The sequence below is a fragment of the Hyaena hyaena genome, unplaced genomic scaffold (genome assembly GCF_003009895.1).
Source record: "Hyaena hyaena isolate Hyena2069 unplaced genomic scaffold, ASM300989v1 scaffold_842, whole genome shotgun sequence".
Classification (NCBI taxonomy): Eukaryota; Metazoa; Chordata; class Mammalia; order Carnivora; family Hyaenidae; genus Hyaena; species Hyaena hyaena.
In genome coordinates this window covers 704,386-776,474 of record NW_024081473.1, presented here as the reverse complement: position 1 = coordinate 776,474, position 72,089 = coordinate 704,386, and positions in this window count along the sequence as shown.

The following is a 72,089-nucleotide window of genomic DNA, read 5'->3' as shown; positions in this document are numbered from 1 at the left end:
ATGGATATCTCATTCCTCAGTTTTTCTCCTTAAGCTTTGTTATTAACCTGTTCCTTTCCTCGACTTTTATCTATTATCCTGGGCAGCTGGAAATTAAACAGTTGCATCTAATTGTTTTTGACAAAAATCCCTAGAGAAATGGCTTTTGTACTGGGTGAGCTCTGAGTCAGCTGAAGCATTCTTTCAAGTGGAGTCTTCAGGGAACCTCCAGACAGGTTAAATAATAACACTTTCCTTGAAGTACTGAAAGAGTTCCATATTTATTCTGCTCCCACTTCTGGATGATATGCAACTAACTTTGGCCATGACTGTATTTGGTGGTTTTGAAGGCTACTGCACAGCTGCAAAGGGGAATATGGACATAGCATAAGTAAGAATGCCACAAGGTTCACTATTCTTACTAAAATTCAATCATTTTACTTGAATGTATATTCCTCAGATTGCTGCAAGCATTTTGTTACCATCTTGAGTTCTAAAATGTTGATTCTGGCCATTTTTGCCAGTCTCCTTATGGCTGTTGTATTGGAGAGAATTTTTGGAGGTCCTTACTCCATCGCTTTGTTTTGTTCTTTTAATTTAAAAAAAAATTTTTTTAATTTATTTATGAGAGAGAGAGACATACAACGTGAGCAGGGGAGGGTCAGAAAGAGAGAGAGATACAGAATCTGAAGCAGGCTCCAGTCTCTGAGCTAGCTCTCAGCACAGAGCCAGATGTGGGGCTCAAACCCACAAACCGTGAGATCATGACCTGAGCTGAAGTTGGACTCTTAACCAACTGAGCCACCCAGCCACCCCTCCCTCGCTTTCAATGATATCACTAGCTCTTTTTAGTTTAAACTATATTTAGTTGACCCATGCAAAAATCTAATTTTTTGAAGTTAAAGACATGACTGTCATTCTGATATAAACATATACTAAGCTTTTCCTAGCCCATTAGTTAGGTCATAAATAGGATGGTAATTCTGGTTCAAAGATACCTTAAGAGACTGAGTATCAATATTCAAACAGTCAAAGAAATACAAAAACAAACTTGCTAATATATCAAAAACTGGTTAATGCCTTATAGGGCAACAAGACTGTGACTTTTGTTGTCATTGTCCTTACAGGACAGAAATCAATTGCATCTCTGTTGGAGAAAATATACACAAGCTGATGGATAACTGTACAATGCCTGTGTCTTAATCAAGTGTTCATAGTAAGCCAAACTGAAATTCATCAGCTAGAATATTAAATAATCCTCTTGAAGACCCATTATCTAATGCTTCAACATAGCAGTTAAAGAATATGCAATCCTCAATTTGCCTTATTTATCAATTTTGGAAACTTAAATTATTTTACCACTTGATATATTCATTAGTTTTCACTTCAAAGTAAATCACCCTAAAGCTTAGGGTCTTAAAAACAACTGCCAGTCATTATACCTCTCAGTTTGTAATTTGAGCATGGTTAGGTGGTACTTCATAGAACATCAGCTGAGAAACTCCCCTAAAGGGTGAAGGTATCTGTTTCCAAGATGGTCCATTTCTCACATGTCTGTCAGTTTTGGCCCAGCCGTTAACCAGGAGATCAGCTAAAGATGAGGTCTAAGATGTAGGTTATTCTCTCAGGGGACTTTCTTGTTAATCCTGAACTTTACAATGGATAAGAGAAATCCCTTTTTTGGGGTCTAATTTTATTATTTGTTTCTTATTCCACCGGTTGTAGTGATCCCTAAGATGCACCCAATTCCAGGGGATGAGGCAGAGATTCTACCACTCGATGGAGAAGTAGCAAGATTCTGGAGGTGAAAGTGTGATGACAAATGATAAAGAGGACATTTTTGAAAACTATACTCACCCACTTCGATTTGGGGAGTTTTGTTTTTTGTTTTTTATATATATGTATCACTAGGTGGTGAGTATTTCATTTCCTAACAGGTGACAAAGGCTAAGTCAGCCTTATGAATAGAAAGGTGTAAAATATGTTGGTCCAATTATTTCAAGAAAGTTAGAATTATAAGTAACCTACAAATGTCCCTTAAATAATTAGTGATTTTCATATTTGTGGCTTTACTATGATACAAGTGAAATAGGGTGCAAAGACTAGATCCGAACATTTTCAGTTATAAATACAGCATTAGGGCCATCTCTTTATAAGTCCATAAAAAAGAAAAACTTCATGATGTGGGCACTTAAAAAGTACATGGGGTGATTGCTCCAATGGCCATACATTTTTAAATAATGACTACACCTAACACAAGTCAAATTACTTCAAATGTGAAAATCGCAGTGAATTAACTAACTGGTTTTTATTTTGGTTCATCATTAACATACTAAAATGTTTCTCTTTGTTCCTTATTTAGTCTTGGGTGTAATGATGTAGTCTGGTGTCACAGTGACCCAAACCAAGGTCTTGAGAATGTGTTCGTGTATGTTGGGGGCCAGTGCTTACATAAGCATTGATGTCCTAATTCCCAGGACTTTGGATCCCACCTTTTATAACTGTAAGAACTCCGTAGTAGTGATCCTTGTTTGTTTCACATGATCTTCTCTGGAGTTCCTGGGAATATTTCTATGTATTTCCAAAGATTTTCACACAGTATCATTTGCTCCAGTGGCTGCATTGAGGCACCTTACTCGGTCTCTGTTAGGAATTTATTATGAGCCCTCAGATTATCCAAATTCATGGAACACGATAGCAATGTATCTGACGTGGAGGGAGGAAACATATCTCAACTCATATTTGCATTTCACTAGTTCCTATAGTCTCAACTGTAGTAGATTCTGAAAAGTTTTTATGATTAAAGTTACTATTAAAACAATTACTTAGCTTCTGATTCTAACACCACTGTGGTTAATTTTATGTGTCACCTTGACTCACCATGAAATGCCCAGGGTAAACATTATTTCTAGTTGTGCTCATGAAGGCACTTGGATTGGCAGACCCAGCAAAGTGCCCTCCCCACTATAGGTGAGCATCATCTAATTCTTTCAGGGCCTGACTAGAACTAAAGGCAGAGCAAGGAGGATTTTATTCTTTTTGGCTTCCTACCTCCTTGCTTGAATTGTGACTTCTCATCTCATGATTAGACTCCCCTGGTTCTCATGCCTTTGGACTTGAACAGAATTACACCAGTGGTTTCCCTGGGTCTCTTCCTTGCAGACAGCAGTTCACAAAACTTCTCAGTCTCCAAAAATCCGTGTGCCGATTCTCTGGCAAGCCCTAACACAGCACTCTCGCTATAGAGCTGTCTCAAAAGTAGTCTACCATAGTGGACAGTCAGAAACCATTCTATCATTTCCTTGTTTTCTCTCTGTCTCTGCTTCTCTCTCTTTGTCTGCCCTCCCCCACCCTGTGTATCTCCACTCTTGTGCATGTCTCCCTCTGTTTCCTCCCTTAAATCCTAAGAACACCCCCAAAAACTTGGAGCAACTCATGAAAATATGTGTCAGAGAGAGGAACAACCTACCAATTTCACAAACATTCAAACAGAATATCGGTATGAAATCAGCTGGGACACTGCTACATCCACAGCATGGAGAGGGGAGCCTGAAATTAAAGAATCACTTTTTTAAATCAAAGATGCTTGTTTAGAGCTGTTTGAATCTATCAAATGACAAATTAGGAAAATGTAATGACAAGTGATCTTTAAAGTATCAGGAGAACATGAATCATTTTAAAAGCCAGAATGAAATTCAAAGATGCTGAACGAATTATCCCTGTGTCTACTGTAGAAATAATCCTCCAGAGGCTCTTTGCTGATCAAAGGAAGACACATTGCATTTATCTTTCACATAGTGAAAATGTGTATGTTCTTCCAAATGTGCAGTTTCCTTTTGATTTGTTTCTGAAAATTTATAGAACTTTTTTCTAATAATGGGACTCAGTAAAGGAAGGTTTATCTATAGACTAGAGTATAGATCAGAAGAAACAACAGATTCTAGAATTTTCAATTGTGCCCCCACATGCAGATTCTTCTCTTCGAAAAATAAAATGAAGGACATGGAAGAATTTTGAACAAAAATAAAGGCATTTTGTATTGTTGTATGTGTCCTAAGATGGAACACTTCAAGGACCTCGCATACAACAGGATGTGGTTACTTACCTGACACTTTCTCAGAGAGGCCTTTACTCACTCTAGAAACTAAATTAGATGCTCTCCATATTTCCTGTTTCAAGCTGTCATCTTTAAAAAATGTATAGTTCTTATGAAAACCAGAAATTCTATATTTATCTAAGCCCCGATTTCCTTATTGTTGTCCCCTTCACTGAGCTGTAACAGGAGTCATACTTATTTTGTGCGTTCATCGTGGTGCTTGATACAGAGTAAGTACTTCATAATATATGGAAATTGAGCAAACGATACCATCGGCACATACCGCAGTATTATTAATGATTCAGTGTTACACTTTAGAAACCTTACTTGCTAAGAGACACTCCTCTATGAGCTCTCTCGCTCTTATCCATCTTTCTGCCTATCCCAGAAGTGCAAGGCCCTGACCGCCCTTTGCCCTAGCTGTATCTCAGGATTGGGTTCATGGCAAAGCCAGCTTAAACCAAACCACATCGTCACAGTGGCACACACATGCAATGATCTGTATTAGGTAAAAACACATCCTTTGGCCAATTAGGACATGGTCACTAATGGAGCAAAGCAGACGATCAGAGCTCAGGCTAAATTCCAGCAATGCATGACAATTACTCTAAGTCTGGAAAAACGAGTCAGCTATGGGGCATATGGGTTGGTTGAGTGTGGAACACTTGATTTTGGCTCAGGTCAATATTCCAAGGTTGTGAGATTGAGCCTTGCACCAGGCTCTGTGGAGCCTGCCTGTGATTCTTTCTCTGTTTCTCTATGCATCTTTCCTCTTCTCATGCTCTCTCTCTCTAAAATAACAATAAAAAATAAATTAATTAATTAACAAAACAGTCACCTATTGCTAGGAAGAGATAGAAGTAATATCTGCCTTCTGTTGAGTATTTATGATGGGCTGGTACTGTGATTTGTTATTATAACTCTACTAAATATATAGCTATATTCAATATATCTAATACAGATATATAGATATATTTCTATTGATTTAAAAAATTAAGTTATCAGCACATTTCATTATCCCACCTCCTAAATATTCAATCTTTCCATTTTTACATTACAGATGACTTTGTCATCTCTCCCATGAAGTACTCCCATGAAGTACTCCTTGACTACTACCTCACATCTCCCTAAGCAGGGTTAGTTTCAACAACCTTTGAGGGTGGCATTCACCCCAGAGCATTATCATCTATCACTATATACCTCCTGGACACCAGATTCGTTTAGGATAAAGATGAGAACTAAGGTCACAATCTGTGAAAATCTCTAGTGCTTAGTAGATACTTAAATAAATATCCCTTATTAGATAACTTGGCAAAGTTTCTCTGTAGGAAGGAGTTTATTCTTTATTGACAGAAGAGTATTAGACACCTGCTCTGGTGATAGTTAAAAAATAAAGTGAATTCTATTTCATCATGGCCTTCAATTCTTGGATTTTGAGTAATTTCATATTGACAGTCAGTATTATAGTTCTAAGAGAAACTCTAAGTTCATAGTAGATTACTTTTGGGATTTTGTTTTATGAAAAGATAGAATTGTGTATTTTTTATTGTTCCTAGGTTATGAAAACTCTGTAGGTTTTAACTGTATAAGTCACCCTTCTTATCATACCATCAAAGGAGAGCATTTGATTTGATAATTCAAAAGGAAGATTAGAACGGTGAATCATAAAAAGGACATACATATGCATTCAATATTATATTTAACTCAAAACATAGACACACATGAGTTCTCTCATCAGTTGTTGTGTGAGCCAACCTATAATCTGAATCATGAACTCTGGACCCTTGTATTGTGGGTTCTCATCTGGTAATGGACCATGATACTTATCAGGTGTATAAATTAGAGAAATGTATTCATTTCTCTTTTTCTTAATTCTCCTCCTGTAAAGTTGGGAAAAAAGAATATTTAATGAGTTCACTTTTTAAAAACTCCTAGAAACCTGCCTGGCTCCTTTTACATGTACTTGTTAAAATAGAAAGTATAGAATAATGGATTACAGTGATGGAAATGTTCCTACATCTTGACAGTGATGGTGGCCACACAAATCTATACATGTGGCAACATTGCATATAGCTAAGTGCACACACACAAAAGAGTGTCTGTGTAACCAGTGAAGTCTGACTCGGGTGACTGGATTGTGTCAAAATCCTGATTGTCATCCGCTTCCATAATTGTGCAAGATATCACAACATGTAAAGCACATTGGAATCTCTCTGCATTCTGTTATACAGGGCATATAAATCTACTATTATCTCAAAACAACAGTTTGACAAAAAAATAATGTGGAATGTTGATCATGTGGGAGGCAATGTGTGTACAAGGACAGGCTATACAGGAAATTTGTACTTTCTGCTTAATTTTGCAAACTCTAAAACTACTCTGAAAATACAGTCACAGACAAATTAGCAAATAAATAACCAGTGCAATTTTTTTGGAAGGGGTGCAACTAATTCACAGATTTTGCATACATTTTTTTTCCTGATTATCTTCCTGATGGCTTTTTAGTTGGATCCGCTCTATCATGCATGCTCTGTAATTCAGTGTTTCTATTCTTTAGAGTAAGAAGAATTTGATGACATTTGAAGATCTGTGAGGGTATAAAAGCTTACTGGATTTTGTGATTTTCCCACATCTTTTATAATTGCCTCTTAAATACCTAATTCAGTGGAAGCTTTTGGTTGCCACTTTTTAGAGATGCAACTTCTTCAAATCTCACCGAATATGTCAGCTTATTTTTGGAAACATCAATTTCCTTTCTTTTCACATGTACGTTTTATCAGATTATTACATTTTATTAAATTACACAAGTACAATGACAACCGGCTTAGCCTTAGACATTTGGAAAACATGGGTGAAAAATTCAAGTAGTGTGAAAAGGCATACAAAAGGGGGTCACCCCCCAGTAAAGACTGGAGTGCCAGGGTTTCCCAAGGCTCAGCATGGAGGGGACGTGGGAAGGGCAGTGAATTCAGCCAGGACCCTATGGGGGCACCAAACCACTTGGGCTTGCCAGCTGCAATCCGCTGAACTCAGTGCCTCATAGCTACCACTCTGCCTGGTCAGATTATTTTCTGATTTCTCCTGGTCTCTGCCATGTTTCTCTGGTTCTGTTTTAGTAGAAATTGTGTAAGCCTGAAAGATGTAAAGCCATAAGGGAAGCAGAAATGTGTACATGGGAGGAAAAAGGAAGACTTCGAAGGATTAGAAAAGCTTTGGTAACCTCATCTGCTTTTTCCAATCGTAACGTTAACATCATTGTGATTAGCCATGTGTTAGATAATGTTCTAATAACTTATAGATTTTAACTCACTAATCTTCGCAGCTACCTTGTGAAATTGGTATACTATTACCATCACCCCATTTTATAAAGGAGGAAAGAAATAGAAAGATGAAGTAACTTGCTTGAGGTTATACATCTAACACATAACATGACAAAGTTTTGAGCACCAGTAAATTGGTTAGAGGGTCAGTGTAGATAATCTCACTATGGTAGTGCCTTTTGCCACATTATAGTCTCTAAATACAAATACAGATGGGTATCTGGGTCATTGTTAACTGAGGACATATTAAACCAATGTCTGTTCAATATCATTCAGTGTTTCCATTTTGTTAGAATTTCGGTGGGAGAGGCAAAGAATCAGGGAAGAGAGAGCGAGACAAGAAGATGTTAAGCACGCTCCACATTCCGCCCAGGGCCTGACGTGAGGCTCGATCTCACAACTGTGAGATTGTGACCTGAGTCAAAATAGAGTCATATCCTCAACCGACTGAGCCACCCAGGAGCCCCATAGAATTGTAACGTGCTCAATATCTAATTTCAAAATCAAAAGTAGTATCTCTTTGTAGCTTTTAACATTTCTATTAAAATGCTAAGCTATATATTAAATAAATAGGCACAGATTTATGAACATGTGTGTTCATTAGTTGTAATTTACCAAAAGTTGGATATAAGGTGAGCATGAAATAAGAAATTTTATGAATCATGAAGCGTGTACATGAACGTTGTCACCATTATGAATAAAATTGAAGAACAGAGTCTGAAAGCCTGAGAAAGTGGAAAATGTTAGTAATTTTCTTTTATCATTTCAAATGTATTTGCCAGTAGTGAGATAATATTAACTAATTAAAATGTTAACACCGCAGAACATTTATAAGCATCTGACATTTACAAAAGAAAACTGGGCTATTATAATTTTAACAATAGACATTACCTGTGTCTGGGGGAGGGGAGGAAGCCCTGTGACTTTTGCTGTAGAGCCAAGTGTTTAGAACTTCCAATTCATGTGCCCTCTTTTCTGATTAGAATTCTACAGAGGGGTGCTTACAAGGTGATATTCTATTTCCAGGAAAGACTTAAAGGAAACTTCCTAATTTGGGCATATCCTGAATTCCTCTACTCCATATCAGAAAGTTAGAGCTCCCATTTCATTTTCACCTGAAAATTACAAGTGTGGAAACACTAATAATTACAAAGCATTGTGTCAGTTTCCTTCTTATTTCATTTAAGAATTGGTGTTTTGGGCTTTTGATATTATTTTATCTCTAGCTGGATAACTGGCTCAAAATAATTTTAAGAGACTGGTGAGGTTTCATGTTCCTACAAAATAAATACATATGGTTTATTGTTTTTGGTGCCTTGACACATCTCCGTGTTTCATTTTCTCTCCTGTTTTTCAAAAGAACTGAAGGCCTTGTTAGTAACCCATTGTGCAAATATTTGTGCTTTGTGAGAGCATATCATAGGGCTTCTCCAAAACTTGGAGTTACAATTCATATGGCCTTTCCCCTCACTGGAGAAACAGTTTGGATGTTTAATAAATCCTGTGACATTTGAGTGTCTCCATTGTAGGCACCTTATGTAAACTCAAGGCTTCGGGGGGTACTTGTGTGGTTCAATTGATTAAGCATCCGATGCTTGATTAGGCTTAGGTCATGATATCATGGTGGGGGAGATCAAGCCCCCAGTTTGGCTCCTCACTGGACATGTAGCCTGCTTGAGACTCTTTCTGTCCCTCTACCCCACCCCCACTTGTGTGTGTACTTTTTCTCCCTAAAAAACAAACTGATAAACAAACAAAAAATAAACAAACAAATAAAAACACATTCAAGGGTTTTTAATGCACACACACACAAATGTTTTTCCCATAATTATAAAGGTTAATGCCACTTTCTAAACTGGCCCTTAATCCAAATTGGACTTACGAACTGCATTTTCTTCACTTTGGAGTCTACTCTGGTCATGCCAATGGGAACAAAATCTTTATGTATTTTAAGAAAAAAATAAAGCACAACACTGTGTGTTTTTCTATCTTCATTTTTTGTCCTTGGCTTTTTTCAAAACAATCGAGTCTAACGACTTTAACTTTATATCAGTGCTTTTTCTTTAATACCACTAATTCTAAGCAGACCACTACATTTAAAAAAAATAATTCTTGCATAGAGCAGATAGCACTATGACATATAGACATAATTTGATAAGCTATTTTTGATGACAAAAAATAACTGACTTTAATTTCAATATGAGTATTTTGCTTCCTTTATGCTGAAACAGCGCTATTTAAGGGAGTTATGAGAAAGGTGATTCATCGATTAATTGATAGATCTTTGTAACTGTTTCAAAGACATCATCCCTAAGATGAAATATCATAATGTAGAATTGTGAAAAATAATTAATGAGGAATCAGATATTTTGCCTACTATGTGAACTCTTCATTTGTCTGTGAATATTGTTCCTTAAATGCAAAGTAGATGAGAAATGTTCTTATGTTCCTTCTTTATCGTATTGTACATTCTCTTCCAAAATATTTACTAAAAACATACTGTGTGCATTGCTCTGCATTATATGCTACAATTAAGGAAATAAACTTAATATATTATGAGTTATTATGACCTGCTATCTATAGTAGTTGTGTTTGAGTCTAAGCCAGAGTGGAAAAGATGCTATTTTGACCATTGTTCTTCACATCTCTATTGTTTTAATGTATATTTCTAAGTTAATACCATTATTAAAATAATGAAAATCTAGTTTCTGCAGAAGGATTTTATTTTAATCAAATATACATAGCACACATGAGCCTAAAGAAGGGGTAGGTGGTAATGAGGTGTAATCTGTGCCTACCCAGACTACTTATTTCTATATTAATTGATAGGAATTTTTAGTACTTTGAGCCTTTGGAAGGAAATGATTTAATTTCAAATCAAGGGAAGTTCTCACAACCCCGAAATACAGTCTTATGAAGAAGTTTGTCAGTAGCGATTGTTCAAATTATGCACTGTCACTAATTAGCACTTTCTTCATGTAGTGAAGATCTGAGAAAAATCTTACATTTGCTCCTGCACTTTTTCTGGAGTGGTATAATACATGCTCTTTAAACAAGGGCATGTTTAATAAATAATGCTTTGTTTCCTTGAAAAATGGACTATCTGCTCTTTGAGAGGATTCAGAGACCCTTTGGGTATATCAAGGAAAATCCGACAACCATTCATTCCTCAAGGTAGAAACAAGTATTAGATGGAACCAGATGACTGCCATTTTTGATATTTATTTTGTTTTTGAGACAGAGAGAGACAGAACATGAGTGGGGGAGGGGCAGACAGAGAGGGAGACACAAAATCTGAAGCAGGCTCCAGGCTCTGAGTTATCAGCACAGAGTCTGACACAGGGCTTGAACTCATCAACCATGAGATTATGACCTGAGCCAAAGTTGGACGCTTAACCAACTGAGCTAGCCAGGCACCCTGATGACTGCCATTTTTGAAAGTCAAAAGGTTAAACATGGGCAGTTTCTTACAGTTCAAGTTATTATGTTTTGATGTTTTTCTAATTTGACAAAATTACTATTCTGCCAGCCTTGAGCTTCAACATACAACTTTTTTATTTTTTTTTATTATTATTTTTTTTTATGTTTTATTTATTTCTAGGAAAGAGAGAGACAGCGTGAACAGGGGAGGGTCAAAGAGAGAGAGGGAGTCACAGACTGAAACAGGCTCCAGGCTCCGAGCTGGCAGTCAGCACAGAGCCCGACGCGGGGCTCGGACCCACGAACCGCGAGATCATGACCTAAGCGAAAGTCGGACGCTTAACCGACTAAGCCACCCAGGCGTCCCAACATACAACTTTTTTAATATAAAAGAGTTCTTTGAGAAAGTATAAATAATTTCAAAACAATAGGCTATACAAAGTCATAAAAATGTGTGTTGACTAATGATACAAAATAAAAAGGTTAGAGATTTGAGATTCATTAATAATTCTTTTTTAAGTTTAAATAAAGGTAATTTCCTTGGTAGTTTAGATTTTCCTACTGTAACAATAAACACATTAACTGACAATAAATGCACCTAACAGAATTTTTACTAAGAAAAAGCCTTTTTTAAGATAATTGTTTAATTCATTAAATCTTTAATGACGTTTAGAATGATATGACATAGAACTTTTGGAGATAATATTTATAACATAGACTACAGTGATGATTTTATGAATGAATACTTATTTCCAAACCCATCAAGTTGTGTATAATAAATATATATAACATTTTGCCAATCATACCTCTGCAAAAATTTTTATGGCTTAAAAAATAACCCATGAGGGGGCCCCTGGGTGGCTCAGTCAGTTAAGAGTCAGATTTTGACTCAGGTTATATTTCACGATTCATGGGTTCAAGCCCCTCATCAAGCTCCATGCTGACAGCTCAGAGCCTGGAGCCTGCTTCGGATTCTGTGTGTGTGTGTCTCTCTCTCTGCCCCTCTACCATTCTATAAGATTTACAGATCTCAAATCAATGACCTCAAATTCTCCCTTAAGAAATATATTCTTTTTTTTATGTTTATTTATTTAGAGAGAGAGAGACAGAGAGAGTGAGGGAGGAGCAGAGGGAGAGGGAGAGAATTCCAAGCAGGCTTTGCACTATCAGCACTAAAAGTGGGAACAACTGATCCATCCAGGCACCCCTCCCTTAATAAACAAGAAAAAGAGAGGCAAACCAAATCAAAAGTAAATGGGAAAATAATAAGGATTAGACTGGAACTGGAATCACTGAAATAGAAAACAGAAAAAACATAAATTTGGTTCTTTGAGAAGATTAATAATACATTGATCTTTTAGAAATAGTCATAATTCCTACAAAGTAGATAAGTTAATTGGACGACATTCATGAAGGATGCAAACTACCAAATCTTCAGGAGTATATGATCATTTCAGTAACATAGAAGTAATTTCTCAAAATTTAACATCCATTATTGATAAAAACACTACACAAATTAAAAGTGTAGTGAAAATATAGTCAGTTTCCTTGTCTTCTAAATGACATCTGAGAAATAAAATCATACACAAGAATAAAAAACTGTTTTCTTTGTTAGATCAGGAACAAACTGAAAACATCCACTTCTCCATACCGTTCGGCATTGTATTGGAGGTCTAGCTGGTGAAATAAGGCACAAAAATGAAATAAAAGCTACCCAGATAGGAAATGAAGAAGTAATACTCTCTCTATTCACACACTATGATAATCCGTGTAGGAAGTCTTATGAAATCTACAAAAATCCTTGTGGGACCAAAAGGTGAATTCAGCAAGATCAGAAGGTATAAGATCAATATGCAAAAAAACCTAAGTGCATTTCTATATATAAGTAGTAAGCAATCAAATATGTAAATTAAAGGTATAATTTAAAAATATCATCAAATTATATAATATTTAGGGATCAACCTGACAACAGATAGGCAAGTCATCTTTCATGAAATCTAAACAACATTGCTAATAGAAATTAAAGTTGTAAATAAATGTTGAAATATATTGTGGTGATAGCTCAAGAAACAATGTTGCCAATTTTACCCCAAATTATCTATACCTTTGGTGTCATCCCAATCAAAATTCTAGACACATTTTGTGAAAGTTAACAAGCTCATTCCAAAATGCATGTTAAAATGTACCTAATCAAGCATGGTCAAGGCATTTGATTATGAAGAGTAAAGTCTGAGCATTGGCGAGGCCAAACATCAGGACTTTTATAAGCTACAATAATAACTAGCATTAGGTACTAGTGTCAAGAAAGACAAACAGATAATTATAAGATTTTATTTTGGTGAATATGAAAGAGCAATATAGTGGATAATCTTTTTCAAAACACCAAGAAAATAAATTTTCATCCATGTGATGTACCATACACAGGTACACACATTATCTCAATAAAATTCGAAGAGTTAAATAAAAAGTCTAAAACTCTAAAATTTCTATAGGAAGAAAATCTCTAGGACTTTGGGTTAGGCAAACATTTCTTAGATGCTACTAAAAAAAGCATGATCCATGAGAGAACATATTGATAAACTAAACGGCATTACATTTAAGAACTTCTACACGGACGTGTACAAAAAGACAATGTATAGACTGGGAGAACTTTTGCAAATAAAATACCTGGTAAAGGGCTTTCCCCCCAGGAATATACAAGGAATTCTCCAAAATATAATACAAAGAAAGCCAACAATTCAATAAAAATAAGTGGGAAGAGATTCAAAGACTTCCTCAAAATATCTAGATGACATATCAGCAATAGTAAAGAATGTTCTGGAGTGATAGAAATTTTCCATCTTTGTTATACACATTTGTGAAACTATAATAAAAAGTGAAAGCGGAGTGTGGATTATAAGTGACTATATAAGGAAACAGGAATGGCAGAATGTTGACAATTGTCTAAGATTGGTGACAGATCAATGGAGGTCTCGGTATACCTTCATTCTGTTTGTTTCATATATTTCAAAAGTATTCATATTTAAAGAATGAAAACAAACAAACAGAAAAACAGGATCACGGACGCCTTCCCCTGGTCTCCTAGGTCTGGACCGCCTACTTCTTGACCATTTTTGACATGGACGTACACTCTTAGATTGTAAACCACTGCTTTTTTAAAGTGTTACCTTAATTTTGCGCTCTCTCTCCAGCAAGAAATTATAATAATTAAATGTATTTGATGATATTTAGTTAAATTGTACATGCTTTAATCAGTCTCATAATTAAATATATTTTCTGTTATCTTAAACACACATAGATCTCTTCATCAATCTAGATACTTTACTACACTTTCTCTTTGCAAATAAATTTGAGGCATTTTGAAAACCTATTCTTTCTCTCTTTATCCCAATCCAATTCCCAAGAGTAAAGTTTTGCTGACCTGGTTTATTAGTTTTGGACTCTATTGAGGTTTCCCTTGCAGAATTTTTTAAAAGTCTTACTTAACACTTGTGTATCCATTCATTCTATTTATTATTCATTTTATATTAATGTATATTACAGAAATGTCATCTATACAGACATATTATACATAATATAAATACAGTTTTATCTCTCTATGTTTTATTGCAAAAGAACTTAACTAAATACAATCAACAAAACACTCCTTATATTTACTTTATTCGTGTGTGGCTTATAATTTGAAATTCTACCTCTCCAGAAACATTCTCTTTTTATCACCGACCCTTAATATTTATAATCTATTCATTACACCACACATATAAATGTTTCCTTATTTAGTAATTTAATCCTATATTGCTATTTCAAAAATGTTAATTGGATGCTTTTAAAAGACATTCTATATTATAACCCAAAAAGGAAAAGAAAACATTATTTTAGAAATGACACTGGTGAAAAAAATTGTGTGACTTTTGCTATGAAAACTCTATCCATCCTCTAAGTTTCTTCATTGTCTTAGAATTTCACAAGAAAAGTTATTGATTGGCAGCAAAACCAACTAGGCAAATTATCCTGGTTATTATTTAAGGCAATAGACAATACACAGCCCTTCCAACTATCCAATGTGTAAGTTCATCAGATGTCCAATGAGTTATGGAAGAAGCCATTAAGTGAGAAGAAAAGGAAGTATTGAGGATTACAGTACAGAGGATTTGGAGTTAAGAAAACATATAGGTGTGTGTGTGTGTGTGTGTGTGTGTGTGTATGTGTGTGTGTGTACCATGCTTTACTTTCTGAAGCAAATATTCAGTCGCCATTTATCTTTGTTGTATGCTCTTATATGAAGACAAAGTAAAGACTCTACTTGGCACTCTTCTTGCTTTATATAAATCATGTCACAATTAAATATGTTTTGAGATCCTCTATTGGGAAGATTCTATATGAAAATAAATGGGTTTTTATTTGCAACTTCAAAAGCAATTTTCACTAATGAGACTCTTTAAATTCATATCTATGCCTACTTACTGCACTTGGGAACTTTAAAATTGCATTTATAGACAGTGCAAGTATATAAAAATAGAAGTCAATAGAAAATAACATCAATTAAATTTCCCAATAGTGTAGATACATTTTACCCATATTTGTGTACATCGTTTTAGTTTTTTGAAAATGGGATGTTTATCATTTTCTATGGAAAGGGTGAAAGAAAATCTATGTTATAAAATAATGCAGAAAGTACTGTTCCTTTTTACATTATAATAAACCACTTAACTTGAAAAAGTTCTAATGTCTTTATGACAACCAATTTTCCAAAATTGTAACATATATTTATTTCAATGTTTGATTTCATCTTCACAAAGGCAACGTCCTAAATTATTAGGATGATAATTTATTTTTTAATGTATCGCTCCTTTCTCAGTTCATTTCTGGTACCACATGTTCCCCTAGGAAGGAGACAATACTTTGGTATCTGTAACTGACTTTTGTGGGAATTTTTGGAGAACTCTAAATTCTCGACTACAGAACTAACAGCCAGCAGACCAAACCCCTTCTGACTGCCACGACTCAGTTGTACAATCACATAAATCGTTCAACTCTCAGAGGCCTCACATATCCCTCATATAAAATGGTGCATTTGGAAAGAATGATCCTTAAGGTCATTGCCAGATCTAATACACTCTGATTAAATCCCAGTCTAAGGGTAACAAAAACACATGTGGAGGAAATAAGGCTAAAGGGGCTTTGCAAAGTGGTGAGAATGGCTACGCACATCCTCACGAATGTTCCTAGAACAAGAACAAGAATAATAATACTCCTATCTTGTTTCAATGTTGTTCAATCATCGTTTCTCCTTTGGGCAACTCGAAAGGTGCAAAATACCCTTATTAGCAATCTTACTATGTGACATGAGAAAGATTGTTTCCCACTCTCCCAAATATTTCATGGTCTCTTTTCTTCCCAATATCAAAAACAAAACAAAAACAAAAACCAACAACCATTCTCTCTCACAACTGATAACCTTGCTTCTGAATTCACTGGTATGTTGAAAGCAATCTTCTAACAACTCCATAAATATTTCACCCTTAAAACTCCAAACCTTCCTAACTTTTTGACCATATAATATAGGTCATTGTACCCATAAAAGTTCAACAGAAGCTACATCTCCTTTGGTAAAATTCCATCTTCTTGCTTACACTAGAGATCTTTTCCTATCTGGTTTACTTACAGCTCTTTCAGTTTATGCCTTATTCTTCTCGTGGGTGTGATTACAGCTCTTTCAGTTTTTGCCTTATTTTTCTAGTGGGTGTAATTTAAAATACATCCCAAATAATTATGACACAGTCACGGACCATAAGAGTGGACACCAAATGCTGAATATCAGTCCTACTCGTTCATTTAATCAAGCCCCCTCTCTCTCATACCACATTTTCTATTTATAGACTCTACATGAACTCATTCTTTTCTATGGTTTCAAATAGCCTCCCTACATTGATGATTACCAAATACATATCTCTGACATTTATCTTTCCTCTAAACTCCAAATGCATATATCCTTTCTGACATCTCCACTTGAGTGTTTCACATAAATGTCAAGTGTAACATGTCAAAATAGACCTCTTGTTCTTCTGCTCTGGCTTTGCCCTTCTCACATTCTTTCTAATCTCGGTAAATACTATTATTATCTTGTCAATTTCTTAAACCAAAAATATGTAAGTCAAGCTTTTTCTCATTCTCCATATCCAGCCTATCAGCAAATATGGCCAAGTCTCCCCCGCATATATTTTCAGTATTCATCCATCCACCCATCGCGTTCTTCAATGCCATATCCACTATCACTTTTCATTCTCACTGGTATACTGACTACCTTCTTCTTATTCTGCACATCTTATCTCACATTTTATCTGCTTGGAACAGCATCCCATGAGTACTCTGTTTAAAGTCAATCCACCTCATCAAATACCAAGTCTACACAGTTAGTTACTCCTTCTCATATAGCCAGGGGCACACAATTGCACTTTTCACCATCAGGATCTATCAGCTTTATTCACGTGCTTGTCTATTGCTTATATCCACCTTCTAGAATGTCAGCTAAAGGAAAGCGAGTATTTAATCAATAAAAATTACTTCATCAATCAACCCATAATAATGACTAATTTCTAGAGAATTACCTGCAGAGGTAGAGAACAAGCCCTCTACTTTCCGGATAAGTTAATTACTTTAGACACAAAATATGTTTTAACATTTTAAAATCTGTGCATTATTATTATTATTATTATTATTAGAACCTATCAGAAAAAAATCCTTCAGTCAGCAAGACAAGATATTACACTATACAAATAGAGAAAATCAGTACCAGAAAAATTAAGCAGCTTGTCAAAAATCGCACAATAAGCTTTGGTTTGAACAATGCCAGAATTGAGGTCTTTGATCCTTCTTACACAGTCATTGTTTACTCAAAATACTTATATTCCCCCCCCCAAAAAAAACACTGAAGATGACTTATGAATCCTATAGTATATTTGGAAGTAAATCATTTTCCTGCAATAAACATATTAGATATATTTCTAGTAGGTCCATCTGTTGCACAAGATAATGTATGTTTTGAATATGTCTACTATTTTCTTTTTTTACATTTTATTTATTTATTTTGAGAAAGAGAGAGAGAGAGAAACAGAGAGTCAGAAGGGCAGAGAGGCAGAGAGAGAGAGAGAAAAGGAGAGAGAGAGATAATTCCAAGCATATTCCACACTGTCAGTGCAGAGCTCAACGCAGGTCTAGAACTCACCAACCACGAGATCATGACCTGAGCCAAAATCAAGAGTCAAAAGCTCAACCTACCATGCCATGCAGGCATCTCTGTCTACATTTTCTTACTGACATATAATTGATTCTATAAAAGATATACACTAAGCATAATCTATTATTTTAAGTGATATTTATGAAAAAAATCTACAGATTTTTTTAAAGTAATAAAAATTGAAGTTTTTTAATGTTCATTTATTTATTTTGAGAGAGTGAGAGTAAGGGAGGAGCAGGGAGAGAAAGAGATAGAATCCCAAGCAGGCTCTGCACTGTCAGTGCAAATCCCGATGTGGGTCTTGAACCCACAAATCATGAGATCATGACCTGAGCCAAAACCAAGAATTAGATACTTAACCAGCTGAGTCATCCAGTGGTCCCAGAAAAGAAGTTTTAATGCTTTTTTTTTTAATGCTAATCTCCCATGGAAAAGGTCCCCAAGACCAAAATTGGTGGCGTTAGAAGAGTCTCTAAGAGCATAATTGTAATTCACTGTGGTAACGCCTATCCATAGAACATAGCAATTACTGGGGACTTCATTATATTAAGCAGACAAAACTCATGAGCAAAGACAGAAGGACATAACAGATATTTGGGGAAAATATAACAAATCAATGCAACTTCAATGCATGGCCATGCATCAGTCAAAGACAGGCAAATGCCCATGTGTCAAAACCAAAGCTGAATTTATAATGGGAACTGTAAATATGCATTTAAGGCAAGGAGGTCATGGTAAGTATATACAGAATAAGAATAACATAGACGTCTTCAGCTTTTGGAGCTAGAGCTCTAATGCCTGTGGGTAGGGCTTGCCTTGTGTAAAAGTGTGGAGATGAGCGACATGCATCAGACTGGAAGATGTGCATAGAGGTCTGTTATTTGAAACAGGAATTATAAAAAATGGTTCTCATCAGTCCTGAAAAGTTTTCTTTCCTCTTGTATATTACTTCATGCCCAGAACCTAAACATGATGGTTTGGGGCTACTGCAGCCATATTGGGTTATGAGTTCCATATCAATTCCTTGAATATAGAAGAGAGTAGTAAAACGGCAAAATTGACAGAAGGAGTAAGTTTCCCTAATTACCCAATGGAGCACCCATTGTACCCCTGCATTGCCATTTCTGGAACTCTTACTTGTGAGAATAAACACATATGTTTAAGGCAAGGAAGTCAGGTCTCTGCTACTAGAAGCTAGGAGTGATTGCCAACTGATAAACTGACCCCAAACCAAAAATTTAATCTCAACCATAATCAGAAGAAAGGAGTAAATCTTTCCAAGGGGAAGTCCTTAATTATTTACGGGCTGACTGATCCCACATGCTCTCCTTCAAAACTTATACAACCAAGTATTTCAAACAATACCTGATAAACTACATTACCAAATGTTCAGAATAATATTATTTTTTTCCTGACTTGTGAAAAAGTATTTTAGTTACTGATAGAGGCTTTGGAAGTAGACACAGATATTGAGAAAGATGAAACTGTAAAAGGAACTGTAAAAGATTGTCTTTAAATCATGACAGCTGAAAAAGCCATCTCAGTTCCCATTTTAGAAGAAGTATTTTAGGCGTCAAAAGCAGCACACAAAACGGTTTGAAGGAAATAAGTGACATAATAATAGACCCAGCCTAAAAAAGCATTCAGTGATTTTTGTGGAATTTATGTTCATCTTACTGTTAATTATATAATGAAGCGACAAACCCAAATGGCGTGTCTTATGATTTATGTCACAGACTGTAAATTTGCTAAAAAGTTGAGAGTAAAAACTAAAAACAGTTTCTGTTTTTAAGTTTCATTCTCCAGGACTCATCAGATGATGACCTCTATTTCTGTTTGGAAGGTAATTTTGTGTTAGCAAGCCTGATCACCTAAATTGCTGGAGTCTAATGCTTTAGATTTACTGCCATTTAACATTTCCACATTGATTCCCTTTTTTCATTGCCTCAATATTTAGAAAGTACCTACCAAGTGCCGTGTAATCTGTCTGATGCCGGGAACCATGACGGCCTCTGAGTGAAGGTTAAAGTCTTAAGTCAGGAGAGATATGAAGTAGATGTAGCTGTGGACAGCTTGTAATCCAAGGCCAAGAAGTGTGATGATTTGGGGCAAATAGATTTTGAGTAAGTCTCTGATTTGGTACTGAATTAGTTGCTACTTTGGCCAGCTGGTACACCAAACCAGACATGCAGTCGAAGATCCCTGAACAGACATTTTGGTTAATTTCAGATGTGATTACTGATAAATTGAGATTGACTGTTTTTTAAGGTAAGAGGGTGAGGGTGTTTTATAGAAAAGGCCTTGGGGACAACCTTTATTTATTTATTTTTTTAAGAGCTGAAAAACTTAAGTATCAAATAAGTTAAATGACTTCTCACTAGGCCAATCAGTAAAAAAACAAAACAAAACAAAACAAACAAACAAACAAACAAAAAAATGCAAAAAACAAAAAAACAGACAGAACCAGACCCATGGTTCCTGAGGTCACCAGCAGGTGCTTTCCCTGTTAGATGACAGCTGGTCAACCTGGCCCATTCCATGGGCCAGCAAAGCTACCGCTATGCAGTTATTGATGGAACACCTTCCCATTGCCTGCACCCTCCCAATAAAGATCAACATACCAAAAGACTAATGTTAATGGAACATTTCAGAGGGGAATATCAAGTTTCTCATTAAAGAAACGGTACACATGTATATTCTTCCCTAAAACATCTGCTTGTCATTGTGTAGACATGTGCTAGATGCAAAACAGAATTTGGATCACAATTGCAGCTCTGTGCCTGTAAAACTCCTATCGTCTAGAAGACAAAAGCTACACAAATAGTAATTAACAGAACATAGAATGAATGGTTGGCCCCACAAGAATTTCAGAAAATTAACCAATAATTTGGGAACATCATTGAAACATATTCTTATGATTTATAACCTTATATTTAACATAGAAAAATAAAATTTAAATGAATTCCTATAGGCGACATGAGAAGACTCAACTTACAAACAACAAACTTATATTCTTAAGATATATGGACTATACAATATATAACATTAGTTTTAAGGAACTAGAAGTTTAGTGGGATTTTTTCACTACTTATATGAATGAATTATTCCGGGGTTCCTGATGCTGAACTTTTTGCCTTTGGGCTTTTAGGATTCTTATCCTCTGACCAAAATGAACAAAGAGAGTCATTATGCAGAATATATAATAAACAATGGATTTAGGAGGGACCCTGAGCTCATACCACAAACTTCAAGATAGAACATCAGCAGTACTAGTGAATAAAACAAAGATTCCAGAAATCTGCACATGGATCCCCTTTGAGGAGAGCACATTATACAGCACGAAGAATATGGAGGAAATTAACAGAGGCCAAAAAAAAAAAGTATAACTAAAAACTCTTCATTGATAGCCACAAATTTGGGGAGAAAGACCAAGAATGACAGAGGGTTGCAGAAATGTAATATATTCACCTTCCCACACTTAGGCTATTACTTCCATCACAGATAAAAAATCACTGAGAATGGAAGTGAGAAATGGTTCCAGCTGAAATTCCACTCACCATTCAAGGTGGCATTATGGACTTGAGATGGAGGCAGAAAGGAAAACGGTATACTGAGAGTAGTCATTTGTTGTGTGTCTGTGGGTGGAGGATATTTGAGGCTAAAATCAGACAAGTCAAAGTACAAACAAACAGTCAAGGAATCTTCTTATTAAATAAACTCTGAAGTTGAAGAAACACTAGGATTTCAAGTGAACATAATCAGAGGTGCATTCCTTATTAGTCAGGACATTCCTAACCTGATAGTGTGGCCCTGGGACAAGAATTCTAATAACATCCATGACAGAAGACACATTATAGCCTCCCCAGGCTGTAGGTGCCTTTTATCACCTTAGGTATCTAAAGGGCTGAAAAGAAAAATTCACATCTTTGACATTGACTAACCTAGACTAAAATGTTGAGGTGAACAGTTGGCCAAAACAACAAAACTCCCATAAACAAAAATCCCAACTGCTTGATATTTACAAAACGAATCCCTTTTAGATGACAAATGTTGACACTGATGATGGTGGCCATGAGGATGGCTAGTCCATTTGTAGGTCTTACAACGTGGTAGGCATTGCTTCACATGCTTTGTATGCATTTATTCATCCATTTCTCTCACCCACATACTAAATACCTTCTAAATACCTTCCTTTTCTAACTGAGACAATTGAGGCATCGAGAGGTAGAGAATCTTATGAAAGGTCAGGAAGACCCAGAAAGTGGAGAACCGGCACTACAACACAGAGAGTTACAGAGGATCTAGATGGTTGCAAATCATAGTGTGAGACTAATTTGTACAGTTCTGCTCAAAGATGTTGGATCCTTGCTAATTCTAGAACATACAAGGCACACTCTTGACAAAGGGTTTTGCTCCCATCATATCTTCTGTGGGAAAAGTCTTCCACTAGCTGTTTTCTTAAACTTCCTGACCTTCATCAAACTTTCTTTTCTCCAATCTTACCTTCTCAATGAAACCACCTGAAATCTAATTTGGCGCTGCCAACGGATTCCCCCAATTCCGTCACCAATCCTCCCGATGCCCTTCAATGTGCACTAACTTTCATTTTCCTTTTAGTATGTTTCACCTTCTAACATACTCAAACATGGGTATTTTATTTATTTTTTATTTTCTCTCTCCTTTTGCCTGGTCAAAAATCAAAACCAAATCTGTTTAATGAATGCATGGATAACCAAAAAAGAAGTAAAATGCAAAGGGAAATATGACCACATATGTGGCTCAGGAAGCAATAGGTAGATGGATACACTCACAGCTTTGAGATAAATTAAAAAAAAAAAAGTTCTCTGAGAATTACTTCATACAATGCTTGTTTTGATAGAATAAACACTGACTTTTTTGAACCCTTCAGTAATCACATCTCTCTATAAATAATACATTGCAAAATACAGAGAAAGAAGGAATACCTCCTTTATTTTTAGAAATCCAGAATAATAATGAAAGAAATGTAAGTAATGAAAATACCATGGCCTTTGTTACCTGTTTTAGCATATATACTGTGTTTGTATATATGCATGTATATATAAACATAAAACACAATATCGCCATGGTGTGGGATATGGAAGTTTCTTTTCATATAGGCTTCAGATAGAGCAGCCTGGTAAGGTGCATCAAATGTAAATAAGCATACATTTTAACCCAGAAATCTTACTTTTATTATTGCAAAGAGATAATTGAACAAGGTACATAAAAATATTAATGTAAGGTTATTGATTATATTGTTTTTAAGATATCAGAATAATTAGAAACCACCTAAAATTCTATAAGTAAGTATAATTAATAAGTGAGAGATTATACTGCAAAGCCACACAAGGGGCTTGCTACGGCTACTTAGAAAAGCAACCCTATTTATTTACATTGTCATGGAGCTACACCTCTTAGTGACTGCAATAAAACATGTTTTGAAATAGCATGCATACTACTATTCTCTGTAAGTAAATTATATATAAATATATATATGTATTATATATATAGTGTGTGTGTGTACATTTGTATGTGTGTAAATGTTTGTGTGTGTTTTTTGGTGTGCATATATTTCTGTGTGTATTTGCATGTGTATGTATGTTTGTACGTGTGAGTGTAGGTTTGCGTGTGTGTTTGCATGTGTAATCATGTTTGTGTGTGTTTGCATGTGTAATCATGTTTGTGTGTGTAGGTTTGTGTGTGCATATTTGTATATATTTGTGTGCATTTGCATGTTTGTGTGTATGCACATGTGTGCATGTGTGTGTTTGCATGTGCACACATGTAAAGTGACAAAGACTGAAAGTGAAAGTTTAGTTTCTAGGATTTGAAACTAAGGGATGATTTTCTTCTTTATTCTTTTTAACTGGGATGGCATTTTCTACAGCAAGTATTAAAATCTTTGGAAATTTTTTAAAACTCCACATTATGAGAAAGAGAGAGGGAGGAAAGTTAGGAGAGAAGGCATAAGGAGGAAATGGAGGAGAAGAGAAGGAGTTACAGTCTCTGTCTAGGTCAAATATAACTAAGGTCTGCAGGGATGACGTAGCCAAGCAATGCTTTCGCATATTGCTGCTTTCCAGTGCAATCATAATTTTACAATTCTGCCGAAACCACTAGAGCTCAGTTTAGTTCTGATTACTTGATTTTCATTGCTGAATGGCTTGTGGGGCTTGGCATGAGGGAATCCCTTGCTTCCTCTGCATGAAGAGTGGTGTGTTCCTCTCTACTGAGAAGCTCCCCTGTGGATTCCTATGGGAGTAACTTTAGGAACAGACAGATCTGAATTCAATTCACTGTCTTTCTGTTACCAGCCATTTAACCTTGGTTATGTTTCTTACTGACTCTGAATCGACATCTTATCTTTAACCAGAAAAGAAAGCATTGGGATGTAGTGCACATGCAAGGAATCTAGAAACTCGTACCATGAACAATTCACACATATCTCTTCCCTTCACAACTTATTCTTTCCTCGGAATGCTTCTTGAACTGAAATTGAAAAGAAAAGAAAGGGCAACATTATTCTTCCTATAGCTGCTTTTCTTCCTATAGCTATTTCTCTTCCTATAGCTGTTTTTTTTTTTAATTTGAGAAATGATTCATTATGAACCTATATACTAGCAATATAATTCTTTCATGTTTTTAGTGTTTATTTATTTTTGAGAGAGAGACACAGAGAGAGAGCAAGCTCGCAAGGGGCAGAGAGAGAGAGAGGGAGACACAGAATCCAAAGCAGGCTCCCGGTTCTGAGCTGTCAGCACAGAGCCTGATGTGGGGCTCAAACCCATGAACTGTGAGATCTTGACCTGAGCAGAGGTTGGAAGCTTAGAAGCTTGACCAACTGAGCAACCCAGGCACCCCCTGACAATGTAATTCTTAATCCTATATTGTCAAAATAATGTTCATCTTTATATTTCTTCTTCTTTAATATCAAAGTCCTATTTCAACCTGCAATCAATTTTATTTTTTCTTGTGACTGCATCAGATATGTGAAGAGCAACAAAAAAAATCCCTTTGCTTTTGAATAATTAAAATAAGAGAACATTTAAAAAATGTTTATTTTTCAGAGAGAGAGAGAGGGAGAGAGCAAGTGCAGGTGGACCAGAGAGAGAGAGACATACACACACAGAAATCGAAGCAGGCCTCAGTCTCTGAGCTGTAAGCACAGAGCCCAAGGTGTGGCTTGAACTCAGGGACCTCGAGATCATGACCTGAGCCAAAGTTGGATGCTTAGCCAATTGAAAAAAAAGATATTTTCCATAGATTTTCCACAAAATTTGAAAACTGTACACATACTATCTTATACATCCGAATTTCTAGTAATGATTTGGTTTCAACTGCTATCCTTTATACACAAGATTCTGCAAGTGATAGTTAATAATATAAAGAAATATAGGTCTTATAAACAGGACAATTGTCATACCTTTCAGAACTCAACTATTGGCTAAATACAATAAAAATTGTCTTGCAGGTTCATTTTATTAATTTAATATTTGGTTTTTAAGGCATTTATAAAACCACATAGTATGATCAAAGTGACAAGAAATACATTTAAATGTCCCTCCTAAATTAAAATATTAATTGAAAGAGGAAGATTAGAGCCAGAAAAAATATATCAATCTTAATTTTTTAAGTTAAATATTGGACTTAATGAAAAGCAGAATAGTTATAACCAATAATGGTTTTTTTTAAATATTTTTATTTATTTCTAGGAGAGAGAGAGAGACAGCGTGAGCAGGGGAGGGTCAGAGAGAGAGGGAGACACAGAATCTAAAGCAGGCTCCACTCCACGCTTGAGCTGTCAGCACAGAGCCCAACGTGCGGCACGAACCCACAAACAGTGAGATCATGACCTGAGCTGAAGTCGGACGCCCAACCGACTGAGCCACCCAGGCGCCCCCATAACCAATAATGTTTTAACTCAACAATTGCTTATTGAACATCGACTATGCATTTCTATTAGAATGTGGGAAATAGAACAATAAAATAGCAAGGAGTCCCTTGTTATCAAAGTTCATGCAGGAGACGTTGGAGGAGATTGGGTTGGAAGGACAATGTGGGGCAGAGAGAGAATAGATCCGGACCTGGGGCACGAAGGGTTCCTGGGAGGGGATATCAGGTGAGCAGAGCAAGCACGGGGCCTGCCAGCTAGCTTAGGGTGAAGTGCTCACTTTCTCCTAAGGCCCGGGAAGACCATTCAAGACTGTTAGACAAAGGGATAATAATCTTATTTTTTACTTCTAAGACGCCTCTAGCATCTGTGTGGAGAATGGAGTCTGTGGGGGTGGGGAGGAGGTAAGAATAGAGAGAGGTGGGATAGTTAGGATGCTGCTAAAATTAGTGACAATGACCTTCACCAGGACTGGAGTGCCAGTAGGTTCATGGAGTCAGGCCGCCAAGTCCAAGAACTGCTTTGGAGGCAGACCTGGAAACACTTGGAGATGGACTGGAGATGAGGAACAGAGGAAACAAGGAGAAAAATATGGTTTCACAGAATGTCCTTTTGCGTGTGCGATATAATCAAGGCAGCCTAGATCACAGTATAACTGTTTCACCAAGGAAATGAAATGAGTACACTTACGTGACCTTTATGAAAATTATTTTAATTAATTTTTTATTTTGAAAGCAATTCAAATTTTCTTTTTTCCAGCCAACCGTCTCAAGAATTATTTTGCAGAGGGGCGTGTGGGTGGCTCAGTCCGTTAAGCGTCCGACTTCAGCTCAGGTCATGATCTCACGGTTCATGGGTTCGAGTCCCGCGTCAGGCTTTTTGCTGACAGCTCAGAGCCTGGAGCCTATTTTGGATTCTGTGTCTCCCTCTCTCTCTGACCTGACCCTCCGCTGTTCACACTGTTCTCTATCTCTCTCTCAAAAATAAATAAAGCATTTTAAAAAATTTTAAATAAAGAATTATTTTGCAGAGAGCTCTGTTGTGGCCCTTCCCTAACTGAGTTCCATAACTGAAATAAGGAGGAGGGTAATGGTGTTAATGACTGACTCACGACTAACTTCGGAGCATTGTCTTAAATGACCATTTTGTTCATTACTAGTCATTATACAAATAAATATCAATAATTTGATGATTTAATATGTAAATATTGAGTTTGGCTAATACACTTGTAAGTACTTTATTGCCAAATACATATACAGTTCTATTTTAAAGATCTGAACTATATTAGGAAGTATTCCCTAGCGAATATTGGGTGATGCTTCAAGGTACCCTTAATTTGCATTTTAATGTGGAAAGAATTTTTACCGTTGTAAAACTGATAAATCATGAATTGATTGTATAGATAAATACCAATTTTTCCATTGGGTACCCTTTGTAAAAGGAGACTCAAATTTGTTGTTACAAATTCACTATATATCATGCCTCACACGTGACAGCTAAATCCGCTTAAGTTTCTCTTTTGAAAATACTCCTACCTTTATTGTCTGTACAGTGAGGAAACTGGGAAGATTTCCACTTCCGGAGGTCATTGAGTTGCTAGCCACCTCCATTTAACAGAAAATGGGTAGGAGAAAAATTAGGGAAACCACCCCATCCCGATTTGCCTGGGAGTTCTGGATTTAGCATTCAAAGTTTCATATCTGGGAAAATCTTGCCCTCAGTCAGGACAAGCCCAGAGAGTTGGTCGCCATGAACAGAGACAAAAATGTGCAAAATCCAGAAAATACCCAAAGGATAACATTAAGTTGCTATACATAGATTATCCTATATATTGTTATCTGCATATTGTTTTAACCCAGACCGTCTATCTGTAGATTTGCAAACTAAATATGAATTTTATACGTTATTTCTGATATCATGGTGATGAGTATAGATAAACATGAAGCACAACCTAAGCGATCAGTACATGGCTGGAAGGTATAATGGAGATGATTTCATATTGTTTCATAGACTCAAGAGTCTATGAAAGAGAAACAAGGCAAAACAAAAACAAAGGACTGTTATCCCTTACCTTCTCTCCAAGGCCTCATGTGACAACAGTGTGGGGACCTGATTTCTTAAATTCATGCCCCGCCATCATAGCTGAAGTGAACGTTACCAGCACACCTACCTAGCTGCTTGGAGTTTCGTCACTTCCGGTCTGGCAGTAAATGGTCCCTACCTGCTTTGTTTTGATGACCTCATCTGTCACTTTTGGAAAATGAACTTCGCCAGTTTTGCCTAGATCTCAAAGAACTGCAAAACTACATGGCATTTCTTCTGTTGTTGGCTTTTACTTTGTTTCCTCCAAATTGAACAGGATCAAGTAAAATATGGTCCCTTTTGTTGGCCTTATTCATTGCTAGCATTGATAATAAGGAATCATTTCCGGTCACGCAGAGGCGCCACGGACAGGCCAGCCTGAAGCTGCACACGTAGACCTGTCTCAAAAAGAACAAGGAATGTAGCAGAGAAGGGCCACGTGTAACGTCAGATCTCAGGTTACAACTCAAACTGGGGCTAACGGAATACTGTGATTTGACTTATGACATCTTGAATTCTTTGGCTTAGCACACACGCAACTTCATTTTAATGGATATTTTACTATGATTAATAAATGTCGATTCAACGTGTTATCTTCACATTATAGCATATTCACAGGCTTTATCTGCACCAAGAGTATTTTTATTGGACTTCATGTTTTAGAGATCCATGGCACTGTTGACAATAGCTTTGTGGTTTATGTATTTTGTAAGGGTAATTTTTTAATGGAAATTCTTTGTGAACTCACCGGCATGTTTTGTTGCTAATAAAAGAGTTAAGCAATATAGAAAGGGGCTGGGGAGTGCTGGTGTCATTTACTGGATATATTAGTCTTCAAATTTGTTGCAATTAAAAGTGTCTTGGCATTTAAAAAAAATATATAATTAGATGATTCAGGCTGGAGAATTCAACCAGGCCTGCTTGCTTGCTTGCTTTCTCCATCTGATTGATATCATCTGAACTTTATCTAGAATAACTGACAGAGAATACTATGAAGCTTATTACTTCTATTAGGTGGATAATATTACTTCTAATAAATGTAGAAGAAATGGCTAATTTTTGACAAGTACTTTTAAAGATAAAAGTTGTCCATGTTGATATAAGACTTCTGTAGTTTTAGTTTTATTTCATGCCTTAAAGCCAAAGAGGGAGAAGCATATTACTTTTGTGGGGCTATTTCAGTAATCTTTAAATTGTGCTTGTAGAATAACAGGGTGGAGATGGGAGACCACAGACAGGTGTCAAAACTGGACCTTCTTACATCCTGAATGGAGAGCTCTGTTTATATGTACACACATATGTATATCCATGACTTCTTTATTAATACTGGACTTTTCATCCAGCTATTATTTGAAGAATGAATTTAAAATTCTAGAATTTTATTTAAAAATGTGGAATGTCATTGTATTTGATTATATTGCCAGAAGAAATGTATCTGAATTGTAAAATGATGACATTTTTATAGGTACATGTGAATATGCCTGGGATAAGTTTATCTATGGCCTCCAGGCATTTCAAACCTATTTTTCATGTATTCTTTTCTTCTTTATAATTATGTGTCTTAATTTTTCTAGAATAATACGGAAACACCTGATTTACCCAGCATTTACATTCTTTTCACTTGGTTATTTCCATATAAAAGCATCCATAGTGGCAACATAAAAATATTTACAGCAGCAAATAGGCAGGAAACAAATACTGACTCTGTCTTGGGGCACCTGTGTTTTGCTCTGTGTTAACACTAACAAGCATATTTTAAACTTGTCCATTAATACCATCTAAGAATAGCAGGTGTGAACCACTAATATTTTGTGATATTTTAACCTTCGTCTTTCATTCTACACTCTGGGGAAGAAGACTTTAGTTAGATGGTGTCTCAGAAGGTCTTTTCAGCTGCTTCTTCAAAATCTCAAGAGCCAAGTGATCTGCAGAAGTTCTGGTGACAAGTTCAATTACTACCTAACATCGGTGCCCTTCAATTTCCATTTCCCTCTTCCATGTCTCGGGCATCACCAGAACTTGCTTTTGCTCATGTTCACAGATCATTTCCATCACAGACCTACAAGGTAGGGATTTTTTCCCACAGTTTTACAACTATAAAAACTTATGTGTATTTCTTCTTCTTTTTTCTTTTGTATTTCCTATAAATATGAATAAAAATAATTCCTTTTTAGCATGTTGTTAAGCATTATTTTCTGTGCCACATGCTTTAAATTCCTGAGAAGTCAAATGTTGAAGTGAAATCAATGCAGAGTCACATAGCATAGGTCAGGGAGGGATTTGATAAGGATTCGATAATAGGTGGACTGGCAGATTTCTTCTCATTACCGGAGAAGAATGCGTCTGGTTTATGAGGACTCACTGGAAAATGCATTCTTCTGTGATTGAAATCAAAGTGATTGAAACTAACTCAGTGTTTTCCCAAAATGTTAGTGGCGTGGAAATCACACACAAAAATGAGATGGGCGGATAAGGCCCTTTTCATGAATTCATTGCATTCCAACCCTCTTCTGTTTAATCTGCTAATAAAAAGGTATTTACTATAGTGATCTTTATCACCCAACAGAGGAAAAAAAAGAAGTGTCCTTTCAAAAAAATGTTATAAAACCCTGTAACCTGGTTAAACTACCACTGAGAAACAGCTTAATCAGAAAATCTTAAAATGGACCAAAGAAGATAAAGATGTTGATTTAAAAGAAGAGAGAAGAAAAAAAAAAAAATGGTCCAAACTCAGAACTTTCAAAGTAGCTCGGAATTAATGCAGAAAAAATGTTGACCTCGGTCACTGCCTTGGGTGGTGTCACAAAGAAGTGACAAGGAGTCCCACTAATGACAGAAATGCACTATGAGAACCCACAGTTTCTCACCACCTGGTGTCTCTGGGTACAGTTACGGAATGGCAGCCCTTAATACCTGTTACTGTTGAGGAGTCTGTTACTACCATGGTGCCTACAAGCATCCGCCTCACAGCTTCCCCAACACATCCGTAAAATGAAGCTACTTTAATTGAGGAGCAATGATTCCTTTCTAATTTATGATCTTCATCTCTTCCAGTAATTTGTTTGCTAATATGCCAGCAATCGATACACGACCTCGAAGACGAAATTTGTTTTCAAAAGCACTCTTCATTAAATCCTGCCGGCCCCGCACACGGCAAGTGTAGTTTGCCTCATTATTCAATAGCACTTTCATATCCCATGTGTGTGGCTTTCATTATTACAGATCATTTTTCCTTAGGATGTGTGATTTAATTTTAATGCCTGAATCTAAATCAAAATCCTCTGCTACTTAGAAGCTCTCTAGTGGAATAAGAAAGTGAGGTTTATTCTGCTTTTGTGTTTGGGAATGTTTTGCTCTGTTTCTAAATACGATAAAAATCAATAAGAACAAAAGGACAGCGAAAATGAGGCATAAAGTTTCCGTTTCTAGATAAATATGTGATTCAATCCCTTCCTAAAACAATGCTGATACCTCTGGGTAGCTTCCTAATTCTGGATGGATAGGATCCTTTAGCAATGTGTTGGTGTGAGACATACGGCTAGACTTCTGAGATGTAGCCTTTTGGAATATTTCACAGTTCAAAACCAGGGTGTTATTTGTAATCATTCTTTTAATTCCTGAATTGCTCATGCATACAGTACCCTCTTTCCCTGATGGTCTCTTCAGAGTGCTAGCAAGAATTAAAGCATTTCCCAAGCTGGAGTATTTCCAAGACAAGCCATAATCTAATAGAGCAAATTATTTTCTTTGTTTCTGCTGGGAAGCCAGCGAGTTAAAAAGCCATCTCCCAGCCCACCTTCTGAAGATCCGGACTCCAGCAGGTGTGGGCCTTTGGCAGCTGGGTGCCCACCCCTCTCAGCCCATGGAGCTCCCCCCACCTCCGGGGCGCCAGCTTGAGGTAAAGCCAATTCATTCATCTCCGAGGAAGTTTCTGAATTAGCGTTAATAAAAGGCCTGATGAAAGCATTTTTCATTGCACAAAATTTAAATTTCAAATATGAAGCTGGAGCCGGTGCGGAAGTATCAGTTTAAACCATTAGCCTCAAAATACTGTCACAAGGAAAGAAAAAATTAAACAGCCAGTGAGAAACATTTGGGACAAGGAAGTAACAACGTTATTACAGGTTCTATGTGTCACACAAAGCCTCCAAAAATTGAGGTTTCCCTTCTTTCAAGGAACACTTCCCGCTACATGTGGGACAATGAACATGAAATTGTTTCCTACTGGCTCCTGAGATGTCCGCCTAGTAGTTTCTCCACTGTGTCCGCTACTCCCCCCCCCCCCCATGCTTCTGTGCACATCTTGTGCACGGACCACCCAGTTGTCCCAGACACAGGTCTTAAAAGGATGCTGCTTCCTGGCCATAGGCGTGGGGGTTGGGGGGTCCCTTCCTTTTTTTCTCCTTTCCTTATTCTTACATCGTCATGCCATAAAACCATATGGGTTTATCATATTTTACCCTAGAGAGTCAAAAGGATATGAAGAAGGAAGCTCTGTGGACTTTCTCAGACAGCCAGGAGCAAACATGTTTAGCAGAGACACTCCACGTGGGGCGCCTTCATGGAAATTGCGTTTCTGACCCGACTACCTTGCCCTCTGCCTCCTAGCTCTCTGAGAAAATGTTTCTCTCTTAAAATTAATCATAGGACACTCAACTCACCTTTTTAGTAGCACAAGAGGTGGCTGCTACTCATCATATTTCGTTTCCTGAGTCCGCACAAGTGTGAGACGTTGTGTTTTGAGTCTATCTGACCTTGGCAACACTGCCTCAAGCCTTCAGCGTGTCATGTTCTGGAGACGTGCACATTCACTTGTTGGACGCTTTGGTTCCTCAAAGCAGTCCAGCGTGTGGCCTCATTAGACGTTTTCACTAACACACGCACTCACACACACAATCCAAAGGATTTTAACTTTTATGAAAAAAGGCAAAAAAGGAAAACACAGTCAGTGTTGCTTTTGCAGTGCGCCCCCTGAGCAGTGCCACCAAACTCCTTCCCTGGAAACCACATCTTAGCCTCAAGGGGTCAGAGCTTTGAATCTGTGAACATCCGGGCTTTATCTCCATGTATTTTTGCCTCCCTTAGCAGGATGTGTGCTAAGATATCAGAAAAGCGTAGGAGAGAGGGATTTGGGGGTCTGGGAATGCTCAAAAACTTTTCCATCCAAATCGATGGTAACTGCTTGTTCAGTTTATGCCACTTCTGCTTTCCAAAGATTTCCTAAGGGATGTTCTACTTCCGGAGTGAGGGAAACCTGTCCTGTAAAGCATGGTTAGTCATTTCTTCCTATTCAATGTTCTACATTTTTATTCAAAATCTTTCGATTGTTGCGAGTGTCTATGTAGACTAAAAATTCAATATTACCTCAAAGGTAAGTTTAATTAGAAATGTTACAATTTGTTGATAGTACATTTGATGTGAATTTCAAATACAGGTGCATTTTTCTTCAGAGAAGAACACATTACACGCTATCATTCTGAGTATTAAAAACGATGTTGCTAATGTAGGTCTCTACATACAATCTACAGGCTGAGTTTTTACTATCATAAATATTTTAGTTGTAGTAAAACTATAGATAACAATAAAATGGACATACACATATTGTATTGATTGATGTAAGAAAATAAGGTCCACATGTATCCCTCCTTCCATAGTGTGCCCAAATTACTATTATTATTCTAATGTTTTATTTATTTTGAGAGACAGAAAGTGAGCACGAGCAGGGAGGGGCAGCAAGAGAGAGGGAGAGAATCCCAAGTAGGCATCATGCTTAGCACGGAGCCCTATGTGGGGCTCACCTCCAGGAACTGTGAGATCATAGCTTGAGCTAAAACCACGAGTCATACGCTCACCCAGCTGAGCCACCTGCATGTCCTAGGTGTGCCCCCCAATTTTTTAAATATTTATTTATTTTTGAGAGAGAAAGACAGAGTGCTAGTGGGGGAGGGGCAGAGAGCGAGCGAGACATGGAATCCAAAGCAGGCTCCAGGTTCTGGGCTGTCAGTACAGAGCCCGATGTGGTGTGGGGCTTGAACTCACAAACCGTGAGATCATGACGTGAGCTGACGTCAGACGCTTAACTGACTGAGCCACTCAGGCACCTCCCCAAATTTTAAATTATTATTCAAATGAGGTTGAAAAATGCCAAGGGTAAACTTATTACCCTCAAAAATTGTCCAAAGCTTCTGAATTGAAATTATTCTTCCCAGAATTTTAGAAATATATTTTTATTTAATATTTGCAGTCTATAATATTAAGTGTCATTAAAACCAAATAATCATGTGGTGGATTTTAAAAAGTGAAAAGGATATAATAAGAGAGCAAAGGACCAAAAGGCCATATTTGAACTTGACATTTTGCATTTTTCTCTTTACAGAACATGGATCTTTGCACGTTTGAAACATAGTGTATGAAACTTGGACACACATAAAATCAGTGTAAGCCTACAGACGTGGGACTTCATTAAACCAGAAGGCTTTGCATATTATACAAGATTAACACAAAAAGGAGCCAGTTGGGAAAAATCCGTGCTTTTCTTCTCTGTAAACTATGTTTTTAAAAAAGTCTGTTTATTAATTTATTCAGAGAGAGAGAGAGAGAGGGAAGGGCAGAGAGAGAGGGAGAGAAAGGATCCTAAGCAGGCTCTGCACTGTTAGCACACAACCCCACTCAGGGCTTGAACTCACAACCGTGAGATCATGACCTGAGCAGAAATCAAGAGCAGATGCTTAACGGACTGAGCCACCAGGCGCCCCTCTACAAAATACTGTGGACTGCCGTGTAAACCACTATTTCCCACCAGCTCATTAGTATCTAGTATAAAGACCTGTAGTGACAAATTTCTTTAATAATTTGGACCCAAGAAAATACGATCTCTTTTGATATAAATGGCATATTTGGTACTAAGTAATGGTACTCCATACGGTGCAGTATTTTTGCTTTGTCTTTTTTCCTTGGATAACAAAAGTATCTGGGGTAAATTTAATATTCCATGGGTTACTAATAGCATCGATGAATAGTACTTTCATTTCACCTTTAACATGCATTTTTAGGTTACTCTTTTAAGTTTTCTACCCCTCTGCTATGCAAACATAAAACACAAGAACTCATAATTTCTGCTCAGCATCTTTTTCTTAGCTAAGATGTTTGGTAAATGTAGTCAGATGACTACGTAAGCCTGTAGCCATCATTCAGACACACAGCAGAATTAATATGAGATTGAGGTCAGTGGAACTGATTTTGTTCCTTAATGGTTAGCTTTAGTGCAATAGAACATAAAACTGTTAGCGTTTGAGAAATCACATATAAACAAGATGATATGACAAGATACACAAAATAAAGCATTAGAGTGGCCGATACTTCTCTTTAGTTCTTTGACATGTACAATTCACTAATCATTGCCTTGTGCTGTCTTTCTCTCTTGTGTTCTGGGTCTCATTCACTCTCTCTCCCTGGTCCTTATCAGAGAAGTTATCATATAAAGTACCTCTTTACAAACCATATAAATTTTATAGGCTATATTGAGTTCAGTAGAAGGGCATTTTACTACCCACTTAACTCATCTAAGGCTTTGAGGGAGCTCTTCATGTTTTATTTTTGTAAGTCTTTGTCAGGGCTTTCAGAATACATCATATCTGTAAGGCAACACCCTAGTCCACATTTCTGCACACTGTTTGTGTACAAGACTCAGAACTGCCATTTCACATCACAGCACATTGATTTTTAATGCTCTTCTAATTTAGGCTAAAGATGTAGAAATCTTAGCTCCGTTCGGCTGCATGCTGACCTGTGTTTGAACTTTCTCCCAGCTGCTCCCAGGTCCCTATCAACATTGTTTGGAGCTATCCAATTTGGATGAAGCAATCACGATATTTTTTAAAAGGGAGAGATTATGATTACTTTTTTTAATAGCTAAGAGCAGTCGATAATGGAGACGAAATTGGGAAACGGCTGTTCTTCTGCAGGGATTGAAACATGCACATGCTTGCCCTTGGTGTCTGGTCTTATCTGCTGCTTAAAAACTATTGGTGTGATTTCTTCTTTAAAACACTGCAATTGGTTTGTCCTTTTTGGGGAGAACAGTGAGTGCACTGCTTGGATTTGCGTAAATGTTTTGCAACAGTGCTGCCCAAGATTTTTTGTGGGATCTGGTGCATGAAAGTATAAGAGGAAACGTAGGATAATGCAGCATGCAATGACATAGGTTTGTCCAAAGATATAATCCTGGAATTTTACTAAAGGGTGTAAAGTTTAGTATGTTAGTAGTGAGCAACTGCTTGAAAGAAGAGATTGAAATGAGAGGAGAGGGCGATGCGTAGCATCTAGAAAGCACTTGGTGAGCAAAGGAACAAAGGAGGGACAGGTTTTGAGTTTTCCTAAGAGTCTTCTTTTGAATATGGTAGGTGTATTTATTACATTAACTAATACAATAAATTTATTTATTTTTCAGTGCTTTATTCCCTCCCAAGCTAATTAGTTTGGTGGGGCAAGGTAGAATAAAATATGTTCAGGAGATAAAACAATTCCACCCAGTGCCTCACATTTACAATGCATGAATAAAACCTTTTTAAATTCATTTACAGCGTTTATTTCTCACAGTCTACTCTGTAGCTTGAAAGCCTGAAAAAACTGAAGGGTAAGTTTGTCTTTCCATTGTTGTCTTATTGAGACGCTAAGTATGCACTGCTTGGATTCATTTCCTTCAAGACATTTATCAGAGCCTAAATATGTAAAATTATGTGATCGTATCTACAGCAAAAAAAAAACAAAAAACCAAGAAACAAAACAACAACAACAACAAAGCATTGAAAAGAACTATATTCATCTTAAAAAAATTAAAGCACTATACTGTACAACACAAATATTTATTATTTTTTGGCCTTTTCAGTTTTAAATTTTAAAAAAATCAGATATATGTGTTTGAAGATATGTAAGTTTGTGTACATATGTAAAAAATGTCTTCTAAATGTTATATTTTCTGTATTAAGGTATAATGTATATATAAATTCCACGTTCAATGGCTTTTAAATTGTTTTTAATGTTTATTCATTTTTTGAGACCAGAGACACAGAGCATGAGTGGGGGAGGGGCAGAGAAAGAGGGAGACACAGAATCAGAAGCAGGCTCTAGACTCTGAGTGTCAGCAACAGAGCCTGTCGCGGGACTCAAACACACAGACCATGAGATCATGACCTGAGCCGACGTCTGAGGCCAAACTGACTGAGCCACCCAGGCACTCCTGATTTCTATCACCCAGTATAAGTTTTGCTTTTTTTGAGACACCATGAAAATAGAGTCATGTGTATATGTGTATGTAGATGTAACTTTTTCTGCTTAATGCAATGCTTATGAAATCATCTATATTTTTTGTTATATTAGTATTTTTAAAGTGTTTATCGGTATTTCACTGGTATAACATAGGACAATTTGGTTATGCATCTATTGATGGACATTTGGTATCTTTCCAGTCTGAGGCTGATATGCACTAGAACATTCTTGTACAACACTTTTTTAGGATATATATTGTTATTTTTCTTAGATAAACACCTACCTTGGGTTAGATGTATATGTAACTTTCTATGAAACTACACACAGTCTTATGAAGTTATGTATTTTTTTCAAACACATCAGCTACATCTGTGTTCCTGTCAACATTTATTATTTTCAAACTTTTTAACTTTAATCCTCATCTTAAAATGCATATTCAAATTAAAATAGTTATATTTGAGTATGCATTTCCCAAATGATGATGATATAGAATATTTATCTCTTTATGTGCTTCTAAATCTTCTTTTTTGAGGTGCTTATTCATGTCTTTTGCTCATTTTTAGTTGAACCATTATTTTTTAAATGTATTTCCTTTACATATACTGGATGCAAAATTTGTAGATATCCCTCCCATACACTGATCGTTTGCCTATAATATTAATTTTGATGAAGTCTGATCAATTTTTACATGGTTTGTGCTCTTTGCAATCTCTATACAATCTTTGGTGAACTCAAGGTCACAAAAATATTCTGTTTTCTCCTAGAATGTTCATTGTTGTATCTTTTACATTTAAGTCTATGATCTAGCTAAGATAAATGTATGAGTAAGAAGGATGTTTGTGATTTTCTTCTCATGAGGGTGTCCAGTTATTCCAACATCATTTTATGAAAAGATTACTCTTTTCCCAGGGAAATACCTTGGCACATTTTCAAAAATAATTGCCCAAATATGTGTGTTTATTCTCAGGGATATTTTGTGATTTTTGTTGTAAAGGACTTAAATGTCATTTGTTATTTATTCCTAAGAAATGTATGTTTTTATGCTATTGTGAATGACTCTTTATTTTAGTGTACTATTGTCTGCTTTTAATATTTAGAAATGCTATTGGGTTTTCTCTACAAATCTTGGTTTGAGCAACTCTAATAAACAAACTTATTAGTTCTAGATTTTTTTGGTATGTATATTCCTTTGAATTCTTGCCTAAGTAATCATGTCACTGGTGAATAGAGATAGTTTTATTTTGTTCCATTTTTTTAAAATATTTACTCTCTGTTTAAATTTCTCATGGGTACAAACACATTGTCTATCTTTTATATGGGATCTTTAATATATTTATAATTTTTACTTAAAAGTTTTGCCTGATTGTTTTACTATCTCAGTAATCTCTGACTATTTCTTTAGACTATTTCTCTTCTTGGCCATTAGCATATTTCCTACTTTCCATGTCTTGTACTTTTTAAAAAAATAGTGAATATCAAATACTTTGGGAAAAGAAAAACAGAAAAAAAATTCCCACAAAATACGAACTATCTAATATTTACACCAGAAAAAGTCACGTTGCTCCATTTGGTGTTATATTAGCCTGGAGTTGGGTGCGTATGTTCTCTGCCTAAGCTGTTTTGGAAGTTTGTGGTAGCATTTTTAGATTCAATTCATTGACTTCTCCGAATATTTTGGAGGCAGAATCAGGGCATTCCCTTCAACATTGCCTGAAATCAAAGCCTCAGCAAGACTGGAAATATTGTAAGGATGTACAGCCCGACCATGAGTTTTCCAAACCATTCGAGATTTTTGTTTTCAAAATGTGACTGTTAGCTTTTTACATCACCAGAGAGGGTTTTGCTCCCCTGTTCTGTCCACAGCCTTTTGTGCCTTGAGAAAGCTCTGTTTTCCTGGTCTACTTGAATCTTTGCAGAGCCACTCTGTCAGTAAAGTCTTCAAAGAGATCTCCCTCAGTAACCTTGCCCAGCATCAGTGGGCACTTCCTGACATGTATAGAAGGCTCCCCACAGGGTACCCCTAAGCAATACTAACTCACCCTTAATTTTTTTTCTTTTAGAAAAGTGCCCCAACATCCCAGTTGAAGGTCCGTGGAAACATCTGGGTGTGGTTCTGGTTTCCTGTGGAACTAGAGCTTCTCTGGGTTCCTATCTCTCAAGTCAGCTTTTATGGAGGAGCTGAGAGTGGAAAGTGCATCTTTTACTCTCATCCAGGGCACATGACCTGTCCAGCAGCAATGCAAACAGCCAAGGGTCACGTCCATTTAAGAAAGACTCCTCACTCCCTGCATTGTGGTTTATTTAGACTGATAGCACTTGCAACTCTCTGTTGGGTAAAACAAAAAAAGAAGTCTATAATTGTTTAAGCCTATTTAGCTTTTCTATTGTTGGAAGGGGGGTGGGAAAAGCAGCTCTCCTGATTTCTACATCCTAACAGTAAGTGTAAGTCATAGTGCCTGACTGTTCAACGTATTCCTAGAGTTTGTTTTTTGTACTTTGGGTTATAGAAAGTAATACTTATCTGTGCCCGGTAAAATGGTGTCTTGAAGGAGAAATTAATTATAACTAAAGCCAGAGTCTAACAAAGACAAAAATCTTTTTCAACAATGCCTTACCATATGGCTGAAGTTTCATACAGAACACAGTCAAGTATAGAAGATAAAAGTTTAATAAATGCGATTTTCCATAGGAAAAAAAATCATATGGATACTGACTGGACAAACCATGGTTCCCTGTAAAAGAAACCTCTTCAATTAGTAATTTTATAATTTTCTAAATTTAGAAACCTGATTGATGACACATGTTTTTCTTTCTCTTCCTATATCCATTTCCATTTTAAAGTAAAATATAAAATTGGGAATAAAGTACAAAGGCAAGCAACTCCAGAAAGTTGATCTAATTATGCTTGAACCTCGAAAATGCACAGCTATAATACTTATATGAATAAAAATATGTCAATGAGAAGCTCAAAAACATGTGAGTACCTCTATATGCACATAAGCATTCCACAGAGTGCCTTTTAAAACTTTCTGATTTAGTAAAAGATATTTGGAGTCTGTCTGTTTTTATTAGTACCTAGAAAGTGGCTCTTTTTTTTTTTCTTTTTTTAAAAAATGTTTTATTCATTTCTAGGGGAGAGAGTGAGAGAGAGAGAGAGAGAGCGTGAGCAGGGGAGGGTCAGAGAGAGAGGGAGTCACAGACTGAAACAGGCTCCAGGCTCTGAGCTGGCAGTCAGCACAGAGCCCGACGCGGGGCTCGAACCCACGAACCGCGAGATCATGACCTTAGGGAAAGTCGGACGCTCGACCGACTAAGCCACCCAGGCGCCCCAGAAAGAGGCTCTTTTAATAAGTGCAGTGAACACCAAACTGTATTCTGTCCAATTGCTGGAATACAAGAAGGAATTATTTGCCAACTCGATTTGGCAAAAGAGTGACAAAAGAGTAACTCAAGTGTCCTAACCCTGCGTTGCCCAAGGGGTCACCTGAAAGAAATAGCAGAAACAAAATGTTCCACGCCTGCACAGCAACTTCTATGGAAGTAGATTAGACCTAATGGTGAATTTATGGAATACAAGTAACTTTCATATTAGAGCGCACCAGTGCATTTGCAAAAGGAATTCATGGCACTTTAAAAAAAAATGAAGCCTCCACGATTAATAGGAAACTTACCTAAAACATTATTTCAATGATAATAGTTTGATACCTGTGCAGACTTCCAAGTATGTTGTTCTTATATCCAGTTCTAGTTATTTCTTCATTTTATTTTTTCAAATAAAACAAATGTTTTCCTTGTGAAAGAAAGGGGAAGAGAAGACTCAGCCTTTGGAAGTTTCTATCAGACCTATTTTTCTATGGAACCCTCATTACCTCCTTTGGCTTTATACCATCTTGCGCAGGTGAGCAATCGCTTTCGCCGTCATTCCGTCACACTTTATTAGTGCGCACTTCTTGCCCAGAGAAGTTTAGCAATCACAGTTGTCGGCTGGTACAGCTGTGACACCTCTTCTTCTGACTCCCTCTCCGCCACAGACTCTGCCATTCATGGTACAGAACATGGTACAGAACATGCCTCTAAAAAGAGGTAGAAATAATATACATTTCCCAAGAGGAATGAACATCTGCTTAGAGAAAAGTACTAATTTCTGGTGCAGTAAAGAAACACATTAACTAATTAAATTTAATGTGATGCTTTAAAGTTTTAGGATTTGTTTGTACATATAGGAAATGACTTCTTGCAAACATCAGTGTGGTGGTGTTAGAAATGCCACAGACTTCCCAACTGTCCTTTCCACAAGGGCATGCACTGTACTGAGGTGGCTCCCGCTATAGAATGGTAATTGTCAGAGGCTGTCATTTAGAATGTTGCAAGATCTAAGAAGGCGTCTTTCACAAGTTTTATATGCCATTGTCATTGGCAGAAACATTCTCCTCCTTCAAAACACAATTAAAGAGTTAACTTTTCTATTGAAAGTGAGGTGTTCCTAAATGCCTCCAAGCTCACCTTCACCTTCACATTGGGCCCCTTTATTTTCTTAATTCACGTGTTACATGTCGAATCATTTTATATTGGATGATTTGTTTTCATGTGTGTTTTACTAACTAGCTTAGAATTTCTGTATTAAACTAATTTATTAAGGAAAAGTCAGCTAAATACCTGACACATAGTCACTGTTTCTTTTAAGATTACCCACCCAATGAATGAAAAATGAATGGCTCTTTAACGTGAAGTATCTGGATACATACAGTGAAACTTATCTGGAGATCCAGATGGTTTCATGATCGTCTCATGCTGAAGTTCATTTGGATGTATAGATGCTGCATTTTTCATGATCTTCAGAGTGATTTCTAATGTGGGGTCTGTAGTTTGAACTCTTTGGTTATAGACCACCAGCACTGAGGGTGTACTGTATTAATTTTTTCTCTTGCAAATAATCAGTTTGCTTTGTTTGTGATATAGACATGGTGAGATTATTTGTACAGAGTCTTTAGTAATAAACCTTCTCATTAAAAAATAGCAACTTAATATCATACAGTGGAGAATATAATTGAATAATAAATAATTCTGTGAAACATATATTTTATGTCATTGAGATGAAGTAACCCATTCCCCAAAACCAAGAAAAAAAGAAAGAAAAAAGAAAAGGAGAGAAAAGAATACATAATGTTTGCCAGCAAAGTAATGAAGCTTAAAGGGAAGCTTCTGTTAACTTTTTTTTTCTTTTAACTTTTTCTGGGGTAAACAAGAAGGACAGAGGAGGGAGAGGAAGGATAGTGTGATCAGTCGGTGGTGAAAGTAAAGCTTTTAGTTTCAATAGAGCAAATGATACTTCTGTAAGGGAGGGCAGGACATAAGATTTTGTAAGTTTTTATTTAAAAAAAAAATTACTTAAATTGTCATACCTCTGATCTTATTGTTACTAATGTTTTTTTCTTTTTTCTTTTTTTCTTTTTTTGAGAGAGAGAGGGAGGGAGGGAGGGAGAGAAATCATGCACAAGTTGAGGAGGGGCAGAGAGAGAGAGGGAGACACAGAATCCAAAGCAGGGTCCACTCCTAGCTCTTACCTCAGAGCCCAAGGAGGGGCTTGAACACGCTAACTGTGAGATCACAAGAACTATGAGATACGATAGGAGTGGAAGTCACATAGTCAACTGACTGAGCCACCCAGGCACCCTTCAACCCTTCATAATCTTACTTTGAAACCTTCCATTCTTTGAGAGCTCACTCACCCTTGTAGGATGCTCTTCCTGTATTTCAAACATAATAGGATCCTATCATTTTTCTATCATGCCTTAATTTTGCTCTTTTACCTCTTTTCTCTTAACTTTAATTTGGTGGTCAGTTATAAGAACTCACTTGCACTAACATTTACCCTGATCTCATGTTGTCAGACTCCCTTGGTATTAAACAATTCTGGTTAAATAAAATTTCCACTATTCTGTACTCCATACTAATGTGCCTCTACCAAGCCCTAGGTTTTGTGTCCAAGCCATTTGATAAACTAAAAAAAAAATCTCGGACTTTATTGTATTCAATCCCAGGATGTTTCAGCATCTAATTTTTTTTGGTACTCATTCATTAAGAACCCAATATTTTGCAGATTTATAAAAATGGCTTTATATACATAAACATAGCATAACTATTATGGTGGCGAGATTCCACAGCCATTACTCAGAGAGTTGGTTTCCCTTCAATAGTGTTTGTCCAATGTTGATCATGTTAAAAAAATTTTTAATGTTTATTTATTTTTGAGAGACATGAGCATAAGCAGGGAGGGGCAGAGAGAGAGGAAGACACAGAATTGGAAGCAGGCTCCAGGCTCCAAGCTGTCAGCTCGGAACCTGACATGGGGCTCAAACTCAGAAACAGTGAGACCATGACCTGAGCCGAAGTCGGATGCCTAATCGACGGAGCCACCCAGGCGCCCCTTGATCATGTTAATCATTGAAAGTTTCAAAGTCAAGAGCAATATAAGACATGTCAAATCACAAACATTGAAGAGTGTATATATTTAACTAAGAAATTATTCACATCACATGTTAGCGTGTATTTGTGATGTGTTTAGGTCTTTTGCTAACAATCTCTCAACCTGCTTTCTTTGGGTGTTTTCCCAAATCATAATTAGCCTGATAATTTCTCGAAAATAAGTTCTCAAAAATAAAAGCTGTTATTGCATTCATTTTTAAACAGACCATTTTGTATGGCATCTGTTATTTTTGATGCAAGTTTTTATTAAGACATTACTTAATAAATTACATTAGACAAATATTTTTAATATTGCTAAGCAATTGAAATTCCTTTTGAGAAATTCTCCCTGCCACAGACCCTGTGGGCACAATACATTATCTCAAACTCAGAGCACCCGGTGTCTGCATGGGTTTCGTTGAGATGAACATGTGAGTTGAAAAGTTCAGGGTAGGGGGCACCTGGGTGGCTCAGTCTGTTAAGTGTCCGACTCTACCTCAGGTCATGATCTTGAGGTTCGTGGGTTGGAGCCCCGCATCAGATTCTGTGCGGACAGCTCAGAGCCTGGAGCCTGTTTCAGATTCTGTGTCTCCCTCTCTCCCCGTCCCTCCCCTGCTCATGCCCTGTGTTTCTCTGTCTCAAAAATAAATAAACTATAAAAAAAAAATAAAAAAAGGTCGCCTGGGTGGCTCAGTCAGTTAAGCTTCGGACTTTGGCTCAGGTCATGATCTCTCCATTCGTGGGTTCGAGCCCCGCGTTAGGCTCTGTACTGACAGTTCAGAGCTTGGAGCCTGTTTCAGATTCTGTGTCTCCCTCTCTCTCTGACCCTCCCCTGCTCACGCTGTCTCTCTCTCTCTATCAGAAATAAATAAAAACATTAAAAAAAATTTTTTTAAAGAAAGTTCAGGGTATGGCTTAGAGCATTTAGTGACATAAAGCTTGGAAATACCATTTTATTAGCTTGGAGGGAAAATTCACTGGTTTTTTTTTGTTTTGTTTTGTTTTACTTTGTTTGTTGTTTATATAAGCTGATACCATATCAGTTATATCCAGAGACAGTATGACTATTTAAAGAAAAAAAATCTTTGTACTATTTCTTTTATAGAGAAGTTGAGTTTTAAAGGCATTGATTTATAGCAGTATTGTGTCAGTTACAGATAAAATTCCTTATTTTAAACATTTTATTGATGTGGATTTAAATGATGTATTATTTTAATATCCAAGTCCTATATATATATAAACTCATTTAATATGTATATAAATTTATCTTCTTTCTGATGACATCTGTACTCATATAATCTCCTAAATAAGAAAGACATAGGGAATTTTATGAAAATATCTTAAGTATTAATTAACATTACATATTTCACAAGTCACCTGTAAACTATGACGTATATAATAAAGCTTACTGTCAGATTCCATACTATTTCATCAGTAGTCAGTTGCAGAGTGAAAACATTAGGTTGTAACATGGTATACTGTCCTGTAGTACCACATGATACAGATCCAAGCTAAAAAATACTTTAGCAAAAATCGTGTGATATTGGACAACTTTTATAATCCCAATTTTTTTTAATTTAGACTTACTGAAAGTCTAAAAAATTCTGGTGTTCATGAAGGCAATCTTTTCTACCTCTGTATATCTTGCTCCTGCTATTAACTGAGAGAATGTTTTCTTTTACTTTAAAATAAGAATAAGGGGTGTTTGGGTGGCTCAGTCTGTTTAGCATCTGACTCTTGATTCTGACTCAGGTCATGATCTCATGGATCTTGAGTTCAAGCCTGACAGCTCGGAGCCTGCCTGGGATTCTTTCTCCCTCTCTCTCTGCTCCTTGCCTGCTTGTGTGTGCTCTTTCTCTCTCTCTCTCAAAAATAAATAACACTTAAGAAAATAAAATAATGATAAAATTATTATAAAATCTGACAAGAAGCATCTCTACCTGCTCATTGAAACTAACACTACCGTTTCTGCTTTTGACCAATGAGTAACCAACAGAGATAATAGAATAAACCATATTTATAAAATTAATAGAAAAACTTAGAGTCATACTTGGAAACAAATATGGAAGTCAAAGTCAGATTAGTAAACTAGACTCACTAATGGTTTTTAGTTGCGAGAAAGCAACATCGTCCAGTAGATGGATGCCAAGATCTGGGAAATGTGGCCTCAGATGCCTCTGAAACAAAGATCTTTTCTTCATAGCCTGAAATCTGTAAGGATTTCTGTGTTTAGAAAAGTTCTTCCCGTCAGGATAAGGAAGCTATAGAGGGGCTCACTTTCTCTCTGGTGTCATAGTCGGAGAAAACAACAGCAATGAGCAGTCAACTGCAAACCATTAAAACCCAGCACTGATTCCAGCTGTGTTCAAGAGTTCTGCTTTACAGTCCTCTGTGACCCTCAGCCAGAAACCCAAATGAAAACTTGTCCAGGAGCACAGAAATCCATCTCATGAGCACTGGAAAAAAAAAAATTGGTCCCCCATTTAGTCTTCTATTTAGATACTTTGAATACATGGGGTTCACAATACTCCTTGGGGGGAAAAGCCAAAGCAACCCTCAATGAAAAGAAAATTATAGGAGGAAAAGATACTCAAGAGGTTTAATTACAAGATGTAGCAGAATATGTTTCTTTCCCTTCAATGGGTACATCGAAATAGTAACAATACATGCATAAACTCAAAATTATTAAAGAGACAAAATAAACTAACAAAAAATCACTGTATTTAGAATAGAAAAGGAATGTCATCACATCAAAAATAGAGTTTGAGGAACTATATTTTGTGTTACATGGAGCTTGGTACTGTGAAAGATACACAATTTTTGAGACATTGTTTAATATGTAATCAACATGGTACATTATCAAGGCTTTTCATAAACACAAAGAGAGAGTATTGAATTCCAAACCTAAACTTCCGTACCTAAAGCTACAGTGTCCCACAGACTCAAGGACGCATAGCTTTCAGAAACCTTCAGATACAAGAGGACTTTCATCTTTCAGAAATCCAGTGATGACCTTGTGTTCTTTCAGACGAGTTAATCGTTCTTTCTTAAAAGGCAAATTTCATTAAGTTTGTACCATCGGTATGCGTTTACTTTATTTTAATGTTAATACTTCCCCAAATATTTAAATACACATATTATCTGCAAAACCACATTACATTGTCCACAGAGTACAATCCCTGCTCTTTGACAGGTTTTATTTTAAGCAAAGTAACTACATACTTTCTTTTGTTTTTTATTTTACATGACGAAAATGATTTGGGTAACACCGAACATTTTAGTAAGCAAGTATAAACACATTTCAAAATGTGGTATGGAAAATTTTTCCTGAAGAATCTGTGACATCAAGCTGGTTTCTTCTGAAAACAAAGCATAAAAATATTTGCATAATATTGCGGTTCACAAAGCATTGCCTCATAGTATCCCATTTCATTTTAAAAACAGAGCTATGAAAGGAGTGATTCAATGCTTTGATATAGATGTTAAAATAAAAATATTATGAAAAATCAACGCAAACGTATGGAGACAAGAGGGAAGCCATATTGGCTGATGGAAATATTGAAAATAAAGGTTTGATGACTCACTTGAAAACTGGGAATAAAAATCCTCTAGTAGCTTGATCCCAATAGCATTTAAAGGTATTCATCTCAAAAAATTAATTGAGAAAAATATTCAGGAGCTTTCGTAGTGCATTCAATTAGCAATGTTAGTAAGAGTAGACAAAAGCACAGAATTATAGTTGCTGTTAAATCTCTTTGCTGAGAGAGACATTACGTGTCGGATCAAATCTTCAAATTATTGCAAAACCCAAGTTTGTGAGCGAATTCATAGAAAGTGAAAAATCAGTGGCTTTACGCAGCTCTAAATATTCTGGTTTTGTATGGAAGAAAGGAGAAGACACAGTTTCCCACTCTTTGATTATCTGTGCATTTATCATCTGTCTTGTCTGCATTTTCCTCGGAGCACCCTACAGAGGACTGTATAACTAAAAGGTTTTCCATTATATGTAACTTTAAAGAGCACAAATGGTATGCAATCATATACAATGTGAGAAAAATTATGACCATCACCATCTTGTCTCCAGAGAGATTCACATTTAGCTTCAATTTACTCCTAGAAAGGCTGGGACAGACATCCTCGAGAGTTTCCTGGGGGTCATGGGTGGAGAAAGGGCAAGCTTCTCACTACTCCAATCGGAATATGTCAGCTGTTGCTGGCTGTACATGTTTTATGCCCACACACCATAGAGTTGACTGTCAGGGAGGCGCAGTGCCAAGGAAACAATGACCACGATCATCTTCCTGTTATAATGTCTCTCCTTCATTATCTTAAAATTATAGGCATTTCTGAATTTCTAGAAATCTTCTGGCTTCCATTTGCACAGAAATAGGAATGGCAGGGAAGGGAAGCCATTGATAGGAAGCCTGGTGTTTCAGAGGTTTTTGGACATAAGAAAGAAAGGCACAGTCAAGTTGTTCTCAGGAAAACATGGATGGGAATTTCGTATAGAGACAGCATCTATTATCTGGCTGTTGGGAAACTTGCTCTTTTATTTGCATCTCCTGGCATCTATGCCAAGATCACTGGCAAAAATACTGTCTCTTCATGCAATTTCATTGCTCACGCAAGTGTGACTGGAGGGCGTTTCCTTCAGTACTGGGTGGATACGGCCACTGCCAAGGGCAGGAGAGTCAGTCTGGAAATGGAAGAGGAGGAAAGCTCTTAATAAGCTCTACACTTATTGCCTCTGACCTCTGAGTTTCTCTTTCAGTTTTTCTGACTTCTCCAGCCTAATCACACTCTTCTCCCTCACGATGTCCAGAAAATGATGGAAATCAAACTTGCACATCTTAGTGTCACAATAGCAAATTCATTGAGTGGTGGGCTCATTTTCTAACTTGATTTCTTCTGTGACTTTAGAAACTTTCAATTTCTATTCAGAATTTATTATTACGTATATTTGATAATGATGTATTTGGTATTTGTTGTGTACCAGTCGCTGAGATGCTGGGAAACTGTAGTGAATATGTCAGATGAAATCTTGCCCTAATGGACCTAAAATTCCAACGAGTGATAATTAATAAGTATTGTATCAGTGCAGGAGGTGATCAATGTTGCAAAGAAAAGCACTCATACTAGCGTGAGGCATCTATGTGCATAATTATAACAAAATGTCCTTGTATGTTTAAAAAGTTGGGGGGGGGGGAGTCCTGAGTGACTCAATTGGTTAAGTGGCTGACTTTAGCTCAGGACATGATCTCAGGGTTCATAGATTCAAGCCCTACATCAGGCTCTGCACTGACAATGCAGAGCCTGCTTGGGATTCTCTCTTTCTTCCTCTTTGCTCCTCCTCTACTTGTACAAATCCTCTCTCTCTCTTTCTCAAAAAATAAATAAACTAAACTATATTTTGGGACTATATAATAGTCCAATATTTCAATAAGCTTGAACTTTTTGCTGGAAAATGCATATTCTAACTGCCAGATGCATCTGATGCCCTGATTGGAGAGTAGATTGGGATACCCCGACTTGGTTCGGGAGTGAGCTGACCCAAAATCCCAAACACTGCAGGCTTCATGCCAATCAAAGTGGTTTTCAAGGTATCTTTTGAAAACAAATTTGTTAAAGTGGTTATGATGGGGTCTATTGTGACCAATTGGTATGACATAATCTACTAGAAATTTAAGAACTAAAACACCCCGCATGGATTTTCTCCTCGTTCCTGTGGGTCAGGAGTTGACTTAGCTTAGCTGAATGCTCTGCTCAGGGTCTCCCAAAACTGCAGCCCAGGTATTTTAACCTGACACTCACGTCCCTTTCCAGGTTCAGCGGCTTTGGGCAGAACTCAGGTCTTTGTAGCACTTACAGGACTGAGTCCCTCAGCTCAAGGAGGCCGCCTGTCCCCAACTCCTGACCACATGAGCCTATGGGTAGGTAGTCCCTTGATGGCTGCCTGCTGTGTAGGTCAACACAGCAGTCTCTCGTTCTGGTCCCAAGTCTAGAGTCTAAGAGAATGTAATCATGGAAGGGATCTCACTGCACCTTTGTGATTGACTGTTCCATCATCACCTTGGCCAGGTTCTGTTAGAAGAAAATCCCAGGGCCCAGCCTAGTCCAGAACAGGGGATTTCACAAAAGCCTGGGCCCTGGGGTGACAGGAATTATTGACCACCCTCAGGTCTGTCTGCCACGTGGAGTATTTGGGAAGATTAAATAAAGCAATCTCCAGTTCTAACTCAACTGGACCCACAGAGTCGGGTGCGAAAATACCATAAGTCTTCAGCAAGTACCAAATTGTTCTAGTTCATAACATTAAAAAGCAAGCCTTCAGTTTAAGGTGCTTTGCGAAGCCTGAGTTTGTTTCTTTTCTTTTCTCAGACATCATTTAAAAATATAACATGAGGAATCATGCAGACAATCGAAAGGGAAGATAGCCTTAGTATATGAGATTTGAGTATTAGAGATTTTTCAAGAAAGTAAGTAAAAATGCAAAATCAAACAAAAAATGCAAGGAATCTGTCAGACTCCAATAAGATATTTATGGGGTGTTCTTTAAAGAAATTGAATTATAATCTTCTTTAAGACACTCTATTTTGATCTTTAATTATGTAGAAACAATGAAGTAAGGAATAATATTTTTCACTAAATCCTACCTGAGTGGCAATTTTCAGACAACAAACTACATTTTATGTTAGCCATAAAAGTTATACCTATTCACTAGTGATTATCTACAAAGTAGAGAAAAGTAAATATATACAAAAAAACAAATTAGTCAGCTATAAATCCTCCACTCAAAAACCAGCCTCAACATTTTATTGATTATAGCTAGGGTTTTTATTCTTATTAATCCTCATATATTTTGAGTTCATAGTGCAAACGTAATCATTTTGTTTTCCTTTATGACACTATAAATATTTTTGGGTACTAAACAGTATTGTTTGTAGTTATTCAACAGTCCATATTTGATAATACCCTAATTTATCTAAGCGTTTTCCTATCGCTGCATATTTAAAGAGGTTTCCAGTTTTACATTTCCAAATCAAGCTGTTGTAAGAGTCTTTGCACATTGTGTGGACTCTTTAAATCAGCTGTAGAATGTAAATAGCTATTTCAAGAGGCACCTGTGTGGCTCAGTCAGTTAAGGATCCCACTCTTGATTTCAGCTCAGGTCATGATCTCAAGGGTCGTGCGATGTATCCCTGTGTTGGGCTCTGCCCTGAATGCATGAAACCTGCTTGGGATTCTTTCTCTCCCTCTCTCTCTCTCTCTGACCCTACTCTGCTTATGCTCTCTCACTCTCCCTCCCTCTCTCCCTCTCTCTCTCCATAAATAAACGAACATATAAAAATGTTTAAATAGCTGCTTCAAGTTCTTGTCCAATGTTTCTAAGTTACTTTTCTAAAATATGAAATGTAATTATGCCACAAAATGTAAGATCTGCCTTCTAGAAGCAGCGCCACAAGCATTATTGTTTAAAAAGTAGAGCCTGGGTGCCTGGGTGGCTCAATCAGTTCAGCATCCGACTCCTGATCTCAGTTCAGGTCTTGATCTCAGGGTCCTGAGTTTAAGCCCCTCTATTGGGCTCTGAATTGGGCATGAAGCCTCCATAAAAAAAAAAGGGGGGGGAAGAGCACCTCAGTTAGAGAAAGGAACAAAAGTGTATCTGCAATAATTGGTATAGTTTCAACTACTGGTAAGATTAAGCTTTTCAGACTTGAGTTTAATGTGGTTGCAAATGTCAGGAAGAGAGATTATCTGGCTTTCCGGTGTCGGCCCTTCCTCCAGAATTTCGTCTACAGTGACTACAGATCCTGGTGTCCCGGGGGACCACTCCAGTAGTTATCCAGCATCTCCCACTTTGTGTGTGTGTGTGATCAGTGACGTACAAAAGGAAAAAAACAGGTTGCCAACTGCATACCAGCACCAGAAATTTGCTCTGTGTCCCATTACATCCAGGCATGGAGTCCTAAATTCAGATTTCAATCCCATTCTATTAAACTTTGTAGAGACTGGCATTTCTTCCTGGATCCTCCCCCACTGATAGTTCCTTGTGAGTTTCCATCATTTTCTCCAACCTTATAACAATAGGGGGTGGGGGAAGGGGCAGCATTGGTACTTCTGGTCAGACAACACAGAAAATGGCATTTGCTTTTCTACTTATTAGGAGGTTTACACTCATTATTCTATTTATATTTGCTCCCCACTTTATCCACTCAGTACTCTATTATTTTATTTTTTTATCTTTTTGAGAGAAGGAGACAGAGTGCAAGTGGGGGAAGCGAGGGGCAGAGGGTGAGAGGGAGACACAGAATCTGAAGTAAGCTCCAGGCTCTGAGCTGTCAGCACAGAGCCCGACGCGGGGCTTGAACCCACGAACTGTGAGATCATGACCTGAGCTGAAGTCGGACGCCTAACTGACTAAGCCAGCCAAGCGCCCCTGTTCTATTTTTTCTTACTCATTATCACCTCCTGAAAGATCCCTAGTTTATTTATTTATTATGTTTATCAGTTACCATTCTTGAAACAATACTAGACTCTGACTCTAATCCATGTATGGGATTACCGTTTGTTTGGGGTTGTGACTGATATAAGACCCTAGAACTGCACCCACATGATAGGTGGTCAGTCACCTCATACGGGTATAAGGGACACATGTATGAATTTAAATGTTGGTAAATGACATATAATCAATTCAGAGTACTTTTTCATTAAAGGGCAAAATGTCAGGTGGAATTTTTGGGTCAGTGATAATGGGTGCTCAAAACTTTTGTTGAAGGAAGAAATGAGTCTATTAGTGAATTAATGGTTTTAAGAAATATCTCAGATTCTCACCTGATGGGAATGTTCATTACCCAGATATTTAGCCTAATTTCCCAAGACTTGCTAGTGTCGGTTATCCCAATTCCAAGGACCCATTAACTAGATATAATAAACCATCTCTACTGGGTATACATGCCCAGCTGCAAATAAAGAAAGTCAATGTCAGAAACAGAGTAAAAATATTAAGCACATCTTTTCACTGAAATTTCCTGACTTATATTTTCATTTAATAAACTTTCATTGCAAGTGTATATCCTTTGTAGATTCATTCTCTAATTATTAGATTAAAAATAAAACATGCATGCCCCTTTCAGAAGTGAAGAGCTAGGTGATGTCCCTGCGTGGTGGTGCGTGGGGGGTGGGAGGGGGTCTCTGTGCTATGACCATGTGCCAACAAAGGAGAAAATCAATTTGCAGAAATATTCCTGTGGAACTTGGAAAATCTATTTCAGGAGCTGAGCAGCCAGCCAGCGCCATCCCAACAGCTCTGTTTCTCGTTCTGACTTTCTCAGGTCGAGATTCTGCAGATTGGGTACCCCAGGACACGCGCGTCTTAGGCTACTTTGGCTTTGATGTGAATAAGAATCCCACTGCTCAGAAGCAAAGGCTTGTCAGAACAGAACCAACATTTTTTCCCCTGCTTTCTGCGTAATATAAGACTAGGAAAGCCCTCCCCCTGCCCCACACACAGAGGCTATTTTTCCTTCATAAGGAAAAAAAAAAATCGAAGCTTTTAAATTCTCTAGTGATTATCAAATGCTTATAAATAGTGAATGGCTCATATCTTCATCATAAAGACACACTTATTTGTGCATTGATGCCTTCCTTAGAATTTTTTGTCCATCCACTAGGAAGTGTAGGACCCTTGGGAACTTTGGAAAGCGAAGAAGATGTCCGTCCTTCCTCTAGGACAAACGGTTTTACCTTGGTGGTCAGACACATGAGTGTCCGTGTGTAGAGTGTATGTACCTAGCGGTAGAGGGTCCCGATAGATCCATGAGATTTTGCCAAAAGAAAATGCAGTTCCTAGAATCTGACTCTAAATGAAATGAGGTGTAAGGCAGACAATTATTTAAAATAAACTCAGAGACACAGATAACGGATGACTTCAAGTACAGAAGAGAGTTCTCTCTTTCATAATGTATTTTAGAACTTTTCTAAAATAGAGAGAGAGAGAGGGAGAGAGAACCGTATACACTTTTGTAGCCAGCCATCGCCTGGCGAAAAGCTATGGAGGAAGCAGGAGACTAAGCGACACCTCTTTCTCATTATGGGTTATTTCCTCTTAAATGTGTTGTTTCTGTAAAGTGAGAAAATTTCCACTTTTTGCATAGAGCGTGTTTACTTCTTTTAATAGAGAGCACTCAAAGCCCTAACAAAAGAGTGAGCATTAGCACTCGCATTTCCTCCCTGTGGTTGCTCTGTGGCATTTCAGAGCCGATATCCTGCGCCGTACTCCGTACTCCGTGGGGAGCACTTCAATACTGCTTTCTCTCCCTTAGTAATACTTAGCAATCACACATTGTGCAAGGCTTCCTAAAAACAGTACAATGAAGAACAGCTTAGGACTTTTTCCAGCCTTCTCTTATCTGTGGATGCATTAAAAATATTTTGCCAAATATCTCTATTTTAAAATTGAAATGAAAGAATTTCTGCTATCTTTGGTTTCGGTGGTGTATTTGTTAAATTGTTTTAAAATGACCATTATAGATGTGGTTAAATACACGTGTTAACTATGTTAACAGTGCTCAGCAAACCTGGATTTTCTCAAAATATATAGCTGTAGATTGAAATAGCATAGAATAAAAGAAAACATCCAAGCTATATAAAGAAATTGCCAACATTCTATCAAGTTGATAAAATCTAGGCAACTTGATTTATAATTATTCATGTGTTAAATAAAGCATTTCCCTTTTAGAGTTTCCTGCAATCACGCAAAGAGAAACAATATTTTCAGGATCATTTTGTATCATGCTTCTCCTGAACTAAGGCACATTTCTTTTTAAAAGGATCGACTTTAGTTTTCCTGTAAAAGTTTAGCTTCATCTTGACATTTTGGATTGAATACAAGAGTTTTAAAAGGTAATTGGTTCCTGCGGTGTTATTTTTGGAAGAAATATAGAAAATGTAACGACAGTTCTCACATTAATTGCACAATGTAGTAAAAGAATTATTTATTGTAAATGATACAAATCTGAAGAGACCCATCTACTGAGTGAGACACTACAAAAGCTAGTATTTCAACACATACAATTACGTCTTAGAATTGACAGTGTTGTAATTAATCCCAACCTTCTCTTGCCATGATATTTCTATATTCTTAGGAAGAAGATAGGTAAAACTTTGTTTTTAAACTTTATGCCATCTAATTTTTCATTTTCCTACATACATAGGGGTATGTTTGGAGAGAACTGAAATGTTTACTCCGCTGTAACTTTTAAAGTGATTATTTTATCTTTTGGCCTGATCATACCATTTCTGTTGTAATACCTCTGAGATCAACATTTTGCAATTTACTTTCTTATTATTACATATTTCCACTTCTGTCTCATTGTGAATTAGTTATTGAACCTTTCCAAGTGAAGGTCCAATGTGATGGAATCTATTAAATCTATTAAATCGAAATGAGCTACATGTTATCAATAGGTAACACCTTTGGAATGGTGTCTTTATTTTCAGTTCAGTTGGTGATATATTTCATTTTATTATATTAAAAAGAACAAAAAGCATGAACTTTTAAGCCCTTTGATCAATTATTTTCAGTAGTTTCGACTGCTCAGTGATTAACCTCATGCACAATTCAGATAATTGTGAAAAATCTTACATAGAGTATTTTATCAAACCTCAAGAGCCATCCAATATCATTTTTAAATTATGCGAAGGCATTATCAAATATCGTGCAAAGAAATTTAAAGCCCTTGAGGGGAATTTCTTCGGAAATGCTCTCCACCCCTGTTTTTTCCCCATTGATATTTAACTTAATTTTTACATGTGTACACCATGAGGGCCCTAAGTGTTGCATTTATGAGATCAGTGCCTATGGAATAGTGTCAGCAATGGTGGCATATTTAGTAGCTCATAAGTTCAAAGCTATCTTCCATAAATCTAAATGTAATGGAAGGTTTGCTGTCTTCCACGTTAGCAACTTTTAGGTGGGAAACAAAACAAAAGAAAGAGAGTCTTCACTCTGCCCTTTTCTATTTGTGCTGGAAGAGATGTTAATATTTTATATACAATTTTTGTTAACCAGTAATTGGCAATAAAGACAAAATAATTTACTGTTTCAAGATTCCTCGGTGTTAACTAATTAAACCAGCAGCAGACCTGGGGCACAGGACAATGGCGAACTTTCAGATGAATTAATTTTATGGAAGACCAGCTGAGTAATTGGACTCCAATTATAGGGAGTTTAGCCCCATCATCACCTTCATATATAATTAAATTCAATTGGTTGATACAGCTTCTATTTTTATGAGGCCACTTACCAGCTTTTTGAACCCCACTGTGACTTTGGATTCAGGCCAGTCAATTATTAGTCATTTCTCTTTCAAATGGAAATGCTCTGGATTAGTCATATTTTCCATAATGGCCACACTTAAAATATCTCTCTTTTAGCAAGTTGTGGTATATTCAAATCTCACTTTTTGATTCTACACAGAAAATAAGTTCATGTTGAAGTATAAGATGAACACTGATAAGCCATAACTCTACGAATTGAAAGTCTCACCGGAATGACTTTCTGTACCATGTCATCTGCAAGTGTATCTTATACTCTTAGAAAACAGCGGGATGGACTTTTATTTTTCATTTTTTTTTTTGACAAAAACTCATTTGGAAATCGCCTTTCTTATTATTCCAAAGTTCAAGGTATTTCATTCACTTGAAAGGAATCTTTTCTATTTTGGAAAGTACATACTAATGTTACAAACAAATATATCCATTTTAATATTTTTGTAAAAAGCTTTTAAAGTATATATCAGGGTAAATGGATGGATTATGAAGTTGGTTCTGCATGTGCATAAATTTTCATGTGTATGATCAGAAATATATAATTAGTTGAAAGTATATTTTTAGAACAATATACTTTAAAGGACATATTATTTATTGGCATTTATTAATTATTCTGAATACTTATATTTGCTCTAGTTGTCTAGAAACACATTCTTGGCACAAGACAAAATACTTCTTTAACAATAGGAATTATTTGAGGGGAGTATTTTTGTTCAATCTAAGCTAATCTGTTAAAAAGATATAATTTATTGAGCAAACAAAAATGAATTATTTCTGAGGTCTCATCATCAATCACAATTAAGTAAAAATTACTACACTGATAAGGCAGTTTTGACTATACTATACATAACATAGCTGTTCTTATAGTGATTTTTAAACACTGTATCTTATCAGTGGTAAAATAAAATTTACTGGACAGAGGTGGTACTCTTCAAATTTCGGGATGATAAATTAATTCCATTCCCATCTCAACAAGAAGGAAGCCATCACTTCACATAAAAAAGATCGGAGAAGAACGAATGGTCTGAGATCAGCTCAAGAAAAAAAATCATTTCAACCGAACAATGTAGATAATGGAACCTACACCTTATTTTGTTGCCAATAGCTTGAGTTTGAAAGGTTTTGAATACAATTAGGAGTTTCCTTTTCCACCCTCTTGTTTGGTGGAAACATTTCTCCATTTTCTGAGAAAATTCTGAGTTAGAATTCAGCAAATTGGTGAAAGGGAAATGAAACTTTTCAAAGACACATAAATTGCAAATGATAGGATAATAATTAATATTCATCTCCAGATGGTGAAAACTCTGTGTTGTAAAGTTAATTTTCATTTAGAGTTACTCAAAATTATAAAAATGGCATCTAATCACGCAGATAATTGAAACTATATATAATTATATAAAATAGTTTATAAATATATATAAAATAGTTTGTATGTAGATAGCTTATTACATACATATATGTAAACTACATATACATATGATGCTAGATACCTAATTAACCAAATAAAGTTAAGATGGAAAATTTTCAGTTTTAATCTAATAATGACATACTGTTAAAAACGTATTTTTGAAAGAAGATAAATTTAATATTGTCTATCATTCCTAATCCTCATCTCCATTTATGTAATTTAGTTTCACATTCTATGAACAATTACACTAGAAAATACTGTACATATATAGCAAAGGACTCTGAGTCATTTCCTTAACTACACTTTTTATCAATGTTTGCTCTTTTCCATTTGAAGATAAATGAAAAACTATCATTCTGATATGGATATATTAACAAAGAAAAATGTCCTCACTAAGTTAATATTTGTTATACAATAACAATTTTCTTAAAAATCTGTTCTTATTGGATTATGTCTCATAGAAATGGGAACTATGGGGCTCCTGGGCAGCTCAGTCAGTCAAATATCCTACTCTTTTTTTAAAAAAATATTTTCAATGTTTATTTACCTTTGAGAGAGAGAGAGACAGATAGACAGACAGACAAAGACAGAGACAGAGAGCACAAGCAGGGGAGGGGCAGAGAGAGACAGAGACACAGAATCCAAAGCAGGACCCAGGCTCTAAGCTGTCAGCACAGAGACTGACATGGGGCTAGAACTCATGAGCCACGAGATCATGACCTGAGCCAAAGTTGGACACCCACGGACTGAGCCACCCAGGTGGCCTAAGCATCTGATCTCAGCTCAGGTCGTGATCTCACAGTTCATGGGATGGAGCCCCACATAGGGTTCTGTGCTGAGAGTCCCTTCTTGGGACTCTCTCTCTCCCTCTCTCTCTGCCCCTCCCCTGCTTGTGCACTTGTTCACTCTCTTTCTCTCAAAATAAATAAATAAACTTAAAAAGAAGCAATGGGAAATATTTGTATATATATCTGTATAGGATATATCTGTAACCCAGTCACTGCCACAGGTTACAGTGGACAAAGGCCGGCTGTAATAGCCTTTGGTAAAAATGGAGTGTTTTGCTTTCTACGGAATCAGTACTCTGGTACTCAAATTGTCCCCTCTCCATAAACATCCACATGAGATCCTAAAGAAGCCAATGGAAAAGCTGTGGCAATCTTCCATGAACTCTCAAACACTTCAACGTCTTCCTGGGCAGAGACTGTCACACATTACATAGAACACTCCCGGAGTCTTTCACGAAGTAAAATTTACCTGCTTCCTAACACAACTCCATACTGAAATAAGGGAATCAAGGCAGTCAACAAGTAATTCACACTCCGACGACAGTTGTGTCTAACACAACTGTTCCATTCTAAAGTGGTAACAACTCCATTATCCACTTTGTATTGGAAGGAAAATAAGTACAGTTCTGCACCATAAAATGGCCGATGGGACTAAACCAAGCCCTAGTTCGTAGCTTAGAGACTCCTCTTCCGGGTTCTTCCTGCCCTGTTTGCCGCAAGCGGGAAAACCACCAGGAAGGCGGAAGACGATGCTATAAATTACCCATCCCACTTGCATTTGGGGCTCAGACCTTTGGAGAATGATCTCTGAGCCCACTGGTGTAAAATAAACCTCCTGCCTTCCAAGATCTCCGAGTGCCCCCTTGGATTTTCTGTTGGGTGATCCACACAAGATTTCACAACAGAATCTTTAGGACCAGTCTGAGTTGGCCATGGGGTGAAAACATAAAGTTCACGATGAATACACTGTACATCTTAGATTATACATATTCTGAATGAAGTGCAGAAGCAACGTGCATGACTCATAAAACCTCCCCGGTCTTAAAACCCATTACTCTGTGACTGCAAATAAGTAGATTGAAGGTTGATTCACAAATTTTTCTGACAACTGGAACATCCATAAAAGGGGCAATGATTATCTATCTCCAGATTTTTAACAATAATTTTTATTTTTATTTTCTGAATTATAAAGTACTCTCTTTGTTGCATTTTGTTGCATGCTTTACAGCTAAGCAAGGCATTAGAATTGATAATATTAAAACCAATTATTTTAGAGATAAGGAACTTGAACGTGAAAGCGAGAGAACACATCTATATTTAGTCAGAAAACTTAGTCTAATGTTCAGATTTTTACAAACAGTAGCGTTAATTCCCTTTTATTTTGTGTAACTCCAACGATCATTAGCGTCTCCTGTTTGGTGTTCATATTTGCCACATAATGCTTAATATTAATATATCCAGGGAAATATTAACCTATTGAGGTAAAGACTTTTACATAGATTTGTTTTTAAACTGGGCAACTCCATGATGAAGACATTTTTGTTTTCTTTAAGTCTATCCTTTTGCATGGGGGATAAAAATGGTGAAAGTGACAAAAGTAGATACTCATATTTTGGGAAAAGAACATTTTCATGTGCTCAGGAATGGTATCTAAACTCTTCTAAAACATGCAATCAATTTCCACTATGATATTTGATAATTTTTTTCTACAAGAAACAAACAAACAAAAAAGAATGAAGAATGACTTTAGGCAAATTGGATAAGGCCTCGACTAAATCTAGGAAAACCAAGAGGAATATTCTCATCACATAAGAATGAAATACAAATAATTAATGAGCCAAGGGTCTGTTTGCTGTTGTAGAATCAACACAGGTCTGTTTTTCACTTGGGGACCGTCTTAAGCCCCCAGTCTCCTATTTTACAAAAAGGGCTCCTGATCATAGGGAGGGATTGAACTTTGCCTTCCCTGGGGACTGAATGAGCTTTCAGGTGTCATCTGAATAAGGAGAATGTATAATAGGATGTCTGTCTGTCTCTCCTGCTTCTCTAAGAAGAGTTTAACTGAGATATTCAGCCTCCCCGTCCACCAATATTCTTCTTCCCCTGCAGTACAACAAAAGCCTGTGTGTACAGCCTGCGGTGTCAGCTTAACAAAGTGCATTGAGAGAGCGGCTTCCTGGGCAGAGAAGCACATCAATAACCCAGTGGGAAGTGGCGCGGACAGAAGGTAAACACGGGTCAGCCAGGGAAAGCCTGGTGGGTGGTAGAGCACAGATCTTCAGACACAATAAAGAGAATGACATCAGAGGGATTCATCTTTCTTTTTAACCTGAATTCTCAGTTATTAACGAAGGCATAGCATCATAGAAGCACAACAAAGGGAGGTTCAGCCACTTGCGGCTGCCTGGCAGATGGCATCTAAACGGCAGAGCGGGGTCCCCGGTGCCCATTGTGGGGTAAGAGTTATCCAGCTTGGGGACAAAGGACACATAAACACTGCGGTCTAAGTAAATAGTACTCAGCCATGTATACCATGAGGCTGGCCCAGGGCTCTGCCACTATTTACTGGGTACATACGAACCCCACGAGAGATTTCCAAAATTCTGGGCACAATTTTTCCGAGAGTTGGCAAAAAGAAAATAATATTGTGTAGCCATCGCGTGCTCAACAAGGCTTGCTTTGTTTTGTTTTATTTTGTTTCATTTTGTTTCATTTTAGAGCTGAGCAGGAAATCATTAGTTGTGACTTCCACTGGATTTAATGAGACTTTATTGCAAGATAGTTTCTTTAATATTCGTCTTCAGTCAAAGAGATATGCCTGGATTATGTTTCTATGCCAGCTATAAAATCAAGGGAGGGTATAATTGGGAAATGATAATTCCATATATTGAATGAAATTCCATGACATCTAAAAGCGCTTTGGCATTATATGAGGAGTCATGTCTGTGAGAATTCCAGGCTCTTTTTCTGGATTTTACTCAGCTGGGAAGGAGCATAACTCTTTGGACATGTGTGTTGTAACAGAAGGTAGGGGGGAATTTCATTATCCACAAAATACCATTGTATCGGATAAATTGTAAGCTTCTCCCTATTAATTTAAGCGTTTAGAGCACACAAAGAATTACTTTGAAGTATTTATTTTGAAGTATCTGAAAAAATTATTTACAGAATTTTTTAATGGAAAGGCAGTTGGGCTGAATTTTCCTTTTTTACAAAATGTTTTTAACGTTTTTATTCATTTTTGAGAGACAGAAAGAGACAGGACCTGAGCAGAGGAGAGGCACAGAGAGAGGGAGACACAGAATCCCAAGCAGGCTCCAGGCTCCAATCTATCAGCACAGAGCCCTACATGGGGCTCAAACCCATGAACCGTGAGATCATGACCTGAGCCAAAGTTGGACCCTTAACTGACTGAGCCACCCAAGGGCCCCTCAAGCTGAATTTTCTAGCAACGGTTATAAAATTACCTACTCCAATAACCCACTCAGATACATTTGCATCTGTGAAATCTGCGAATCTAACAAATTCCATTTTTCCCATTCCATTAACATAATAGACAGGTAGTCATCAAATGATTTCTATACATCTAATAAAGAATTTTTTACTAAAATGTGTAGCCACATATTTATTTTCATACTGAAATATTATCACTTTGTTTCTTATATTTTTAAGTATAGTAAAGTGTTATAATAACACTATGTCTTGGGGGCGGCATTGCCATTATTTTATAAAACAATCTTGTTCTGTCAGTTTTTTACTACAGTAAGTGGAAAAACATCCCCATGTTATATTCAAATGCATGTAATAACAGTAAGCTTAATAACCTAACTTTTCTTTGTTAAATCCATACAGGATATTTAAAAAAATAGTTCTTTAGAAAAGCCAAACAAATTCACAGCAGATTTTAAGGAAATAGTGAGTAGTCATCATTGTTCAACTTAACTAACAAAATGGAACCCTATGATAGAAATTTATGAACATGTTCAGAAGTAGAGCAATATGAATATGTATTAGAAATTGCTACCAATTCAATTACTCTTTTCCACCTCATCAGTTAGGTAAAAGCTTAACTAAACAAATTAATATTGAGTAGTTCCCTGAAGGCCAAGGACTTTGACTTTGTTATAATGAAGAGGAAATGAGTTCCAGATACGTGTGTTCTTTGGGGAAAATGGCAGAATTTCGACGGAGCAGGAGTGCCCTATTGATTCCCCGCCTCCAAAGGTGGGAATCATGAAGGTAAGAAAGTAATCTCTGAAGGAACCATGGATTTCACTGTTACAGAGGCCAAAATCAATATCCTTGAATTCTACAGTCAAGTAACTACGAAGTTCACCTGTATTATTTGGATGCAGACAGACTGCTTGTTAAATACAAGAATAGCAATGATCTCAGCTTCAGTTGAGGAAGGGAGGTTTTTTATTTTCCCCCACAATTATAATTTATGGGATATTAAAAAAGCATAAATACTGCCACACAGAAATTGTTCAAAGCTGGGGTGCCTGGGTGGCTCAGTGGGTTGGGCATCCGACGCTGGCTCAGGTCATGATCTTATGTTCGTGGGTTCGAGCCCCGCGTCGGGCTCCGTGCTGACAGCTCGAAGCCTGGAGCTGCTTTCAGATTCCATGTCTCCCTGTCTCTCTGCCTCTCCTCCTCTCATGCTCTGTCTCTCTGTCTCAAAAATAAATAAAACATTTAAAAAAAAAAAAAAAGAAATTGTTCAAAGCAGATAGTAGCTTCACGGTAATGATAAAGTATCATTCTATATTTTCACCATTGCCTTCTTTAAAGTACAGCGTAGGGGCGCCTGGGTGGCTTAGTCGGTTGAGCGTCCGACTTTCGCTTAGGTCATGATCTCGCGGTTCGTGGGTTCGAGCCCCGCATCGGGCTCTGTGCTGACTGCCAGCTCAGAGCCTGGAGCCTGTTTCAGTCTGTGACTCCCTCTCTCTCTGACCCTCCCCTGCTCACGCTGTCTCTCTCTCTCTCTCCTAGAAATAAATAAAACATTAAAAAATTTTAAAAAATTAAAGTACAGTGTAAAACTTAGTGCAACTAATTCACCTCTGTGCTCCCCTTGTGTTTAGCCATTTTATAATATCACTGAAGTAAATGGCTATCTACAACTTTGAGAAATCCAATTAGAGGAATGATTTCAGTTTAAAACCCTTTGAGACCTATTACTTTCATGTATTCATTTGTTCTTTTATTTATTAAATATTCATATGAGTGAATGATATTTGCCAAGAATTGCTTAGGCATTAAGAATACACCATTGGATAAAAGAAGAAATGTCCCATTCATGAAGAGAGACAATTAAATGTAAGGAGATACATTTTTTAATTTTTTAAAAATATGATTTTTTAATGTTTGTTTATTTTTGAGAGAGAGAGAGAGAGAGAGAGAGAGAGAATGAGTAGGGGAGGGACAGAGAGGGAGACACAGAATCTGAAGCAGGTTCCAGGCTGTGAGCTGTCAGCAAAGAGCCAGATGCAGGGCTCGAACTCATAAACTGTGAGATCATGATCTGAGCCGAGACGAATTCAACCACTTAACCAACTGAGCCACCCAGGTGCCCCATGGAGAGATGAAATTTTAACCACTTTGGAAATACCTAATGTTAGCTGTTGATAAGTACAATGAAAAAGAATAAGTTAGGAGCCCAAAGGAAGTGAAGAAGGTGTCACGTATATATGAATGGAAATGGGTTCCAGGCATAGAGAACAGTACAGGCAAAGGCCCTGAGATAGGAATGAATGGAGAATTCACAAAACCGTGAGTTGGATAGGATGACCTGAGAAAGGAAGCAAGGGGAAAAAAGTGGTTAAAAGGAAGAGGTCTAAAAGATAGTAAGCCACAGGCTAATGCTACATTGTGTAGGGCTCTGTAGTCAGGACAAGGACTTTAGTGCTTACTCTGAATGAAAAAGAAATACTTTACAAGGTTCAGAAGTGTTGTATCAGAAGGACCTCCTTCAGAAGCAGGTCACTGAGAAGATAGCAGACTAACAAAATACAGAAAAGAAACCATAAATGAAATTAACAAAGTCTTACATTGATTCTCTTGAAATACTAATACATTTGGTTGATTGAAATCTTTCGTTAGTTATAGAAAACTTTTATTTTATTTTCTCTTCCAATAATATTTGTTTTGAATGAGCGAGAGAGAGAGAGAGAGAGAGACTGTGAGTGAGCAAGCATGCACGGGCAGAGGGCAGGGGCAGAGAGAGAGGGGGGAGAGAGAGAATTCTCAGCAGCCTCCACACTCAGTGCAGAGCCCTGTCTGTGCAGGGATGGATCCCACAAACCTTGAGACAACATGACCTGAGGCAAAATCAGGGGTGCCACAGTCAACCACCTGAGCCACCCAGGTGCCCCAGTTATAGAAAACTTTCAGTCACTTTCTCTCTAAATGATGGTAGTGATCATTCTCTCTATTATTCTTTCTAGAATGCTTCTAAGTCTTTAGATTTTTCTTAGTCTAATTACCTCATAATTTCTACCTATTAGACTTCGTGTAATATTTTGATAATTTCTTGTGTTCTTTTTCCAATTTAATAAACTTTTATCTAGCAGTGTTTAATCTACTCTTATGTTATCCCAATTGTACATAGTTAAAGTTATTACATTTTTCATTTCTAGAAGTATAATAGCCTTATTTCTAAACTTATCATGAAGAATAATGACCAAGATTCACACTTGAGTCCCTTCTCTTATTGATTGAATCATGCAGTTTCTAATGTCATATTTTATTTTTATTAAGTCCATGTATACCATATTTGAGGATTCATCTCTGCTAGATCTCACCCATGGTAACTTTACTTTTTGTGTTTCTTCTCAAATGTAGTTTCAGACTATGGTCAGTCAGCCAAGTACAACACTGCCCTGACCGCTGTACTCTACTTCCTATGGCTAAGCTAGGTCTCCAAATACTAGTAATTATGTGCAACTTTGCCCATCTTTCTTGATTTCCTTTCTCAACTATTATTTGCCATTGATATTCTTCAATTTCTTACCACATCATTTTTGCACTTAAAAAATAATTTTTAAATGCTTTAGCCAGTGTTCTTAAGGTGTTAAGCCAAAAGGTTTTGCTGGGTATTTATCTATCATACTGGTTTAAATGAAATATTCTATATCATATCTACATTCCACTTCAGAAAATGATTGGTAGTGTCCAGTTCTATATAAATGATAGATGATCTCATAATTCTCATGAACAGAATTTGAGAAGTAGTTTCCTCTTAGTAGAACCAGTCTCAGAAAGATTATGGAGTCAACAACACAAAATCTTCCTTTGAAAAATGTTCAGCTTTTTAGGTGCTTTTTCTTGATTTGGGCATCTGTTTTTCTTCTCCAGTTCATTTTCTTGCGTGGACAGCATAGCCTCTCCTGATCGAGGCCTATGTAAAATTAACTACCGACATAGAAGGATGTGGTGCTTGCATTCACCCGAAGTCGTACGTAATTACTGGTATTTAGAGACCTAGCTTAGGCATAGGAAGTAGAGTACAGCAGACAGGGCAGCATTGAACTTGGTTGACTGACCATAGTCTGGAACTACATTTCCCCAAACCCCTACTGTTCCTCATGAGGGAACTAAGGCCTCATCGATAGGCTCTGAGCTCCCACCCTTATGCCATCACTGTCAGGTGCTGCTGCTTTCCTACCTGTCAGAGGTGTGACTTACCTATTTAGAATGCGGAGTGACCAGGTGGGTGCCCACTCTGGCTCCCTCCACGGGGTCTCTGTGCTGGTTCATATTATCCGTCATCTTGCAGCGTGGCCCAGATGGCTAGTGCAACTTTATTCCCCTGTGTGTCTGTGAAGATGCTTCTGAAAGAGATTAGCCTCTGAATTGCAAGGCCGAGAAGAGCACCCTCTGCCAGGCAGGTGGGCTTATCCAACCTGCTGAAGGCCCTAGTGGAGAAAAAGGCAGAGGAAGGGAGAGCTGGCTCTATTTGCTTAGCTGGGACACACAGGTCTTTGGCCTGGACTTCAGGGCCTTCTGGTTCTCCAGCACAATTGCCCCCTCCCCTTCCCAATTATTAACCCTTTGCACTTGGACTAGGACTTACACCACTGGCTCAGTCTGTTCTCAGGCCAATGGTTGTTCCTGTGATCTGCTCCTCCCTACCCCCAGCTTGCCCACCAGTGGACAGACTGGACGCCTCCTTAATCAAGTGAGCTAATTCCTCTAACAAATCTCTTCTTATGTGTCTCTCCCTGTATACCTCCTATTGGTGTGGTGTTTCTCAGGGGAACTCCGACCGAAAGGTGACAGGCCCCTTCACTCTTCCCAGTTCAGGGATAAGCAGCTGTGTACAGCTTCACGGGAAGGCCAGCAGCTGACCCTGTAGGGCAGGCCCACGGGCAGGACTGAAGGCAGTAAGAGATGGGCCTGGGCTCCTATCGGCCCCTCCACTTGCCTTGCTGGCCTTGGTCCTTCCGACCTCAGGTCAAAGACAAGTTGCAACAGCATCACCTCACATACACTGTTGAACCCGCTGTCACAGCAGCACAAGGGCTAATCATGAGAAAGCATTTTGGATTCAGCATTCCTCAGGGTGGTTCTCTTGCTGACCCAATCGTAACCAAAAGCACTGGAAGAGAGCAGCTTCAGGCTGCCAGAGTTTGAACCTAACTCTGCTGTTTAGGGGCTGCATGACATTGGGAAAAAAATCACTGGAGTCTCTGGGCCACTGGTTTCTTCATCTGCAGAGTAGAGATAAAAATACTCACTTCATTGCATGACTGTGGTGATTAAATATGTTATTATATGGAAAGAAAGCTTTTTGAGCAGTGCCCACGTATCATAAGATTTCAATAAATGATGACAGTAACACTGCTAGTAATATTCATACACGTCACAGTAGGATAGTGGGGTACTAATGGGAGTATGCATTTACTCACCTGCATTTTATCTGAACTCTAATAGGTGAAGACATGTTAAAATAAAATAGAAAATGTTGAGACATAAGGAACCAATGTTTGAGGAGAAACCTCAAACAGAAACAGTTGTATGTTATGTCTAAATACAATTATTTCTTCTTCCAAACTAATGTCTTCCTATTTCCCCCCAATAGACTATAGATATTGTGATATTGGGACTATGTACATAAGTGATATAAAATTTTGAAAAGGCACATAATATGTTGATTTTTCTTCTATATCATTTGGTATTAGAAAGGACCGTAAAGATTAAGGAATTTTAAGGAATGGCTTTAAAGATGAATGGTCACGTGGATTATCAAAATCAGTTTATCTACCAATGACATCTATGTTTCTTTTTTAAGAAATATTTTTAATGTTTATTTATTTATGAGAGAGACAGAGTGTGAGTGGGGAGAGGGCATAGAGAAAGGGAGACACAGACTTTGAAGCAGGGTCCAGGCTTTGAGTCGTCAGCACAGAGCCTGTTACAGGCCTTGAACTCCCGAACTGTGAGATCATGACCTGAGCCAAAGTCAGACACTTAACCTATTGAGCCACCCAGGTGCCCCAAGACGTCTAATTTCTAGTGTGTTTCTAACATACTAACAAGGCTCTATTAAACACTGAAAATGTTAAAAGCCAATACCAGACACAAAATGCATTACAACCTTATTCTATGACTACAACTAACTTACAGATTTAAATTCAGTATTTCTGGTAATCCACCCTGCTGAAGAATGACATTTGAAATGCGAATATGATTTCTATAGGATGTGATGGAATTTTGAAAGCAAAGCAAACGAAGAACCCTGATTTTCAGACACATTAAGCTTCATTCCTTCATTTATTCACTGATTGTTTCTTAAAGGTCTGCCCTGTACCCCCAGCTGCTCCCCCAACTGGCATTGAGTCCCTGACCTAACCTCTCAGGACCTCAGTTCCCTCATGCAAATTTTAGGGATTGAATTAATTCACTGTGTTCTTTTTATGCTCTGAAATCCTACAATTCTATATAATCCTACAGAGGTGAAATCAATATTCAGTGCCCTATGTGGTAGACTCTTAGAGTATGGTGGCCCCAGGCTACATACCTCATAGACAAGTTTGAATTGATAAACATCACATGCTATGTCCAAATTATATTTCAAAATAAAACTTCAGTATTCACCAGATCCCTTTAAGCAAAAGAAGCAGGGAATATTCTGAGCTCTGTACAGTCAGTGAAATATTGACAAATTCTTAGAGCTCATCAGGTTACAAAGGAACAGTGAGAAAAAAGAAAACAACAACACATTGCTTCCCACTCTTCTGTTGCTGGTTTACAAATATAAGATACATTTCCCCTTCTCTGGGTTATACTGCAAAATGCTGATAGATTTGGCAGACTCGCAAAAAAAGGGATTAAACCATATGGATTGAGATGTGCTATTCTGTCTCAGCATTTCCCCGATAATAAACTGCCATGACTTTTAGCACTAAGGTGCTTGAAGAAAGCAATTGAGTCAGGGAGGTGGTTTTCTGTTTGTTTGTTTTGTTTTGCTTTTAATCTTTGTGCAAACAGTTGCATGGGTCACTATGTATTGAATAAGTGTGGGTACAGAAGTTAGAATTCATTCTTATGCAATGTAAAAAAAAAATACAGTTGGAAAACAAATTATTTGCTGGGTATACATGGCCCGGGATTTCTTCTCTGTACATTTTAAAGACACAACTGGTTTGTTTAGAGTTCCCTCTACATTTACCTCTGCACTTCAGTAACTTAAACAATCTAAACGTACTTTGACTTTTGCCAAGGAAAGGACTTGGTTTATCTAAACAACTGTCAGTTTATAAAAGATATTTTACCACAAGCTGTTCTAGCACTTAACCATTTTAAGGAACCAGACTTGAAAAAGAGACAAACATGGGTCTCACCAGATGGAAATGAATATGCTTTTTAATTACTTTTAATCGTGACTAATCTAAATTGAATAACCTCAGAGTGTGGACTGGGGGGAAAAAAAGTGAAGCAGTATCACCTGTTAATGATAAGTGGTTACAAGCTTTAGAAATACCGTTTGGCACATCAGAATCCCTGGGAGAATTTAAGTTTTACATGGAAGACCAAGGAATAAAGTCAAATGATTAACCCAAGCGTCCTTTTTAAAAAAAGTTTTTTAATGTTTATTTATTTATGACAGAGAAAGAGACAGAGAGACAGAACATGAATGGGGAAGTAGAAGAGAGAGAGGGAGACACAGAATCCAAAGCAGTCTCCAGACTCTGACTGTCAGCAGAGAGCCCAATGCGAGGCTCAAACCCATGAACCGCGGGATCATGACCGGAGCCGAAGTCGGCTGTCCAACTGACTGAGCCACCCAGGTGTCCTTTCTTTAATGATCACTGCTGTGCCACTCAGACAGTTTAAGGGAAAACAAGTGTCAAAATGCACCTATGCTGAGACAGCAAAGAGAAATAGAGCCAATAATTGGTGGCTCATACTACAAATCCTTTCCATGGAAAAGAGAGTTGTGCCTAATAAACTAAGTTAAAACATTAGGGTATTATCATTATCATCAAAGAATCAAGGACAGGATAAGGACACTTAAGCCAGTGCTGAAATCTGTAAGTGTTAACAATGAATCTCAAAAACACTGATGTAGTTAGTTGCCCTTACGCTTACATTTTCAGGGCACATTTGAACAAAGCGATGGAAAATAGACTGCAGAACAGGTCTGTGAAATATCCCCATCCTTTACTGACACATATTTGAAAGCAGAGTATGTTTTTCTTTCTATATAAGGAATACCATTGCTATGATACATTTTTTAATATATTTTTTTACATTTGTTACTTATTGAGACAGGGAGAAACAGAGTATGAATGGGGGAGGGGCAGGGAGAGAGGGAGACACAGAATCGGAAGCAGGGTCCAGGCTCTGAGCTGTCAGCACAGAGCCCAATGTGGGGCTCGAACCCACAAACCATGAGATGGTGACCTGAGTTGAAGTCGGACGCTTAACCGACTGAGCCAACCAGGTACCCCGCCACGCTATGATTTTTTTTTTTTAATAGTTGATCTGAAATTTGTCCAAAATAGTTTTTTGTAACTGCATTTTTGTGCATGGAATTAAGAATAACAAACACACTGTTAGCACCCCTACAGCTGAACAATCGATGCCCTTTAAAATTTTTTAACAAAATATCTCGTTGACAATATTTCTATCAGTGAGAATGGACCCAGACCGCAAAAGAGAGACAGGAAGCAGGTTGGACAATTAAGAAGCTTGTTTCCAAAATTGGGGAGGCAGAATTCAGACAACTGGGCTAAACATTCGATTGGACCGTCAGCTCTGGAACCATATGACCTGAGGGAGTAGCTGAGACATAAAAATGTTGTTAAAGTGGCAGAATTATGAAGGGCTTAAGTACCTTCCACACTCATTCCATGTGGGTTTTTGTTTGTTTGTTTGTCTATTCATTTGTTTTGCATTTAAGAGAGGATAGCTAAATGCAGGGTGGATCTGTAATAAGCTTCCCTCTATATAGGGAGAGAGACAGACAGACAGAGAGAGAGAGAGATATAATGATTGGTTTTAAGAAACTGGCTCATGGGATTGTGGGACCTGGCAAGTCTAAAATCTGTATGTCCACCTCCAGGCTGGAGACTCTGGGAAAATCTGATATTGCAGGTCGAGTCCAAACTGACAAAATATCCCTTTTCTAAAAGGGAAATATCAGTATCAGCTGATTGTGTGATCTACCCTCATCATGGAGGATAATCTATTTACTCAAAGTTTTCTGATTTACTTGTGGATCTCACCTAAACATATCTTCACCTTGACATTTAGATGGGTTTGGCCAAGTATCTGGATACAGTGGCCTCACCGAGCCGGCACACACAATTAGCTTCCCCAGGAGCCATGTTCGAAACCTGTAGAGGAAACAGGTACCATGGCTGTGGCTTTAAAGCTGAGTAAGAAAGGGGTGCCTGGGTGGCCTGGTCTGTTAAGTGTCCAACTTTGGCTCAGGTCATGATCTCATGGTTTGTGAGTTCAAGCCCCAGATTGGGCTCTGTGCTCACAGCTCAGAATCTAGAACCTGCTTCAGAATCTATGTCTCCCTCGCTATCTGCCCCTCTCCCCCTCATGCTCTGTCTCTCTCTTTCTCTCTCTCTCACTGTCTCAAAAATAAATAAATATTAAAATATTTAAAGATGAGTAAGAAAAGTGGATGAACCGAGAGCAAATAAGGTTCATGCAAAATGTAGAATATACCATAATAAAACACTTAAAAATTCTAGATAAACTCTAACAATCAACCCTTTAAAGGACTAAATAAGTTGACACAAAAATAAGGAAAACTGACAAATAACAAAAATAATAGGAAGCTTAAAGAGAAACGTTAAGGTAGCTTTCTCTGTTGGGCTATTCTCAGAATGTTTGAAGATGCAAAAGTTTTTTTTTTTTTTTTCTTAATGTTTTATTTATTTCTAAGAGAGAGAGAGAGAGAGAGAGAGACAGCGTGAGCAGGGGAGGGTCAGAGAGAGAGGGAGATACAGACTCTGAAACAGGCTCCAGGCTCCGAGCTGGCAGTCAGCACAGAGCCCGATGCGGGGCTCGAACCCACGAACCGCGAGATCATGACCCAAGCGAAAGTCCGACGGTTAACCGACTAAGCCACCCAGGCGCCCCTGAAGATGCAAAAGTTCTTAGAATGAGAAATAGTAGAATGGTTTTGGGCCACAAAGGAGGGAAGGTGGACTGGTTACTAAGTATAATGGTTGTAGTTCCCCCTCTCCTCCCCCCAAATGTCTACCAATTGGATAGAGTGAGAGCAGAAAACTTGTCTGTCCTGCTCTATGCTGGAAAGATATG